General features: G+C 47.0%; 3 protein-coding genes across 5 annotated transcripts; all 3 read left to right on the plus strand.

The window, feature by feature from the left end:
• Positions 1-933: 933 nt before the first annotated feature.
• On the plus strand, positions 934-10,065 carry LOC136480056 (phosphoserine phosphatase, chloroplastic-like). Its single transcript, XM_066477728.1, has 8 exons — positions 934-1,094; positions 1,660-1,893; positions 2,035-2,167; positions 2,248-2,355; positions 8,511-8,604; positions 8,841-8,990; positions 9,065-9,118; positions 9,652-10,065. The coding sequence occupies exons 2-8, from the start codon at positions 1,671-1,673 to the stop codon at positions 9,775-9,777; spliced, it is 888 nt and encodes a 295-aa protein (XP_066333825.1). The 5' UTR covers positions 934-1,094; positions 1,660-1,670; the 3' UTR covers positions 9,778-10,065.
• A 28,088-nt stretch (positions 10,066-38,153) lies between these two features.
• LOC136480064 (heat shock cognate 70 kDa protein 2-like) lies at positions 38,154-43,568 on the plus strand. The gene is made up of 2 exons (XM_066477734.1): positions 38,154-38,496; positions 41,640-43,568. Exons 1-2 carry the CDS (start codon positions 38,280-38,282, stop codon positions 43,367-43,369), a joined length of 1,947 nt encoding a protein of 648 aa, XP_066333831.1. The 5' UTR covers positions 38,154-38,279; the 3' UTR covers positions 43,370-43,568.
• A 5,842-nt stretch (positions 43,569-49,410) lies between these two features.
• Positions 49,411-52,071, plus strand: LOC136480075 (dof zinc finger protein DOF2.4-like). 3 transcript variants are annotated; one of them, XM_066477742.1, is made up of 3 exons: positions 49,411-50,068; positions 50,374-51,604; positions 51,667-52,071. In XM_066477742.1, the coding sequence occupies exons 1-2, from the start codon at positions 49,994-49,996 to the stop codon at positions 51,556-51,558; spliced, it is 1,260 nt and encodes a 419-aa protein (XP_066333839.1). In that variant the 5' UTR covers positions 49,411-49,993; the 3' UTR covers positions 51,559-51,604; positions 51,667-52,071. The 3 variants fall into 3 exon arrangements, 2 of the variants coding, with proteins under 2 accessions (XP_066333839.1, XP_066333836.1); XR_010764605.1 differs by having other exon boundaries at positions 49,412-50,068; positions 50,374-51,761; positions 51,870-52,071; XM_066477739.1 differs by having other exon boundaries at positions 49,412-50,068; positions 50,374-52,071.
• The last annotated feature ends 20,018 nt before the right edge of the window (positions 52,072-72,089 follow it).

Consider the following 72,089-nt stretch of genomic DNA (forward strand, 5'->3'; position numbering starts at 1 on the left):
CAAGATTAAAATGGTATATAATTTGATTTGACTTAGAACAAAATTAAAGTGATAATTCCTATATTTCAAATTATAAAACGTTTTGGCTCTTGTAGATACATTGTTTTAATACATGTCTAGACATATATATTTAAGTGTATAGTAAAAACTGTGTATCTAATAAGCCAAAATGTCTTATAATTTTAGAATGAATGAAGTATATAATCTAAAAAGATAGGGTACGATCGGATGTGTTGTTAAAATAAATAGAGATTCTTGTGTCACTTTCTACTTATCACAATATAAAACGCTCGTGTACATATATGTACACTTACCGTCTATATATATATCTACACACATGCTATTTTATGAGCACTTATGTGAGACTGATCGTGAGGTTTTGGGATTGGCAAGTCACTGTATACACATCTCTATGGATAGCACGCACTTCCTGCTACTATAAGAATTTATGAAATATTGAGCTGGGCAAAAGTCCAGATACACCTCAATGTGCCGAAGTTAAAGCAAATTAGAGGATAACACATTTGCCTTGTGGGTGTATGGATATATGCCACAAGGATGCATATACCATAAAATTTTAGATATAATCACTATTTCTATAAAAAGGTACATTTACACTCTCTAATATCTATGTAGCTTCGTTGATTGCTTGTACTATCCATTCGTGCGAGGCAACTGAAATTATCCAGAAAAATATTATTCCCGATGAGACATCCGGTGTCGATACTAGACATCGAACCCGAACGGGTGGCCTGGACACCCGCATCGCACACCAACTGAGCTAGCAATCAGTTCTCCAGTATAAACATCTTTGATAAAACTGAGTCAATACATATCGAGAAGAACACTCTCCTTGTCCATGAGCTTGGAGATTTCAATTTACCAAGATACTTGACCATTCGTTAAATAAATAATAAAAAAGGCAGTACACTGTGTGTAGTGGCACTGTCCAAAGAGACCAGTGGCGTACCCGCCTACTCACGTGCGCTCTCTGTGAGATTGTGACTCTGTCTCTAGCGGCGGCGCCGCCGACGCCAGGTGCCCACTGCCAGGCCTTCATCTTCGGCGCCTTCGCCGGCGACGAGCACCACCAGGTACGCCCACCCCTTCTCTCCCGTTCCTTCTGTACGAACCCGAGCACCCAAACCCTAGCCTAAGCTGTTTGTATTCGGATCTTATCTGATCTGATCCAATCACTAGTGTAATGTACACATGTTATGCCTACAATTCGATCTGATCTGATCCAATCACAAGTGTAATATGCACATGTTATGCCTACAATTCGATTCTCTGTTTTTTAACAAAAATTATCGGGTGTACGCCCGTCCTGGAATACAGGACATCATGACTTATAAAACTTGTACTGAAATAGAAGACATTCTATGTGGTGCCTATATGCTCAGATTGGTCAAAGTTTGTTAAAAAGGAAACCATAATTTGACAAGAAACTATTTAATTGGATTTAATCCATGAGTAGGGCAAAATTGCACGTTCACGAAAAAAAAATCCATAAGTAGGCCATTTGATTACTCCCTTAAGTTGTCTTACATTTTTTGAATGCATTGTATTACAGGATGAAGGAAGTATATGTGTACACGGTACACCCATGTTCTTTACTGGGTCAGCCCTGAATCCCATGTTCCGTTGTCTGATTTGCAGGTACACATGTTATGGCCGGCCTGATCAGGTTGCGTGCCAGTCTGAGGAGTTTGCCGTCAGTTCCTCGGTCGTCGTTCGCTCGGACACCTCCGGCTTTACAAGTGGCGGCTTGGTTTCCAAGCCCACTATTTCATTCTGCTAACATTCGTGAGAGCCGTGCTTTACTGGTAGCAGCACTGGATGTATCCAAGGATGGGTCCTCGGCGGTTCTGGCGAATAGCCAGCCTCCCAAAGGTTCTTTAATTTTCTTATTGGAAGCCTTCTAGAGGCTGTTTAGGTCAGTCTACCATGCGGCTGATCAATGTCCGTGTCAGAGTCCTTGACTGCGCTGTAAGTTGGGAGTAACTTGCACATTGCTTGCCTGCATGTTTACAGGGGTTATTGAGACATTGCGCAATGCTGATGCAGTTTGTTTCGACGTCGATAGCACCGTCATCCTGGATGAGGGTATTGACGAGCTTGCTGATTTCTGTGGGGCAGGGAAAGCTGTTGCTGAATGGACATCAAAGTAAATGCTCCGTTGTGTAGATTGGTTCATCTGGACTGTGGATTTTGCGGGAAGAACTAACCATGGCTTAATATTCTTAGAGCCATGACTGGGACTGTTCCATTTGAGGAGGCGCTGTCAGCCAGGCTGTCTTTAATCAAGCCATCTCTCTCCCAGGTGGAGGAGTGCCTGAAGAAGAGGCCACCAAGGTAACCTCGCCTATTCTAAACTTCATGTTAATATATATGGTAGCTGGTATTTTGGTGTCCTTGGTTTCCATCCTTTTTTTAGGTAACCTCGCCTTATTCTAAACCTCATGTTAATCTATATGGTAGCTGGTATTTTAGTGTCCTTGGTTTCCATCCTTTTTTAACTATTTGGATTCAGCACCACTGCTATTTACGTTTTGGAAATAATGGGTATGGGTGTTTATCCCTTGTCTGTTCCCCCCTTATATGTAACTCTGTATAGAACAGAAAGTGCTTAGTAATGATAATTGATTGACCGGGTTTCTCTTTTCACAGCAAGAAAAAAAAATGTGTAGTTATATTTAAAATATGTACAGACAACCACATCATTATCGTTTTGGCAAGTTTGCCTTATGCCTTTCGTAGCAGTGCTCTAAGATTTCTTTAAATACAGTATAAAACAAAGAGAGAAATCACTCAGCATTGTTTTCCCCGCACTGCAACAGAATTAAGCACTGTGTTTCAACTTCCAAACAAGGATTGTTCATTTTCTTGGTCCAATTTAAAGGATTATCAATAGCTGATAGGATTACGGATCCTACCGCGTAGATCACGGAGTCTGTAGGGGTGAGAGGGAGGTGGAGCAGGCTGGGAGCCTCGCTGCCGGCGGCTGGACGCCATGGTGGAGGATGGGCGGCTGCGGCTGTAGCCCTAACCCTCGCGTAGCTACAGCAACGGCGGCTACAGTACGCGTGAACAGTAGAGGCGGCTAGGGTTAGGAACTCCCGGCTCCCAGGGGAAGCCGGAAACAATAGATTGTTTCTGCTTAATTATCCAAATGTCTTACAAGCCATATATATAGCTCTCACAAATAAGGGATATATCTAATAAATAGGCTAAATAATAGATAATATGGGCTGTTAGCCCCCTAATGCCGGCGCACAAGCTCAGCCACTAATGGGCCTCCGCCTGGTATATGTGACGCCGGTCATAACATCTCTCCCCGCCTGCGCAAACAGCTCGTCCTCGAGCTGGAAGTCGGGGAAGTGGTCGCGAAACTCGTCGAGGGTTTCCCACGTAGCGTCGTCTTCAGGGAGGCCGTGCCACTGGATCAACACCTGCCACACACCACGGCGCTGAAGCGCACGGAGAGCCCGCGCCGGAGCAGGAAGCAGCCGGCCATCCATGGTCGGAGGGAGACTGGTCGGGGTCGCTGGAGGGTCGCCGCGGTGAGGCTTCAGGAGACCAACGTGGAAGACGTCGTGGATGCGGGCGTTCTCAGGCAGCTGGAGGCGGTACGCGACACGGCCAATGCGTTCCAGCACCTGGAACGGACCAGCATAGCGAGGACCCAACTTGCGCTTAGCCCGCGGGTCGAGGGACTGTGCGGTGCGGTGGAGGAGGCGCAGCCACACCCAATCGCCCACCTGGAACTCCACATCGCGGTGGCCGGCGTCGTAGTACTTCTTGGACAGCTGCTGCGCCTGTAGGAGTCGTTGGCGCACCTCTGCCAGCAGCTCATCGCGGTTGCGGAGAAGGCTATCGACGGCGTCGGTCCTCGCCGACCCCTGCCTGTATGGCAGAATAGGCGGAGGAGGGCGGCCGTACACCACCTCAAAGGGAGTCATCCGAAGGGCCGTGTGGAAGGAGGTATTGTAACAATACTCCGCCCACAACAGCCAGTCCACCCACGCCCTTGGCCGGTCACCTGTAACACAACGGAGATACATGGCAATCACCTTGTTGACCACCTCCGACTGGCCGTCGGTCTGAGGATGAAAGGCGGTGCTCATGCGAAGCTTGACGCCCGCCATCTGGAAGAGATCCCGCCAGACATGGCCAGTGAACACGGGGTCCCGATCACTGACGATCGACGAAGGGAATCCGTGGAGCCGGACGACGTTGTCGAAGAAGGCGCGAGCGACGGAGGTAGCCGTGTAGGGGTGCCCAAGCGCAATAAAATGCGCGTACTTGGAGAAGCGGTCGACGACGGTGAGGATGACGGATTTCCCGCCAACCTTGGGCAGCCCTTCGATGAAATCCATGGAGATGTCGGCCCAGACTTGGTCAGGCACCTCCAGCGGCTGGAGCAGCCCGGCCGGCTGGAATGCCTCCGTCTTGTTGCGCTGGCACGTCGCGCAAGTGCGCACCCAGTCCTGGACTAGGGAGCGATCCCCTGGGATGTAGAAGTTGGCGCGGAGGCGGTGGAGAGTCTTCTGTACACCCTCATGTCCAGCCGCATGGGCCAGCTGCAGGACTTGGTGGCGCAGGTCACCGACGTCGGGTACGAAGATACGCCGGCCATGCAACAGCAACCCGGCGTCCGCGCGCCATGGCGCCGCCAAGTCGCCCGCGTGCAAGCGATGCAGCAGCTGCTGCGCGTCCGGGGCGTTGGCTGTAGCGCTACAGACCGCATCCAGGAAGGCGAAGGACGGCCCAGAGATGGCCCTGGCCGCGCCTATGCCTGCTGCAGCGTCCACAGCCTCGGCGTCACGCCGGGACAGTGCGTCGGCCACGGTGTTGAGGCGGCCCGGGCGATATTCCACCGCGAAGTCGAAGCCGAAAAGCTTGCTGAGCCACTGATGCTGGGGAACTGTGGACAAGCGCTGGTCAAGCAAAAATTTAAGACTGTAATGATCAGTACGGACCAAAAAGTGACGCCCCCACAAATACGGTCGCCAATGACGAACGGCTTGCACCAGCCCGATGAGTTCGCGCTCATAAGCTGCAAGCTTGAGATGGCGGACAGCGAAAGGCCGGCTGCAGTAGGCGAGGGGTCCAGCGCCCTGGCGAAGGACGGCACCAAACCCCGCACCCGACGCGTCGCAATCCACGACGAAGAGCCTGTCGAAGTCAGGCATCTGCAGGACTGGCCCCGTAGTGAGGGCGGTCTTGAGTGCCTCAAACGCCGTGGACGCGTCGTCGTCCCAAGCAAACGCGTCTCGCCGCAAGAGACGTGTCAGCGGGGCAGCGATGATGCCGAAATCCTTAATGAACTTCCTGTAGTAGCCTGCGAGGCCTAGGAAGCCTCGGAGACCGCGGGCGGAGCATGGGGTCGGCCACGCATGAACCGTTGCGACCTTGTCCGCGTCCATGGCCACTCCGTCCTTGGAGATAACATGGCCTAAATAAGCCACGGACGCAGCGCCGAAGGAGCACTTGGAGCGCTTGAGGTGGAGGTTGTGCGCTCGCAGGGCGTGGAGGACGATGTTGACATGTTGCAGGTGTTCGGCCCAGGAGGAACTGTAGATCAGGATGTCATCAAAAAATACCAGCACAGACCTGCGCAAATACGGCCGGAGGACATCGTTCATCAACGCCTAAAAGGTAGCTGGCGCGTTGGAGAGACCGAACGGCATCACCAAGAATTCATAGTGGCCATGGTGCGTGCGGAACGCCGTTTTAGCGACGTCGTCGGGGTGCATGCGCACCTGGTGATAACCAGAGCGCAAATCCAGCTTGGTGAAGAAACGCGCACCATGGAGCTCATCAAGCAGCTCGTCCACCACTGGAATCGGAAACTTGTCCTTGGCGGTCTTGGCGTTGAGGGCACGATAGTCGATGCAGAAGCGCCAGGACTTGTCTTGTTTCCGCACCAAGAGAACGGGCGCGGAGAACGGCGAGGTGCTCGGTCGAATGATGCCCTGCGCGAGCATCTCCGCACATTGACGTTCCAGCTCGTCCTTCTGGAGCTGGGGGTAGCGATAAGGGCGCACCGCCACCGGCGCGGTACTGGGCAGCAGGTGAATGCGGTGGTCGTAGGGGCGCGCCGGAGGGAGCCCGCGGGGCTCGTCGAAGATGGCGCCGTGCTGCTGAAGGAGGCTGTCCAGCAGGGGCAGCGCCGGGTCGGCGGTGACCGCGGCTGTGGCCGAGCGCTGCTGGTCGGTAGGCGTTGCCGAGCCACCCACGCCTTGCCAAGTGACGCGCCGACCGTCGCGCCAGAACGCCATGGTGAGGGCGGTGCAGTCCCACAAGATGGGTCCCAGCGTCCGAAGGAAGTCGAAACCGAGGATGAAGTCGAACCCGCCGAGGTCCAGACCAACGCACGTAATGATGAAGTCCTCGTCAGCGATGCGGATGGGGACGACGCGGGCGATCCCCGCGCAGGCTAGGCGGTCACCATTAGCGACCGTGACGCGAAGATCCTCGCCACCGGATGGAGAGAGCCCCAGACGGCGCATGGCAGCACCCTGGAGGAAGTTGTGCGTGGACCCGGTGTCGAGGAGGGCGAGGAAGCGCTCTCCCTTGATGGTGACTGGCACGAGCATGGAGTTTGCCGGCCTGATCCCTGCAACAGCATGAAGAGAGACGACGAAAGCATTAGCCCCAGCGAGCTCCGGGGCCGCCGGTTCCTCCAAGTGGACGGCAGCCGCAGCAGCGTCATCAGCCGCGATGTCGTCGATGAAGTCATCGCACTCCACGTAGAACAGGCGCTGGCAGACGTGGCCACGAACATAAGGCTCGTCACAATTAAAACAGAGCCCTTGTCGGCGGCGCTCAGCCATCTCTGTCGGGGTGAGGCGGCGGAACGGACGCGCAGCAGGCGCGTTGGCCGCTGCTGGGCCGGCTGCTGGAGGGGGCAGCGCGCCCCCCGGGACTGGAGCCGCGCCCGGCGCGCGAGGGAGGGGCGGTAGCCCCTGGCGTTGAGGAGGATGGTTGCCCCGCTGAGGGGCAGGGGGCGTTGGAACGGCCACGCAGCGCTCGAACGCCCGAGCCAAGTACATGGCAGATTGTAGGTCCCGCGGCGTGCGCATCTCCACATGCACTTTGATCTGGTCCGGTAGCCCCCCCACGTACAACTCCGCCTTTTGTCGAGGGGAGAGGTCACGGGCATGGCACAGGACGGCGTTGTAGCGCTCGGAGTAGTCTTGCACGGTGGAGAGGAACGGCAGACGTGCCAACTCGGCCAAGCGCGTGCCCTGTACAGCCGGCCCAAAGCGGAGGGAGCAAAGTTCCCGGAAGCGCTCCCAGTGCGGCATGCCCTCGTCTTGTTCCAGGGCGTAGTACCATGTCTGTGCAGCGCCCTTCATGTGATAGGACGCGAGCCAGGTGCGCTGCGAAGCCATCGTCTGCTGTCCTCGGAAGAATTGCTCACATTGGTTCAACCAATTGAGCGGGTCGACGGAGCCGTCATACGTGGGGAACTCGAGTTTGTAGAACTTGGGAGCAGCCTGGGCGCCGAAGATTGCGGACTGATCCGCTGCTGTGGGTGCCCCGGGGAGGGAGGCGTCGACCCCCCCGGAGAGGACCTGCGGCACTGCTGATGACGGCGCGGGCGCGGCGGCTGCTTGGGTGACGGTAGTGGCGAAGACCGGAGGAGCGGCCGAGCCCATCGCCCATGATGGAATCGGGGACGGCGAGGCCGGCCAGCGAAGAAGATTGAGCGGCACCCCTGGGCCTGAGACCGGCATCCCGTAAGGGAAACTCGAGGGCGGAAGCAGCGGCTGGGAGCTCACAGCGGTAACCCCCGTGGACAGCGGCGGCGTCGAGAACGGCGGTGGGGAGGGCTGCTGGACGAGTCCCGCCCACGCCGCCTGCATGGACGCGATGTTGCGGTTGATGTGGATGATCGCAGACGCCAAGGACTCGAGCGTGAGCGGCACAGCAGACAGCGACGAGCCTTCCGAGACCTCGGAGGCCGCAGATTGGAGCGGCGCGGTGGAGGTAGATGGTGGTGGTGGGAAGGAGGAGGTCGGCTGAGATTGCGACATCGTTCCTGAGCAGTCTGATACCAGGCTGATAGGATTACGGATCCTACCGCGTAGATCACGGAGTCTGTAGGGGTGAGAGGGAGGTGGAGCAGGCTGGGAGCCTCGCTGCCGGCGGCTGGACGCCGTGGTGGAGGATGGGCGGCTGCGGCTGTAGCCCTAACCCTCGCGTAGCTACAGTAACGGCGGCTACAGTACGCGTGAACAGTAGAGGCGGCTAGGGTTAGGAACTCCCGGCTCCCAGGGAAGCCGGAAACAATAGATTGTTTCTGCTTAATTATCCAAATGTCTTACAAGCCATATATATAGCTCTCACAAATAAGGGATATATCTAATAAATATGCTAAATAATAGATAATATGGGCTGTTAGCCCCCTAATGCCGGCGCACAAGCTCAGCCACTAATGGGCCTCCGCCTGGTATATGTGACGCCGGTCATAACAATAGCACTGCTTTTTTTGTTTGCAGGATTTCTCCTGGAATGGCTGATTTGGTTAAGAAGCTAAAAGCTAATAATATTGATGTATTCCTTGTGTCAGGAGGCTTCCGACAAATGATCAAGGTAGGTCCTGTAATATCATACCATGGTTCGTTTCGGCTGTCTCGTACTCAAATTTGTATGTTCGTTATATTCCAGTTGTTGGAGCAAACTAAAAGGTACAATTTATTTTAACTACACTTTAGTTCAGTTGTAAATTTGCTTAATATATACAGTACGAAAGTGGTTGCTCACATATATATAATGGGTTATCATTTATTGGCTCAAAATCATCACTTAAATGTTTTCCTTGTTTCCAGCCTGTGGCATTTGAGCTTGGTATTCCTCCTGAAAACATCATTGCAAACCATCTGCTCTTTGGCACTTCGGGGGAGTACGCTGGATTTGATCCCACAGAGCCCACTTCACGCAGTGGGGGTAAAGCAAAAGCAGTGCTGCAAATAAAACAGGTCTAGTTAAACTGTATATCTTTTGGTTGCACTCTTTACTTCTGACCATTGTGCTGACCTTTCTTTGTGTTCAGGACCATGGCTACAAGGCAGTCGTTATGATTGGTGATGGCGCAACTGATCTTGAGGTATATGACTGGATAATGCCTTTGAAACTTCTATCCTGAATTCCTGACAATAGATATGCACAAGGATGATATGTCTTATTGGGTAAAGGGCAGTTATCGATACTGACTTGATTTTTGTAATGATATGGTCATGCTTCCTGGCTGATTTGATTGTTGAGTCATGCAAACCTTTCTCACTGTTTGTGTTCCACTCAAATCTTGTAACTTTGTTTCTCTTGTTCATGTAGCATGAGATAGAAATAATAGGTGACTGAGCTTCAGCAAAAATATAATTTAGCATGATGTAACAAAGAGTGGGTCAAAGAGTTTGTTTTGCTTAAGGCCTGTTGAAAGAAATTGGTTTAAGGCTATTGACATATCGCTGCTATTCTTTAGTTAGTGAATAGTTCAGAGAGATATAACTAACTGAGTGTATGCAGTGCAGCTTAATGGTACCAGACTTTTCTGATATATCAGTTTATAGCAATTTAACAATAATGCTGTAGCACAATAAAATGTTATACGGCTAGATTAATTAGCCCATGTCTTTGCAGGCTTGGCAACCTGGCGGGGCAAATTTGTTCATCTGTTATGCTGGTGTTCAAATGAGGGAGCCAGTCGCAGTAGAAGCCGACTGGGTGGTTTTTTATTTTCAAGAGCTGATCACCAAGTTGTCATAATGATTACTTACCGTGATTTCTGAATCTTGCATTGCACATTTGAAGCTGAAGATTTAACTAGCAATTCTTGGACTTCAGTGAATTATCTGGTTGTAAAGTATTTCTTTTTATTTTTTCCACTTTATTTCATGATCCTGATCCACAAATTTTGGAGGTGGTGTTCTAAGCAATTGTTGAGTATGTGTGTAATGAATTCCATCACAGTTAAATGCTGAATAGCACCTTTGTTTTTGCAAGCATTGTGGACTTGTATGTCAAAATAGTGCACAGCTTAAAATAAAACCAACAATTCTGACATACTGTGCCTGTTGCTATTTGAAGCCTTCATTGGTTCTCATGTACTCTACGTCTCAGCTACATTTCTGTTAGGAAGCAAATTATAAAGGCGTACCCAGTGCAGAGAGCTCCGGCTCTGTGCGGGGTATGGGGAAGGGTGTTGGTGGTAAGTCTTACCCTCGTCTGTGCAATGCGATGAGACCGCGACTCAAACCCGGGACCTTCTGGTCACAGGCGGTAAGACTCTATCGCTGGCACCAGGCCCGCCCTTCAGGAAGCAAATTATAGACTTTTGAAATTAATTCCTTCAGGACAGCAACTACTTACAAACAAGTTGTAAGCTTTTGTGCAACCGTTATTTAGTAAGTTCATGTTGACCAGTAGACTGTATTGGTTAATTTCCATGAAGACTTGTTCATGTGTATCTCTATAATTTCAAATTTGGTCGTGTCTTCAGTATCCTTGTGTGAGCGGCGAGTACTTGACTCTACTTATAAATTTGACTTGTGCTGCTTGTCCTTGTGTTTTGTTCATCAGAACATGGGTTAAAGGGTTCTTAATACTAATGCATGGTCTAGCTTCTTTAGTTCTGTTGACGCTTGAAATTTGGCTCATATGTCCATGCATCTGTTACCTGCAAAAATGGATGGACCATTTCAGGTTAAAAAGGATGAAGCAACTTAAGGACTGCATTTTTTTAGAATACTTGAGGACTTCATTTGCTTACAAACAACGCACAGCACCCATGGACTTAAACAAACATGGGAAGAGTATCAAAGTGCAGTAACTCTTGATGATCCATCAACACGAGTCACAGTTTGCGGCGCCACAGAAGCAAACACGTCAAGAGTCAAGGTTGGATGCGACGAACACCGCTGCAATGCCAGCATTTCATTCTCTGAAGCCAAATGGTTATTGCAAGAACCACCGGAACCATTTTATCGTTTATTTGGTATTTTCTTAAAGATAGATATAGTTCCTTAATTATATCATCTATAGAGAAAGATAAATACTTATAATCTGGGATGATTGGAATTAAGCAGAAAGCAACAATTAAGTTGCTGGCTTCCCTTGGGAGCCAATCGTCCCTGCCCTCTCTCCCTCACGTGAGCTCTAGGGCTGCAGCAGCAGCCGCCGCACTCTCGCCGCCACGGCCCCTCACCGACGTCGAGAGTACAGACCACGTCCTCCCCTCTTCCACCCCTATAACCTGCGCAGCAACTCCGGTAGGGCATCAAATCCTATCAACTTGGTATCAGAGATGTCAGGCCCTAATCCCACCAACACTCTGCCGCCGCCGCCGATCACCTCCGCTGCCACGGTGGTCACCACCTCGCCGCTGCCACCTGCCTCCACGCCCGCTGCCCAGATGAAGCATGCGGCACAGATGACGTCGGATCAGGTGGCTGCCGCCATCGGGGAGCTGACTCGCTAGATGGCTGCCATCCAGTCCTACCTGGCCGGCGCGCCACCGCAACCGGCTGCGACCACCCTTCCAGCGGTGCTGCCGTATGGGATGCCCTACTCCAGCACGACGGGTGTTCCCATCCATCTCCTCCGGATGCCGCCTTCCCCTTCGCCGATTCCATCATGGGCTTTAGCCTCGACGACCAGCCCGTTGTACACCATGGCGACCTCTCCGACTGCGACATCAGTAGTGCCACCGCCCACGCCGTTGTGGTCTTCCACGGGGGACCCCAGGCCGATGGCTTTTTCTATGGGGGTTCCGACGGCCCCCTCTTCTACGGACATGGGCACCTTGTAGGATCTACTGGAAGATAAAGAAGGCCTAGAGGGGGGTGAATAGGCCTGTAAAATTCAACTCGAAACTCTGTTAGAACAGAGGGCGGCACTGCCGGCCTTACAGGGCGGCACTGCCGCTCTATGAAAAATAATCTAACACAGTTGAGATTTAACAGATATGAACCTGACCCAACTAGCTACTTAATCCTGCAATATAAAGCCAAGATCCAGTTCGAAGACTGGATACCACAGAATCTTCACACAACAGTGAATCGAGCAACTAAACCCTAGCAACAATGTAAACAGCAAGTATAAAGAAGATAAAGCACGCATGACACACAATTTATCCCGTGGTTCAGCTCACCACTAAGGTTTGCCTAAGTCCACGTTGTTGAGAAAGCCACAAAAGGCTTGAGCTTGCCACAAAGGCTTGCTTTACCCTCATTCGCAAATCAAGAGAGTGGACTCTTGAAGTGAGGGATGATTTCTTAGCTTTTGAATGAGGTTACAAAGCTCCCAAGGCTGCCACACGAGTTGGCAAGCACAAGGGCGACGCCTAGCCGGCTAGGAGCAAGCTCCAAGAGTAACAAATCCTAGAACCACCGGCCAAACGTGAACCAAATACTCTTAGACTTTGGAAATCAGTGGATCTTCTCTCCAATCGAGTTTTGCTGTCTTTTCTCTCAAGTTTTGATGGTTGGAATCAAGGATTAGCTTGAGGGATGGAGGAGCAACAATGGAGGAGAGAGGTGAGCTTTAGTTCTGTCTGTTTTCGAGCAGAGTGAGTCAGTGGAGAAGATGACCGTTGTGGGCCGGGCCTGAAGGGTATAAATACCCCCCGAGCCCAACGGTCAGTCAAGGGTGGCACTGCCGCTCTTAACAGGGCGGCACTGCCGCCCTAGCCAAAACAGGTAATATGATATGAAATTTGGCTGGCTGTTTTGACTAGGTGGAAGGATGTAAATCTGTGAATTTGAGCATCTGATTCAACAGTTGACCAACTGTCCTAAAATCCCTCTTCATAGTACGGCTTTTCCTAAACTCAAATTCAAAACATAAAAGAATTTAAACCTCCCTTGAGCTAGTGAAGGGTCGAGATGGCGGACTAGAGGGGGGGTGAATAGTCTTTTCTAAAATTAATCGCGTCGGCTAACCGATATAATTGCGAAATTAAAACTATCGGTCTAGCCAAGACTATACCCCTCAATGTATGTTCACTAGCACCTTGCAAAGATAACAATTATGCAACAAAGGTGCCGGGCTAGCTAGAGCTCTCCTAATCAATTCTAGGTGCAAGGTCACACAAACCTATGCCACTAGTACTTTATGCAATGAGGGAGCTCCTACACATGCTAGTAAGCAAAAGCACAAAGCTAACTAAGCTCACTAGCAATGCTCAATAACAAGGCAACTAATGCCTAATTAGAGAGCGCAAATACTTAGCTACACAAACTAAGCAATGTGACTAACAAGGTTACTAAAACCAAATTAGCCACGCAAGGGAGCTACTTCTATGCTACACAAGCTAGAAGGTAATTAGCAAGCTACACAAGCTATCTAATTACAAGAGCAACTACACAAACTTAATATATATAAAAGTAATTGCAAGCTTGTGTAATGGGGATGCAAACCAACGGGAAGAACAAGGTAGACACGATGATTTTTCTCCCGAGGTTCACGTGTTTGCCAACACGCTAGTCCCCGTTGTGTCGACCGCTCACTTGGTGGTTCGGCGGCTAATTAGCATCACCCGCTAAGCCCGCACGTCGGGCGCCGCAAGAACCTACCCCTTGAGTGAGGGTAGCTCAATGACACGCTTTACTAGAGTTGCTCTTCGCGGCTCCCGCGGGGCGAGCACAATGCCCCTCACAAGCACTTCTCCGGAGCGCCGCACAAGCTTCTTGCGCGCTTCGACGGAGACCACCACCAAGCCGTCTAGGAGGTGGCAACCTCCAAGAGTAACAAGCACCACCGGCTTACAACACGATCACCTAGTGCCACTCGATGCAACCTCACGATGCAATCGCACTAGAATCGCTCTCTCACACTATCGGATGAACACTATCATGTATGTGTGAGATGGAGGGCTTCCAAGCACTACTACACAAGCCACCAAGGCTCTAGTGTGCTCAGCTGCCGGCCCAAGGCCGGCCATGGCCTCTATTTATAACCCCATGGGCAAATAGAGCCGTTACCCCTTCACTGGGCAAAACTCGGGCCGACCGGACGCTCCGGTCCGATCGACCGGACGCTGGACCTCAGCGTCCGGTCACGCGATACTCGCCACGTGTCCCCTACGTTCAACGGTCATCTTCCGATCCCAACGGTCGTCTGCCGACCGGACGTAGCACTTCAACTGACTGGACGCTGGACCCTCAGCGTCCGGTCGTTTCCAGTAAGCTCCCGAGCATGACCGGACGCGTCCGGTCAACTCGACCGGACACAGCCCAGCGTCCGGTGCTTAACCCTAAGCACTGTGCCGACCGACAGCCTGACCGGACGCACCACTTCAGCGTCCGGTCGTTTCGGACTCAGCGTCCGGTCACTGTTAAACAGTGAGACCGAATTCCTTTCTCCTCTATCTTCTTCACCCTTGGTCCAATGTGCCAACCATAAGAATTTGCATCCGGCATAATAGAAAATAGGCATTCCATTTTCTCGAAAGCGCCGAGTCCGGTTTTGCCTAAGCTTCTATGATTGACTTGAACTAAATTGTTTTGCCTAAGCTTCCAAGTCCGGTTTGAACCAATGACAAGCTTCTTCACACCTCTTTTAAGGGTTATCTTGTCAATGTTGTACTTGTCACTTGTTAGCAATACAAATTAAGTCAAGTACTGGGTTCACTAGCTCATGAACAAATTCATGTACTATCCACTAGATCAAGTAATCATTCACGCAATAGTGGTAAGCTTATGAATTTAAAACATTTCATTTGTTATGCATGATCCTATGAAGTATGTACTATATGCACTAACCGCATACTAGTAAGGGATGAAATGATCATGCACATTACAATGATACCTTTGCTATGTTGGAGTAGAGGATAGTCACATAGATTCCAATTCATTACTCCAATAGCAATGTGAAGTCCAATTATAAGCTTGGTGAAGACCATGTATGTTAGCATTTTCCCGAAAGCGCAATAGAAAATTTGCATCCGGACGCTGGACCCAAACCCATCTCACCCCTGCAAACACCACCTCCTTTGTAAATGTGCCAACACCACCAAGTGTACACCACCATGTATATGTGTGTTAGCATTTTCACAATCATTTCCCAAAGGATGTTAGCCACTCAACTTGCCACGCCACTCGATCCTAGCGACAATGCAAAGTTAGATCACTCGAGTGGCACTAGATGACCGATATGCAAACAAGTTTGCCCCTCTTGATAGTACGGCCATCTATCCTAAACCCGATCATAAACTTCTCTACACACCTATGACCGGTGAAATGAAATGCCCTAGGTTATACCTTTGCCTTGCGCATTCCATTCCATCTCCTTCAATGTCGATGCAACACATGCACCAACACGATCAACAATGATATGATCCACTTCATATCATCACATGATCATATTGGTTCATCGATCTTGACTCTACTTGCTCTTCACCGTTGCCATCGTCCATCGGCGCCAAGTCTTGCTCAAGCTTCACCGCCACGCGGTCCATCACTCCAAAGCCTTCGACTTGCCCTTCACGCTTGCAACCGGTCCATCAAGCCAAGTCTTGTCTTGATCTTCTCCACCTTGATCACATGACTCAATGTCATGTCTCATGTGCATTTAAGCTCCTTCATCATCACATGTGTGAGCTTTGCAACATCTCCAAGCCATTTTCACCTTCATGGCATATGTTGCTCACACACATGTACCTGTGGACTAATCACCTGTGTATCTCACATAAACACAATTAGTCCACTTAGGTTGTCACTCAATTACCAAAACCAACAAGGACTTTTCAATCTCCCCCTTTTTGGTAATTGATGACAACTCTACAAAGATATGGAAATTAAGCTCTTTTGGATTCATGTTGCTTGCCCAAGCAATTTTACTATGTGTAAATGATTTTGGCCAAGTACCATAAACCCGAAATGGTAGTATTAGCTCCCCCTACATATGTGCTAGAGTATTCGACTTTAAGTATGCACATATGCATAGATTAAAAGTGTGGGAGAGTAAATACTACAAAATGATGCTAAGGTGTATAGAATAAACCTTTGAAGCGTGTTCCAATCGTAGTTGCACCTTTAAGTTCATCCTTAGCACCAAGGTTAGCTAGATATCACTTGGAAATAAAAGCACTAGATACCTCATGAGATCAACATTAAAATCAAGGTACTAGCATTACTTAAAGAATATACCAAGTGTCTAGCTATCATCCTATGCATGCTAGTTATCAAATCATCATTCAAGTTCTATAACTAGCATACACCACACAAGCATGCATATTGAATTTGAAAACTTATGCAATGCAAGCAAGCACATGATTATGCATATATCAAATGCAATCAATCAAAGTTTATGAGCTTGCTCCCCCTACTTGTGCTTCTCTTGTCCAAGAATTTTGATCCATCTCTTTTCTTCAATGTTGCTCCCTCTTTGTCCATGTCCAATTTCTCCCCCGTTCAATCAAGCTTTCATATCTTTGTACAATCTCTCCCCCTTTGTCATCAATTTCCATAAAAGGTGTGCTTCTTATTGATGCAAAGGTGTGCACTTTGGGGTAGATGGTTGAGACTTGCATTTTTGATGGACATTACTTGAATATTGGAATGACACCATATGTAGATACCATTTAGAATTTGCAACTTGTACTACTTGTATCTTATCATTCTATGTATGGGTCATCCATTTTATTTCACTTAAGCTCTTGTAGGTGAGGGATGCATTCTTTATTTGATGATCACTTAAAGTTGAGGATCACTTGTGAAACCATTGTCTACTATATATAGATACCACTTGTAGGAAGTGAATACCATTTGAAAGAATCTTCTAGTATGGAACCACTTGTTTGATTTATCAATAAAGACCATTTCTTGAACATTTGCTATCTTCATGAGTACCACTTATAGGATATCACTTGTGAGTTGAAACATACAAACTAGATATCCATTTGCATTGTTGTCTTGTGCTTGTACTCTTATCACTATCATGAGCTTCTATGATTGACTTGAACTAAATTGTTTTGCCTAAGCTTCCAAGTTCGGTTTGAACCAATGACAAGCTTCTTCACACCTCTTTTAAGGGTTATCTTGTCAATGTTGTACTTGTCACTTGTTAGCAATACAAATTAAGTCAAGTACTTGGGTTCACTAGCTCATGAACAAATTCATGTACTATCCACTAGATCAAGTAATCATTCACGCAATAGTGGTAAGCTTATGAATTTAAAACATTTCATTTGTTATGCATGATCCTATGAAGTATGTACTATATGCACTAACCGCATACTAGTAAGGGATGAAATGATCATGCACATTACAATGATACCTTTGCTATGTTGGAGTAGAGGATAGTCACATAGATTCCAATTCATTACTCCAATAGCAATGTGAAGTCCAATTATAAGCTTGGTGAAGACCATGTATGTTAGCATTTTCCCGAAAGCGCAATAGAAAATTTGCATCCGGACGCTGGACCCAAACCCATCTCACCCCTGCAAACACTACCTCCTTTGTAAATGTGCCAACACCACCAAGTGTACACCACCATGTATATGTGTGTTAGCATTTTCACAATCATTTCCCAAAGGATGTTAGCCACTCAACTTGCCACGCCACTCGATCCTAGCGACAATGCAAAGTTAGATCACTCGAGTGGCACTAGATGACCGATATGCAAACAAGTTTGCCCCTCTTGATAGTACGGCCATCTATCCTAAACCCGATCATAAACTTCTCTACACACCTATGACCGGTGAAATGAAATGCCCTAGGTTATACCTTTGCCTTGCGCATTCCATTCCATCTCCTTCAATGTCGATGCAACACATGCACCAACACGATCAACAATGATATGATCCACTTCATATCATCACATGATCATATTGGTTCATCGATCTTGACTCTACTTGCTCTTCACCGTTGCCATCGTCCATCGGCGCCAAGTCTTGCTCAAGCTTCACCGCCACGCGGTCCATCACTCCAAAGCCTTCGACTTGCCCTTCACGCTTGCAACCGGTCCATCAAGCCAAGTCTTGTCTTGATCTTCTCCACCTTGATCACATGACTCAATGTCATGTCTCATGTGCATTTAAGCTCCTTCATCATCACATGTGTGAGCTTTGCAACATCTCCAAGCCATTTTCACCTTCATGGCATATGTTGCTCACACACATGTACCTGTGGACTAATCACCTGTGTATCTCATATAAACACAATTAGTCCACTTATGTTGTCACTCAATTACCAAAACCAACAAGGACCTTTCAGCTAGGTCTGGCCACCTTTTGTAATCAGAACACCTGCAACCTTTTCATCATCCTCATTCTTTGATTCCCTGCTTGTCATCTCGATAAATCTCATTAGTCCTCTAATTTGGTGGTCATCAATACCAAAACCCACAATAGGGCTTGATTGCACTTACAATCTCCCCCTTTTTGGTAATTGATAACAACACAATTAGAGCTTACAAATGATATAAAATCTAAACTGAGATTTTTCGAACCATGGGTGTAGGAGCCTCCCTGAAGGGTCGAGATGGCGACTAGAGGGGGGTGAATAGTCTTTTCTAAAACTTAATCACGTCGGCTACCTGATACAAATACGGAATTAAAACTATCGGTCTAGCCAAGACTATACCCCACTATATATGTTCACTAGCACCTTGCAAAGATAACAATTATGCAACAAAGGTGCCGGGCTAGCTAGAGCTCTCCTAAACAATTTTAAGAGCAAGGTTACACAAACCTATACCACTAGTATTTTAAGCAACAAGAGAGCTCCTACACATGCTAGTAAGCAAAAGCACAAAGCTAACGATGCTCACTAGCAATGCTCAATAACAAGGCAACCAATGCCTAATTAGAGAGCGCAATTACTTAGCTACACATACTAAGTAATGTGACTAACAAGGTTACATAAACCAAATTAGCCACGCATGTGAGCTACTTCTATGCTACACAAGCAAGAAGGTAATTAGCAAGCCACACAAGCTATCTAATTACAAAAGCAACAACACAAGCGTAATGTATATGAAAGTAAACGCAAGCTTGTGTAACGGAGATGCAAACCAACGGGAAGAACAAGGTTGACACGATGATTTTTCTCCCGAGGTTCACCTGTTTGCCAACACGCTAGTCCCCGTTGTGTCGACCGCTCACTTGGTGGTTCGGCGGCTAATTGGCATCACCCGCCAAGCCCACACGTCGGGCGCCGCAAGAACCTACCCCTTGAGTGAGGGTAGCTCAATGACACGCTTTACTAATGTTGCTCTTCGTGACTCCCGCGGGGCGAGCACAAGTGCCCCTCACAAGCACTTCTCTGGAGCGCCACACAAGCTTCTTGCGCGCTTCGACGGAGACCACCACCAAGCCGTCTAGGAGGTGGCAACCTCCAAGAGTAACAAGCACCACCGGCTTGCAACTCGATCACCTAGTGCCACTCGATGCAACCTCATAATGCAATCGCACTAGAATCACTCACTCACACAATCGAATGATCACTATCAAGTATATGTGTGATGGAGGGCTCCCAAGCACTCACAAGCATGGACACTAAGTCCCTTGAGGTGCTCAGCACCAGCCATGGCCGAAGGCCACTTCTATTTATAGCCCCAAGGGCTAAACTAGCCGTTACCCCTTCACTGGGCAACGGTCGGGCCGACCGGACGCTCTGGTCGTGTTGACCGGACGCTGGACCTCAGCGTCCGGTCGCCCATAGACGACCACATGTCCCGATTCCAACGGTCACTTGACCTGACTGGACGCAGCAGCTTCAACTAACCGGACGCTGGACCCTCAGCGTCCGGTCGTTTCCAGTAAGCTCCCGAGCATGACCGGACACGTCCGGTCGAACGCGATCGGACGCAGCACCAGCGTCCGGTCACTCTCCAGCTACTGCTACACTCCACGTCAGTGCGACTGGACGTAGGCAGTCAGCGTCCGGTGCATTCAGATCCAGCGTCCGGTCAGTTGACCGACGCCAGCATCTTTGCGATCAACTTGTTTTCACTTCTAACTTCTTAATCCTTGCTCCAAAGAGCCAACCACCAAGAATTTGCATCCGGCGCAATAGAAAATAGGCACTCCATTTTCCTGAAAGTGTACACCACCATGTATGTTAGCATTTTCCCGAAAGCGCAATAGAAAATTTGCATCCGGACGCTGGACCCAAACCCATCTCACCCCTGCAAACACCACCTCCTTTGTAAATGTGCCAACACCACCAAGTGTACACCACCATGTATATGTGTGTTAGCATTTTCACAATCATTTCCCAAAGGATGTTAGCCACTCAACTTGCCACGCCACTCGATCCTAGCGACAATGCAAAGTTAGATCACTCGAGTGGCACTAGATGACCGATATGCAAACAAGTTTGCCCCTCTTGATAGTATGGCCATCTATCCTAAACCCGATCATAAACTTCTCTACACACCTATGACCGGTGAAATGAAATACCCTAGGTTATACCTTTGCCTTGCGCATTCCATTCCATCTCCTTCAATGTCGATGCAACACATGCACCAACACGATCAACAATGATATGATCCACTTCATATCATCACATGATCATATTGGTTCATCGATCTTGACTCTACTTGCTCTTCACCGTTGCCATCGTCCATCGGCGCCAAGTCTTGCTCAAGCTTCACCGCCACGCGGTCCATCACTCCAAAGCCTTCGACTTGCCCTTCACGCTTGCAACCGGTCCATCAAGCCAAGTCTTGTCTTGATCTTCTCCACCTTGATCACATGACTCAATGTCATGTCTCATGTGCATTTAAGCTCCTTCATCATCACATGTGTGAGCTTTGCAATATCTCCAAGCCATTTTCACCTTCATGGCATATGTTGCTCACACACATGTACCTGTGGACTAATCACCTGTGTATCTCACATAAACACAATTAGTCCACCTAGGTTGTCACTCAATTACCAAAACCAACAAGGACCTTTCACTCCCCCTAAATATGTGAATAAAGATTTGAATTCTCAATTTGGCATAAAAGGCCATGATTCATATTTTAGGTGTGATGGGAGCCTCCCCCCTACATCCATGCCTGCTGTGGAGTGCTGAGCAAAGTGTCATAGGAATAAACATGATGCATATGACAGTTTTTATCAGTTCAAGCATACAAGATTCTGGCTGATACAGCACAGGGCGACACTGTCGGCCCCAGAGGGCGGCACTGCCGTCCTGACCATACTAGTCAGATAGCAATCAGATTTCAACAGAAGATCATATGTATATAAAACAATCTAAACTTAGAATACGACAAGCTAAAATAGTAACCATGAATACATGTCCATATCCGAAGCAAATTAAGTCACAAAGTAGCATAATTTCATAAAATAGTGTTTTTGAGCGACTCTCAAACTCACAACCTAACAGCTACTCTTATCGGATCTGAACAATAAGCGCAGTAGCGAAGAACACATGGCGTCGAAAAACTGTTGACCCCTCTAATTTTCTCCCCCTTTGGCATCAAATACCAAAAAGAGAAGAAAAAGAAGAGAAATCACTCATCACTGTCGGAGTCGACGCGGGCACGTTCGGCGACATGGGTGTGCGAAGTGAAGCGTGCTGAACGTCACGAAGGTGCTGCCCCAGCTAAAGTAGAAGTCCCTGCCTGATCCGTCGAAGGACGCGGTCTCCTAGAGTATGTGCGAAACAAAGCTGCCTGTACCTATGGATCGGCCTCTGTAGGGTGAATCTCTGCACCAAGCTCTTGCTGCATTGGGGGCTCCTCAAAATGCTGCCCCTGTGGGTATCCATAGTACTGACTGAATGGCTCATATGAGTGCTCATGCTGTTGATCATCCTGCTACTCATCATGGTGCTCATGTGACTGATCCTGCTCCTCATCAGAAGAAGAGAGGTGAGGCAAGTCAGGAAACTGAGGTGGCGACTGCACTGGTGAAACTGGTGGCAGCCCTGCCATCTCCATAGCATGCCTCACAGCTTCCCTGTTCTCCATTCTATCCTCATAAACAGTCTGTGAAGTATATGCACAATGAGTAAAGATTGCCTTCATCTGTGCACTCATCTTTCCCCATTTTGATTTCTTCTTTTGTTCCCTAGCCCTGGATGGCTCAGGAATATCTCTCTGTGCAACTCCAGAAGGGTGAAGGCCTGCTACCCCACTATCTCCAAGTCCTCCAGAACTAGTGTGCTGAGTAGCTGAACCAAGTCCCCCTAAGCCACCATGGGTCTTCTTGATCTTGTAAATAGTGTGCTCACAATCCTTAGGGAACCACAAGCCAGTCACTCTCTCAATCATAAACATGAGGTAAGGAGCATAGGGCAAAGATGTTCTCCCATCATCCATGGCATAAGCTAGCTCAACCCAAATGAATCTTGGAACATTGAACTTTTCACTGCTGGGAAACCTAGACAACACATTAGTAATATGGTCATTCAAGTCTGTTGCATTGTCTTTAGGGTTGAGAGTGATCCTAAAAAGATTGTTCATGATGTAATAAAAGCTCTTGAGCTTTGTCCTTGACCAATCAGGAACTGCTAGATTTTGATCCTCCCACATGAAGCTTACTTCCATTGGTTCAAGACGACGCTCATTATGTATCCTTTCATATCCCCTGTGGATGTGCCCAAAGCCAAGAATACGACAGAAGGTGACAAAATCAACACGATAATGTCGCTCATTAGTCATCCAATGAAGCTCATCCATTTCCCTATTCTAAAAGTAAGTGGCATGAAACTAGGCAAGAATCTCCCTGTTCCAATCATACATGAAACTCATGATGTCTGTCATCTCAAAGCGGTCACAGGTCTTGATTGCTGTAGCAAACTGATGATCGTTCCTGCTCTCCAAGTCACCAAAGTTAATGTACTACATCTTGCTAATCTTGCCCTTTGACTTAGATAGAATAGCTGTAGTATAAAAATCAGATTGGAAAGCATTCCAAAATCTATAATCAATGTCATCGGATCTATCAGAGGAGTAGGGATCAATCTCTCTGGCTTCACCTGTCTTCTTCCAACTCATGGAATAATCAACAACTCTATGACCATCACTGTTTTGGGGAGGAATGAGGTCGAACCTATCAGTGTTATCTCTCATATAGCTGCTATCAAACTCTGAAAGATGTAAAGGAGAGTCAGGCCACACACGAATGGTTCTTCCCATCCTCTGAATATTTTCCTCTTCAACAAGATCTTCATCAAGATTTCTATCTCTATGAGTATAGCTTGCCTGTCCCCTGCCTCTCTTGACCTTTTGCTTGGTTGTCAACACCTTCCTTTTTTCACGGTCCATCTATGCAATTTAAATAAGACTTGATAAGAAACTGTAAAAGATAATGAGTTAGACACAGCTGTAAGCAGGTTTTAACAAGAAAAAGAATTTTGAAGATGACATAGGAAGCAGTGCTGGATTTGGAATCAACATGGTAGGGCGGCACTGCCGCCCCCTGAGGCCGGCACTGCCGCCCTCAGTTGCTTCACTATTTCATCTTCAATTTTCTTGTTCTGGTTAAATCCTATTTCCAACAATGTCTATTCATCATCACAATTTCAGAATCACAGTCTAAGCAAAGAATACATGAAACCCTAGCCATGAATTTGAAAGATTGAGTATGAAAATTTTAGAAACAATCTTTGATAAGTGAATCCAATCCATTCTGAACTTCATTGGATTTATGAACTTGAGTATAGCAGTTAGAATCTACTAGGGGTGGCATTAATGGTCCCATGGGTGGCATTGCCGCTCTCCCCAAAATCATTCAACCGGTGAAATCCAAAATCAACTCGATTCATCCATCAAGAACCTTTCTAAACCCTTCATACTCCCCCTAGAAACTAAAATCCATGACTAAAAGCTTCACATTGCATAGATCGAAAAGAGGTTAGGGTTTTACCTTGCTTCCAAACTGTTGGAGTGGAGGGAGAAGAGAAAGGACCAGGCCGGCTGCAACCTAGCCAAAATTGGCTAAAAACGGCCCAGTTTTTAGAGAGCGGCACTGCCGGCCAGGATGGGCGGCACTGCCACCCTGCCAATTTTGCAGGGATTACGCTTAAACTTTATGACCTCCTTCACCTCAGATATGGATACATATTCTCTAAATATCATGACCAGTAAGCAATCAACAATACAGACAATGGTCATGACACTTAGTTGGCCTTTTGAAATGATTTTGAAACACAACATAATATCCTTTTAAAATCATTTTCCTACTTCACTAGGTAGTCAAATAGAGGTGTGCTATATTTCAAACTAAGTTACGAGAATCAAGTATATTTAGCTCACTACGCAAAGCACAAAACCTTGACTCATCGAGAGGCTTAGTGAAGATGTCGGCTAGTTGTTTTTCGGTGCTCACATGATGAATTTCGATATCTCCTTTGGTTTCATGGTCTCTCAAGAAATGATGTCGGATGTCTATGTGTTTGGTTCTTGAGTGGCTTATGGGATTGTTTGCAAGCTTTATGACACTTTCATTGTCAAACAAGAGTGGGATTTGGGTGAATTGACATCCGAAATCACGAAGGGTTTGCCTCATCCAAAGTAATTGAGCACAACATGCACCGGCTGCAACATACTCGGCCTCAACGGTGGAAAGGGCTATACAATTTTGCTTCTTAGAACTCCAAGACACTAGGGACCGTCTAAGGAATTGACATGTCTCTGAAGTGCTTTTTCTATCTATCTTGCAACTGGCATAATCAGAATCCGAATAGCCAAGTAGATTGAATTTGGAGCCCTTGGGATACCACAAGCCAAGGTTAGGAGTGTGTACTAAACATCTCAAGATTCTTTTAACAGCCACTAAATGGCACTCTTTCGAGTTAGCTTGAAATCTAGCACACATGCATACACTAAGCATTATGTCTGGCCTAGATGCACATAAGTAAAGTAAAGAGCCGATCATGGAACGATATACCTTGATGTCGATGGCTTTCCCTTCTTCATTTAGATCAAGATGTCCATTAGTTGGCATGGGAGTTTTGATAGGCTTGGCATTCACCATGTCGAACTTGTTAAGCATATCATGGGTGTACTTGGTTTGGCTAATGAATGTCCCTTCCTTCATTTGCTTGATTTGAAATCCAAGAAAGAATTTCAGCTCACCCATCATGGACATCTCAAATCTCTTAGTCATAATCCTACTAAACTCATCATAATACATATGATTAGTACTACCAAATATTATGTCATCGACATATATTTGGCACACAAATATATCATTTCCAACTTTGTGAGTAAAGAGTGTAGGGTCGGCTTTGCCTATTTCAAAGCCTTGTTTGAGCAAGAATTCCTTAAGGCATTCATACCATGCTCTTGGTGCTTGCTTAAGCCCATAGAGCGCCTTTTGGAGTTTATAGACATGGTGGGGAAATTTGGGATCTTCAAACCCCAGTGGCTGCTCCACATACACCAACTCTTGTATTGGGCCATTGAGGAATGCACTATTGACATCCATTTGGTACAGCTTGAAGTCATCATGGGCAGCAAAGGCTAGAAGCATTCGAATTGCTTCAAGTCTTGCCACCGGTGCATATGTTTCTTCAAAGTCCAAGCCCTCTACTTGAGTGAAGCCTTGGGCCACCAATCTTATTTTGTTCCTTGTCACCACGCCATTTTCATCTTGCTTGTTGCGGAAGACCCACTTGGTACCAATGACATTGGTATTGGGTCTTTCCACTAATTTCCACACTTGGTTTCTTTCAAAGTTGTTGAGCTCTTCTTGCATGGCCATGACCCAATCCAGATCTCCAAGTGCTTGTTCTACCTTAAGAGGTTCCAAAGAGGAAACAAATGAGTAATATTGACAAAAAATTGCTAAATGTGAATGAGTTGTTATCCCCTTTCGAATGCTTCCAAGGATGTTGTTAACGGGGTGATCCCGTTGTATAGTTTGACGTAGCCTTGGATGCTCAACATCACTATGTTCCTCTTATGGACCTCCAGCCTCTTCTTGTTCAAAGATAGGCTCTAGGTTGAGTCCTTGAGGTGGTGGAGTAGGAGTTGAAGGAACTGCTGCTGAAGTAGATGGGGCAGCACTGCCGCCCTCATGAGCGGCACTGCCGCCCTGTTGATGTTCAGCAGGTGAGTGCTGCCCTTGTCGATGGAGTACGTCAGCAGAAATTTGTGCAGCAACAGCCTGGGGATCCTCATCATCAGTGGCTTGATCTTCTTGTGGCCTAATGTCGCCTATAGCCATTTGCTTGATTGCCTCACATGGTGGATCCTCCTTTCCTACAACACTTGAATCAACTTGCTCTACTTGAGAGCCATTAGATTCATCAAATGTCACATCTACCGTGACTTCAACTCTACCCATGGTTTTGTTGAATACACGATAGGCATGCTCATTTGATCCATAACCAAGAAGAATGCCTTCATCAACTTTAGGTGCAAATTTAGAGGTTTTGGGTCTTTTGTTAACTATAAAACATTTGCACCCAAACACTCTAAAGTAAGACACCTTTGGTTTGTTACCGGTTAGAAGCTCATATGAAGTCTTCTTGAGTTTCTTGTGTAAGTAGAGATGGTTGATGGCATGGCAAGTGGTGTTGACGGCGTCACTCCAAAAGAGGTCCGACATCTTGTATTCATCTAGCATTGTCCTTGCCATATCAAGAAGTGTACGGTTCTTCCTCTCTACTACACCATTTTGTTGAGGGGTGTAAGGAGTTAAAAACTCATGCTTCATGCCCTCATCATCAAGAAACTCTTCAACTAGAGTGTTCTTGAATTCGGTCCCATTGTCACTTCTTATCTTCTTGATAGGAAGACCGAACTCCCTTTGTGCCCTTCTCACAAATATCTTGACTTTCTCTTGCACCTAGGACTTATCATAGACAAATAACACCCAAGTGAACCGGGAATAATCATCAATAATAACTAAACCATATTTGTTACCCCCGATGCTTATGTAGGCGACCGGTCCAAAGAGATCCATGTGAATCAACTCCAACGGTTGTGTAGTGGTCATGATGCTCTTTGGTGGGTGAGGTACACCTACTTGCTTTTCGGCTTAGCAAGCACTACAAATCCTGTCTTTCTCAAATTGAATATTGGTTAGTCCAAGAATGTGGTTGTCTTTTAGGAGTTTGGCCAAGTTCCTCATCCCAACATGAGCTAGTCGGTGATGCCATAGCCAACCCATGCTAGATTTTGCCACTAAATAGGTCTCAAGTTTAGCTTTTCCTTTGTTGAAATCAACTAGATAAAGCTTGTTCTTGAGGTGACCCGTAAAGACAATAGACGAATCCTCCCTCTTAGAGACTTCCACACCCTTATCCGTGAAAAGACAATTATAGCCCATCTCATATAATTAAGAAACGAACAGCAGATTGTATTTCAAGGAATCAACATGCAAGACATTTGTATTTGAATGATCAAGTGTAATAGCTACTTTACCAAGTCCAATCACACCCCCTTTTGAATTATCACCAAATATAATATTTTCATCTGAATTTGTAGTTGGGGAGTATGATGAGAACATACTCCTTTCTCCGGTCATATGATTTGTACATCCGCTGTCAAGCACCCAACTTGACCCACCGGAGGAGTATGCCTGTAAAGCAAGTTTAGTTCCTAGTTTTAGGTCCCTAAATATTTTTGGAGCCTTGCATGTTAGTCACAAGAACTTTAGGAACCCAAATGACAGCATTATGATAAGTATTTCGACCATTGCCAACAAACTTGGCAAACATCTCCCCCTTGCTATTGTACTCCAAAACAAAGTTAGAATCCAAACATTGTGGAGGTGTTTTTGCCTTTGGTTGGTAAGCATATCTATTTGGAGTGACACAGATAGATTTCTTTGATTTCTAGACAACCTGCTCTGGATGAGACACCTTCTTGGGCTGGACATGAGCAGAGGAGGACGTGGTCTTCCCTTTTCTGTGGGGGGGCGGCACTGCCGCCCATAGGCCGCAGTGCTGCTCTAGGCTGGCCTTGTGCCACCATCTATGCAGACCTATCTGTACCTTCCTACTCTTTGCTCACGAACTGAACACACTCATATCCATTGATTACCTCTCTCCCATTGGTTTTACCTCCATGAGTGTGCCCAAGCCCATCTTTGATGCGTGGATTTCTTCCATCTTTGTATTGTGGCCTCTTTGTTTTTTCACCTTTGCCACCAGCAGGTTTCTTGCCTTCCATGCACCTTTTTCCTAACATAGCATTGAGCCTAGCAATCTCTTTTTTCATAACCTCCAAGTTTGCATGGTTAGTGGAATGAACATTTAAGTCAAGATTATAGCATTTTCTATATCCTTGGCTACTGGAGGGAATAGAAGTGTCATTTGTGTTGGAGGGATGTGAGGTGCTCTCGCATAGAAGGTTATATTGCTTCTCAAGTTTGTTGTGCTTTTCAATTAAGACACGATACTTATCATTGAATGCAATATTTGCCTTCTTTATGAGAGCATGTTCTCTTTGTTCTTTGGCCAAGGCCTTTCTCAAAAAGTCCAACTCACTTCTCTCTAACTCAAGAGCTTCCTTGCAGCCAATATACATCTTTTTGGTTTTCTCAAGATAATCATCTCTATCGGCTAGCTCAGCTTTGACACTTTCTAATTCCTCCATTAGATTCATGATAAAGAGCTTGGTTTTAGAATCTAACTTTTTAGTCAATTTAGCATATTTCTCAACATCGCTAGTATCATCATCACTAGAATCACTAAGTTCACTACTAGAGATGTCACTAGGAGGTGGAGGAGATTTGGCTCTTCGTTTTACCTTCTCACCCTTTGCCATAAGACAAACATGAGTGAAGCGGTGGTCATCATCATCGGACATGTTGTTGAAGAGCCTTGGTATGGAGAATGACTTTTCAATGGCCACGGTTGCAACCTTCACATCCTCTTCACTTGACTCCTTAGTTGAGTCCCACTCATGTCTAATATGTGCCTCTCCCATTTGCTTGTATCTCTTTTTGTGTTCATGCTTGCCCTCATTATTGTCCCTCTTGTATTTGTTTTCTTTCTTATCATAGGGACACTTAGCAACGAAGTGCTCCGTGCTGCCACAATTGTAGCAAGTCCTCTTCTTGTTTGGAAACCTTCTTTGCACTATCTTATACCCATTCTTTTTCAACCCCATGTGATAGCTTTTCATGAACAAAGCCATGTCATCAATCTTCATATAATCAGCCCCATCATCTTCATCTTCACTTGAGGATGAACTTGGATCATCATTTTGTGGAGTTGACTTAATTTCCTTGGGTTTACTTGTTGATGCTTGCTTGCTGCCCTTTGCCTTGTTGGAGGTGCCTTGATTGCTTGATTTATTTGCCTTGAGAGCTACTTCCTTGATTTTCATGCCCTCTAACTTGGCTTGCAACTCACCAAGTCTTCTTCCCTCATTTGCTTCTTCTCTTTGCATGTCAAATGTCAACAATCTTCCAAGCACATCATTTGGTGTGAAGTGCTCAAACTTCTTCTTATCTCTAATCAAGGTGACTACGGTCTCATTTCTTGGTGAGTAAGCTTCCAACATAACTTTCACCACTTTGTGATCATCAAGCTCATCACATCCATAGCCTCAAATCTTGCCCACCAAGGTCATCAATCTATCAAACATCTCTTGTGGCTCCTCTCCATCAACAATCACAAACCTATTGAGCTTGGCCATCAACAAATCAATCTTAGCCTTCCTTACTTTATCAACACCTTCATGTGCTAGATGCAAAGTGTCCCAAATCTGTTTTGCAACATTGACATTCATCACTCGGTTGTACTCATTTCCATCCAAGGCACTAAGAAGAATACTTGTGGCTTGGCCATTGAGATGGACATCAGCTAACTCTTCATTTGTTGGTGCTTCGGGATCTTTCGGTGGCTGCAATCCATTCACCACAATCTCCCAAAGACCGGGGTGAAGACCTACAAGATAGGCACTCATCAAGTGCTTCCACTTGGCAAAGTTTGTCCCATCAAAATGAGGCAACTTGCCCGTGGGCACATTCACAAAAGACCTTTTGTTATGGTTAAACAAATAAGAATAATTAAAGGATACGGCAGTATATTTGTTTTTGTTGTTGTTGATGCCCTTGTCCTTGCTATCCTTCTTTTTGTCCTTGCTCTTCACCTCCTTGCTATCTTTTGAAGCATGATATGACACATCATCATCTCCATCGTCCGAGCTACTAGAGAGCTCACTAGATGATGCATCATACTCATTCTTCTCTTGCTCTTGAGCTCTTGCTGCCCTTCTCTTGGCTTTCGCCTCTCTTGTGATTCTTCTAGCTTCTTTTCTCTTTTTCTTGTCTTTGAGCCGCTGCTCTTCTTTCTTCTTTTCTCTAGCTTCTCTTGTTGCGATCTTTGCGGCTTTTCTTTCTTTTCTTGCCTTTCTTCTTTTGGCATCGGTGGTCTTGGGTTCTTTGACGGTGGCATCACCTGCTGTGGACATGGACAGCTCGCTGCTGCTGCCAACATCCTCGGCGTGCACACCACTTGCGTCCGCAGCGTGAACGTTCTTCGAACCTTCTCCTTCTTCCATACTTCACGTGGTGAAGCGTATACGAAGCAACCTCGCTCTGATACCATTTGTAGGATCTACTAGAAGATAAAGAAGGCCTAGAGGGGGGGGGGTGAATAGGCCTGCAAAAATTCAACTCGAAACTCTATTAGAACATAGGGCAGCACTGCCAGCCTTATAGGGCAGCACTGCCGCTCTACGAAAAATAATCTAACACAGTTGAGATTTAACATATATGAACCTGACCCAACTAGCTACTTAATCCTGCAATATAAAGCCAAGATCTAGTTCGAAGACTGGATACCACAGAATCTTCACACAACAGTGAATCGAGCAACTAAACCCTAGCAACAATGTAAATAGCAGGTATAAAGAAGATAAATCACGCAAGACACACGATTTATCCCATGGTTCAGCACACCACTAAGGTTTGCCTAAGTCCACGTTGTTGAGGAAGCCACAAAAGGCTTGAGCTTGCCACAAAGGCTTGTTTTACCCTCATTCTCAAATCAAGAGAGTGAACTCTTGAAGTGAGGGGTGATTTCTTAGCTTTCGAATGAAGTTACAAACCTCCCAAGGCTGCCACACGAGTTGGCAAGCACAAGGGCGATGCCTAGCCGGCTAGGAGCAAGCTCCAAGAGTAACAAACCCTAGAACCGCTGGCCAAATGTGAACCAAATGCTCTTAGACTTTGGGAATCAGTGGATCTCCTCTCCAATCGAGTTTTGCTGCCTTTTCTCTCAAGTTTTGATGGTTGGAATCAAGGATTAGCTTGAGGGATGGAGGAGCAATAATGGAGGAAGGAGGTGAGCTTTGGTTCTGTCTATTTTCGAGCAGAGTGAGTCAGTGGAGAAGATGACCATTGTGGGCCGGGCCTGAAGGGTATAAATACCCCCTGAGCCCAACGGTCAGTCATGGGCGGCACTGCCTCTCTTAACAGGGCGGCACTGTCGCCCTAGCCAAAACAGGTAATATGATATGAAATTTGACTGGCTGTTTTGACTAGGTGGAAGGATGTAAATCTATGAATTTGAGCATCTGATTCAACAGTTGACCAACTGTCCTAAAATCCCTCTTAATAGTACGGCTTTTCCTAAACTCAAATTCAAAACATAAAAGAATTTAAACCTTCCTTGAGCTAGGTCTGGCCACCTTTTGTAATTAGAACACCTGCAACCTTTTCATCATCCTCATTCTTTGATTCCCTGCTTGTCATCTCGATAAATCTCATTAGTCCTCTAATTTGGTGGTCATCAATACCAAAACCCACAATAGGGCTTGATTGCACTTACACACCTAGGTGTGAGTGCCTCCCCATCCACAGGCAGTGTTCCGGAGCCCTTCGTCTAGGGCGCACATGGGGCCCCTCAGGGTGCTCACCCTCCTCGTTTCTACAAGCTTGAGTTTATGACCTACGACGGCTTTGAGGACCCTCTGAATTGGCTCAATCACTGTGAGCACAGACATGGTATTATGCCTTGGAGCAGGATGAGGGCATGCCCACCTGGGACCGTTTCAAGGAGCTGTGCAATCTGCAGTTCGGGCCGGCGGTTCGTAACACCCGACTGTCCGAATTGCCCGCCTTTCGTTCACCTCCACGGTGCAGGAATACTCGGCTCGCTTCAATGCCGTGCTCTGCCAAGCCCGTAATCTCTCGGCCCCGTAGAAGGCTGAGCTATTTGTGGACGGCCACCCGGAGCATATCAAAGTTGACGTGGAGCTTCGGGAGCCCTAGGACCTTCAGACGGCCATGCATCTGGCCTGGGCAATTGAGCGCTGGGCTAATGCTTCTATGCGAGCCACAGGACAGCATGGCGCCCGGCCACCCCAGTGGCCAGGTCTTCCAGTGCCCCCTCGACCCCTGGCGCCCCCTTCGGTAGCTACTAGCATGGCTGCTATTCCAGCAACAGTAGGGTCGATAGCCCCTGCTTGGCCTTTCCGCCGTCTGTCTCTAGCCGAGCAATTGGAGTGTCGTCGCCAGGGTCTCTGCTATAACTGTGACGAGCCGTATGTGCGCGGCCATGTGTGTCCATGGCTCTTTTATCTGAAGTCCACGAATTTTCTCGACGACGAGGTTCTCGCGGAAGTGGCTGCGGTAGCAGTCTTCTAGGAGGATGCTGCACCCCAGGAGGTTGTTCCTGCCGCCATCCAGGAACCCACAACCTAGCCCACCGTCTCCCTGTATGCCATCACTAGCATCCGGACTGAGAATGCCATGCTCCTCCCGGTCCATGTTCATGGCCATCGTCTTGTGGCGCTCCTCGACTTGGGCTCAACGCACAACTTCATCAACACCGACCTCATGCGCCGCCTACGCCTCTCCGCTACGCCCCATCCTTCCATGCGGGTGCTGGTGGCTAACGGGGACCGTGTGCCCTGCGAAGGGGTCGCCCGTGACATCGCTCTCGCCATTGGTGGGGAGGAGTTTACCATCAGCTGCTTCGGCATCAATCTCGGGGGGTTCGATCTCATCCTCGACGTTGAGTACCTCCGTACCTTGGGTCCTATTCTCTAGGACTTCGAGGATCTGTGCATGGCATTCACCCATGGTGGCCGGTGTATTCTATGGAAAGGGCATTGGCTCTCCCCACGACGACATTCAAGAGCCAGCCACGAGGGCGGTCACGGCTGCCCCATCATAGCCCCTGCTAGACCGCCTCCTCCACTAGTTTGGGCCGGTCTTCGACGAACCGCAGGGGCTGCCACTAGCATGGCTATATGATCACCGCATCCACCTGCTTCCGGGCACAGCACCGGTCACGGTTCGTCCCTACTGCTACCCCCAGCTATAGAAGGATGAGCTGGAACGATAGTGTGCAGCCATGCTCGCCCAAGACATCATCAGACCGAGCATGTCCTCGTTCTCCATCCTCGTGCTGTTGGTGCGTAAGGCGGATAACTCCTGGCGTTTCTGCATCAACTACCACGTTCTCGACGCCAAGACATCTAAAGATGAGTTCCCGATCCCGGTGGTTGATGAGCTCCTCGACGAACTGTATGGCGCCAGGTTTTCACCAAGCTCGACTTGCGCTCGGGCTACCATCAGGTGCAGATGTATCCTGACAACGTCGCCAAAATAGCGTTCCGCACACACCACGGGCACTTCGAGTTTCTAGTGATGCCATTCGGCCTCTCCAATGCTCCGGCAACGTTCCAGGCCATGATGAATGACGTGCTTTGCCCCTTCCTTCGCAGGTTCGTGTTGGTGTTCTTCGACGACATCCTTATTTTTAGCTCTTCGTGGGTAGAGCACTTGCAGCACATCAGCATCGTCCTCGACGCGTTACGGGCGCACAGGCCCCACCTCAAGCGCTCCAAATGCTCATTTGGGGCCTCCTCAGTGGCCTACCTTGGCCATGTGATTTCAGCAGGCAGTGTCGCCATGGACACCGACAAGGTGGCCGCTGTGGCATCGTGGCCAACCCCACGGTCCACCCGTGGCCTACGCGGCTTCCTAGGACTCGCCGGCTACTATCGGAAGTACATCCGTGACTTCGATGTCATCGTAGCCCCGCTGACTCATCTCCTACGCAAGGATGCGTTTGCTTGGTCCGATGAGGCGGACATGGCGTTCCAGGCGCTCAAGTGGGCTCTGTCTACAGGCCCCATACTCCAGATGCCCGACTTTCGCAAAGCAGTTCACCGTGGACTATGATGCGTTCGGCGTCGGGTTCAGAGCGGTTCTCCACTAGGACGACGGACTGCTCACCTTCTTCAGCCGACCGTTCACTGCATGTCATCTCAAGCTCGCGGCTTATGAATGTGAGCTGATCGGGCTCGTCCAGGCCGTCCGCCACTGGCAGGCATACCTTTGGTGGCGTCACTTTTTGGTCCGCACGGATCAATACAGCCTCAAGTTCTTGCTGGACCAACGCCTCTCCACCGTGCCGTAGCACCAATGGATTAGTAAGCTGTTTGGGTTTGACTTCGCCGTGGAATATCGCCCCGGATGGCTTAACACTGTGGAGGATGCTCTGTCCCACTGCGACGTTGAGGACGGTGCTGCTTCAGGGGCGGCTGTGCACTTGCTGTCCACGCCGACATTCGCCCTCCTCGACGACATCCGTGCGGCTACAACAGCAGCCGGGGACGCTCAGCTTCTCCTTCAGCACCTCCAGGAAGGCGCGCTGGCCGCACCTTGGTGCGTCGACGGCGGTCTCCTGCTCCATGGTGCTCGCATATTCGTGCCAGCTTATGATGACCTGCACCATCAGGTGCTCCTCCTGGCTCACTCGGTGGGCCACGAGGGAGTCCAGAAGACGCTCCATTGCCTGCGCTCGGACTTCTACATCCTCGGCGACCGCGCTCTTGTCAAAGACTTCGTGCGGGCGTGCACCGTGTGTCAGCGGAACAAGATGGAGTCCCTGCAGCCCGCCGGATTATTGCAGCCCCTCGACGTCCCGTCCCAGGTTAGGGCGGACATCTCGATGGATTTTATCGAGGGCCTGCCCAAGGTCAGTGGTAAATCCGTCATTCTCACGGTGGTTGACAGATTCTCCAAGTACGTGCACTTCATCGCCCTCGCCCATCCATACTCCGCCGCTTCGGTTGCACGTGCATTCTTCGACGACATTGTTCGTTTGCATGGGTTCCCTTCTTCCATCGTCAGCGACAGGGACCCGGTTTTCACTGGTCATGTGTGGCGTGACCTCTTCAAGATGGCCGGCATCACGCTCCACATGAGCACGGCCTTCCACCCGTAGACAGACGATCAGTCTGAGGTGGTCAATAAGGTCATCGCAATGTATCTTCGGTGTGTCACAGGTGACCGACCACGAGCGTGGGTGGACTGGCTGCCCTGAGCGGAGTACTGCTACAATACCTCCTTCCACACGGCACTACGCGCCACACCTTTTGAGGTGGTCTACGGCCGGCCACCCCCGGCCATCTTGTTCTACATGGCTGGGTCAGCCAGAACAGACAAGGTGGACGGCCTTCTTCGGGAGCACGACGAGGTGCTCGCGGAGATTCGGGAAAGGCTTCTCCAAGCACAGCAACTGTCCAAGAAAATACTACGACGCGTCCCACCACGACCAGGAGTTTGTCGTCGGGGATTAGGTATGGTTGCGCCTGCTCCACTGCGCTGCCCAGTCCCTCGAGCCCTGCGCCAAAGGGAAGCTTGGCCCTCGCTACACCGGTCCGTTCCAAGTGCTGGAGCGCATCGGCCAGGTGGCGTACCGCCTCTAGCTTCCGGAGGGCGTCCGTCTGCATGATGTCTTCCATGTGGGGCTGCTGAAGCCCCACAAAGGTGATTCCCCAGCGGCTCCTACTCCTCTGCCGCCGACATCGGATGGTCAGCTGTTGCCAGCTCCGGAACGCGCCCTTCGTGCACAACTTCGGTGAGACGTGTGTCACGTGCTTGTCAAATGCCGCGGCCTGCCAGCGGAGGACGCAACATGGGAGCCTCTCCAGCATCTTCGTGATGTCTACCCCGACTTTCAGCTCGAGGACGAGCTGTTTGCACAGGTGGGGAGAGATGTTATGACCGGCATCCCCTATGCCAGGCGCAGGCCCAATAGTGGCTAGGGGCCCGGCTCTGTTAATGGGCTTAGAGGCCCAATTTATCGCTTATTTGGTATTTTCTTAGAGATAGATATAGTTTCTTAATTATAGCATCTATAGGGAAGGATAAATACTTGTAATCTGGGATGATTGGAATTAAGTAGAAAGTAACAATTAAGTTGTTGGCTTTCTTTGGGAGCCAGCCGTCCCTGCCCTCTCTCTCTCACGTGAGCTCTAGGGCAGCAGCAGCAGCCGCCGCACTCTCGCCGCCATGGCCCTTCGCCGACGTCGAGAGTACAGACCACGTCCTCACCTCTTCCACCCCTATAACCTGCGCAGCAACTCCGGTAGGGCATCAAGTCCTATCAAAAATACTGTACCATAGCTGATAAGCCAGGCTGATAAGTTCAAGCGAACAGGGATATGTGCCCAGCTTCGGTGATTTTCCTGGAGCATTACTGTCATGAACTGCTTATTACAGCCTAACCGAGAGAGGGGAACGGGAAGAAGCCTGTTGTCAGATCATCCTTGGCTATGAGGTGAAACCTACTGTTCAGTTGCTAGTCTTTACAGTGTTGCTGACGATGAATGTCACAAAACACCGTACTAACAGTGAAAATATGCAGCTGCATGGCTGTCTGAAAAAGCAGCCCGAACAGGCTGGGTTAAGGTAAATACTGATGGTGCTTTCGAGCAAGAGTCAAGGTGAGTAGGGATTAGCGTGATCATCAGGGATGATATTGGACATGTCGTTGCCACGAACGCAGAAGGGGTTGAGCTTTGGCTTGCAGGAGGGATTGGGCTTAGCAGAAGACTACGCAAGGCAATTGTGAAGCCGGACTACATATAACTCATACGCGCTCAAAACTCATACAACAGAGATCTCGTCTTATGTATCTGTTGAAGGGGTGTCGCGGGCTTAGTGAGCGTCGTCGGAGGTGAAATTCTAGACTATATAGGGAGAGGACAAAATAAGGTCGCTGATGAGCTGCAATGGCAAAACATACATATAGTGACGGAGCTTGTGACTAATATAGGGCTCGTTTGGTATAGAGTCTTGGCTGGCTCCTGGAATCCGTTTTTCGGCTCCACCTGCCAAACGCCTCTAACCTGCTTAGATCTTAGAAAAAAGCCCCGGAATTCCTGCTGAGACAAGGGAGGAGAGAGAGTATGAGCTGAAATTTGTGGCTTCTTCTGGCTTCCTCTAGCGGTAGCTGGCCCCATCGCGGCCATGGGTCTCCTTTGCCCCCGGCGCGTCTGCGAGGGCGGCGGCGATGCATCTGCTGGACACCGGCACCGGATCCGCTGGAACCGGGAGCGGGGGCCCGCCCAGGCAGCGCGAGGCGGCGATGCTGGTGAGGCACGTAGCCATAGAGGTTGTGGGGCGCGCGGTCGGCGAGATGCGGGGGCAGGGCTAGGGCGATGCGCGCTGCTCGGGAGGCGGCAGGAGTCGTGGCCTCGACACGGAGAGGCGCGACAAAGCCGACGCACGGGGAAGAGGAACAGGGGAGCAACGACCTACACGAGGCCTATCCGTGTGCGGGGTGATAAGGTAGAGATAAGGTAGTGAGAAAAAGAATAAATAAAATGAAATAAAAGGAGAGAAAAAAAGAAAAAAGGGTATTCTGGACATTTCATCTATTTTCATCATAAGGAGAAACTGTTTTGTCAAACGGTCTAAAAACCAGATTCAGCTCCTCATGTGAATCTGCTCCACAGTGAAGCCACAACTAAAACTATTTTGGCTGGAGCCGGAGCTCTACAAAAACAGGCCATAAAAGGGTGCCAAGATAAACTCAAAAAGTAAGCAGATTGTGGAGGGGCCATGTCCTCTTTGGCCTAGCTGAAGCTCATCCCCTGCATACTCAATATTGCAATTCTATTCCTCGGTGATAATTAAAGTTCTCTCTTTGACGATCGCGAAAAAAGAGAGGATAAAATAGTATTGTGAAAGTTTTTTTTGAAACTAGTATTGTGAAAGTTTTGCCCCGAGGCGTGGTCAAATATGGTAAAACAGGAGTATATTAGGATCAATAGAGAATTACCCTCGGTTATGGGTCCATTGGCAGCCAGACGAACAGACCACCCATCACGTGGAGAAAGCAAACAGTCAAACACTTATATTCTGCGGGCCCCACCTGCAGAAGCTGTAGAGTTCGAACTGGGCCCTGGTTGGGCCACGCTCTCCCGCAATTCCGGAGGGAGACCAAGACCAAACGAACTCTGTGTACAAATACCACCACATCGGCGCCGCCTCCGCATCTGAAAACCGCAGCAGCAATCGCCTCTGCTCTAAGCGCAGCCGCGAAAACCCTAACCCTAGCTGCCCCTTCTCGTCCGCCGCCGCGAGCGGTCTAGACGCAGCAATGGCGCCGACCAAGGGTGAGGGACCGGCGATCGGCATCGACTTGGGCACGACGTACTCTTGCGTCGGTGTGTGGCAGCACGACCGCGTCGAGATCATCGCCAATGACCAGGGGAACCGCACCACGCCGTCCTACGTCGCCTTCACCGACTCCGAGCGCCTCATCGGCGATGCCGCGAAGAACCAGGTCGCCATGAACCCCATCAACACCGTCTTCGGTAAGCACGCCTCTTCCGCTTCTCTGTTCCTGATGCGATACGCGTGGTAGAGTTTAATCTCGTGGATCCTATCGTTTTCGGAGTAACGGAGGGTTTGTCTGATGGACTCCGTTTGTTGTGCTCGATCTAGTGCGCATTGTTAGTTTGGAAGTAAGGTATAGTCGAATTGTTGTGTGTGCGCAGTGGTGTGTTCAAGGCTGCAAAGATCTGATCCGCAATGCTGTTTCGTTTTCTAGTCCGTTCACATTACATATGATTGGACTAGGTGATAATGCACTGTCCAGGTATTGTTTTATACTTAGCGGTTATTAAAGTGTTATAAATTCATCTGAAAAAATAATTTATATTGGATTGAGCTATGTTTGCTGTAGAAATTCATCTGAGAAAGGAATTTATATTGGATTGTACTATGCTCACCATGATGATTTGTCTTTCTGTTATTGTAATTTATGTATTTGTTTGTTCACTAGGAGAATTGGCACATAAAAGTTTTTGGTTTTGAAATATTCAAACCATGTTGGGTGACACGTCCGTGAAGTCACTGTTATCCATTAGTCACTAGTTATGCATTTTATACTTACATACACAAACAGAGTTCTTTTATCATTGCCAGTAGTTCTCATGGCACTCTTATTTGCAACATTATGGCTCTCTAGGACCTATTATGACTGCATTTGCACATTGATATGGTGTGTGAAGACAAATTCGTCTTTATGGTGTGTGAAGACAAATTCGTCTTTATATTGTGGCAAACTGTATAAATGTCGGTTTTGTAGGGTCCAGTTTGTATTGTTTAAACAGGCTTGGCCTGACTCAGTGCTCTTTGAACCAGTCCTAGCACAATATTTTGGAATTATTTGCTGGCCTGACATAGCTGTTGTAGTTGGAGCTGTTTCTATATTTCTAATGCATTTGTAAATGACCTATAGATTTTAGCTACCTTTTCTATGTCTATACTATATATATAAGCATGCTGACCCTGCTTTTGGAGTTAGTAGGTCTATTTCTACAAGACTTTGTTGATCAATTACTCTTTTTCAATATGTCATTTATGTGATACAAAATCATAACCATTTTTTATTGCGGACAGCATAGTTTTTACGGCGGCGTGGCGAGGCGCGGCGACCCACCACCTTTACAGCGTCTATGGCGCGCGGCGTGGCGACGCCATACACACATCGGCGTGGCGAATACATACATTATAGTCTAGGATATTAGGAAATTATATTGACAAATGGTAATGCAAATGTAGCTTAAAAGGTATAGTCTACAATATTAGCAAATCAAAATAGCAATGTAAATGTAGCACAAAAGACAGAACTCTCTCATCTCTCAAACTTCCAAATCTCTCATCTCTCAAAAGTCGTCCAATGCATCTTGCATCTCTCGTGCAATAGTTGTTGTGGTTTTGACACATTTCTGAACATCTCCATAACCACCCACAAGATGCTTCTTGAGCCTTCTAATTCCTCCAGTTATTCTTCTATCACATAAGCAACACTGCACAACATCTCTATTGTCAATGGTTGGCCAAAATCCATATTTCCACCCAGGATCATTTGACTTTGCCGGCTTCCGCTTTGGATCAATCTTTGGATCAATATTTGATGCGGCGTCCGAGGCCTCCGCGCTTCCAGTCCCTTGAGTAGCCATGTTCTGTACTTCTGTCCAAAAAAAAGAAGGGCGTTGAGGCGTTGAAGATTGAAGAACAGAGGCACAGAGAGAACAGAGGAGCAGAGGCAGTGAGGCACTTCAACTCACCACTTCACGTCTTCACTCGGGCTCGGATCACAGAGGCACAGAGGCACAGAGAGAACAGAGGAACAGGCGGCGGCAGCTCGGGCTCAGATCGGAGGCGGCTCCAGGCGGGGGAACAGAGGAACAGAGGCCGGCGGATCCGGAGGGCGGGGGAGGCCGATGGACGGCGGCCGACGGAGGGTGGGGGAGGCCGACGGACAGCGGCCGACGGAGGGCGGACGAGGCCGACTCCAGGCGGCGGCGGCTCGGGCTCGGATCGGAGGCGGCTCCAGGCGGGGGAACAGAGGAACAGAGGCCGGCGGATCCGGAGGGCGGGGGAGGCCGACGGACGGCGGCCGACGGAGGGCGGGCGAGGCCGACTCCAGGCGGCGGCGGCTCGGGCCGGCGGAGGGCGGGCGAGGAGATGCGGGGCGTTTCCAGGCGCGCGGGGGGGGGGGGGGGGGGGGGGGGGTGTCCTCTATTTGCACCCGGGCCCGGCTGTACCCAAGACTCGGCGTGTATGGCGCCCGCCACAGCGCACTACGGCGCCACAGGACGCCATATCGGCGCCACGGGGACGCCACGGCGCTATGGCGGACGCCATACACGCCGGAGCCGTGGCGTCGCCGTGGCGAGAGCCACAAAACCGCCACGGCGATATGGCGACGATATGGCGACGCCACAATAACTATGGCGGACAGCAATTTATTGTTACAAAACCATGTATTGATATATAGATTGCTGGTCAAAGGCTTTCCTAACGAAATGAAATGCACCTTCTAGATTCAAACGGAGTATTAAATTGACTTTGACTTTGATTATTGGCTTCTGTTATGCTTTAAGCTGTTCTTGGTTATACTTTGTATTCTTTTGTCATGTTTGCTGTAAGAATGGTCATGTTGGTTGAAGTTGCTAATTTGAGTCTGATTGACATGGACATCTGGCACTTAAATTATGTATCTATCTTTCATACTATATATAATAAAAATTATGTTTCACATGTACCCCTAAACCATGTTAGATTTGTTCTTTAGGTACAGCTCACAAAAGATGGTTATTGTTGATGCATGTTCTTTTTAGGTTTGCATATACACATCACGCAAGGTGTATCCATGATAATTCGTACATTTGAACTGTTTTGAGGCGTTGTTTGAGATCTTGTTTATCCATGATATATTATTATAACTGCCCATTGCTTCAGAAACTTAATCCAATAAAAGGGCTTATTCTAATGGCATTTTTTGAACCGGCACTTAATTTTCTGTTGACGTTGAGACTCATGCAGTCCTTGTTACTTTAAAAATAATATCTGTGGGCAAGACTGTAGGCATTTATATAAGCAGAGATGCTGAACGTAACATCCAAATTATGATTCTAATGGTGGTTCTTTTTATGAAATTATGCAGATGCTAAGCGTCTTATTGGAAGACGGTTCTCTGATGCCTCTGTTCAGAGTGATATTAAGATGTGGCCATACAAGGTTATTTCTGGCCCAGCGGATAAGCCTATGATTGTAGTGCAGTACAAGGGTGAGGAGAAGCAGTTCTCAGCTGAGGAAATTTCCTCCATGGTTCTTATCAAAATGCGTGAGATTGCTGAAGCTTACCTTGGATCAACTGTGAAGAATGCTGTGGTCACTGTTCCTGCTTACTTCAATGATTCCCAGAGGCAGGCAACTAAGGATGCTGGTGTTATTGCTGGTCTCAATGTCATGCGTATCATCAATGAGCCAACTGCTGCTGCAATTGCCTACGGTCTTGACAAGAAAGCTACTAGTGTTGGTGAGAAGAATGTCCTTATTTTCGACCTTGGAGGTGGAACTTTTGATGTCTCACTCCTCACTATCGAGGAGGGTATATTTGAGGTGAAGGCCACAGCTGGTGACACTCACCTCGGTGGTGAGGATTTTGACAATCGCTTGGTGAACCACTTTGTCCAGGAGTTTAAGCGGAAACACAAGAAGGATATCACTGGGAACGCCAGGGCTTTGAGAAGGCTTAGGACTTCATGTGAGAGGGCTAAGAGGACACTTTCTTCCACAGCGCAGACTACAATTGAAATTGATTCTCTCTATGAGGGCATTGATTTCTATTCCACCATCACCAGAGCCAGGTTTGAGGAACTTAACATGGACCTCTTCAGGAAGTGCATGGAGCCTGTGGAGAAGTGCCTGAGGGATGCCAAGATGGATAAGAGCACTATCCATGATGTTGTACTTGTTGGTGGTTCGACTAGGATCCCCAAAGTTCAGCAGCTGCTGCAGGACTTCTTCAATGGGAAGGAACTCTGCAAGAGCATCAATCCGGATGAGGCCGTTGCCTATGGTGCTGCTGTCCAGGCTGCAATCCTTAGCGGGGAGGGCAATGAGAAGGTCCAGGACCTTCTCCTTCTTGATGTGACCCCACTGTCTCTTGGTCTTGAGACTGCTGGAGGAGTCATGACTGTGCTTATTCCAAGGAACACCACCATTCCAACCAAGAAGGAGCAGGTCTTCTCCACATACTCAGACAACCAGCCCGGTGTGCTGATCCAGGTTTATGAGGGCGAGAGGACCCGGACTAAGGACAACAACCTCCTTGGGAAATTTGAGCTCTCTGGAATCCCCCCTGCACCTAGGGGCGTCCCTCAGATCACTGTATGCTTTGACATTGATGCCAATGGTATTCTGAATGTCTCTGCTGAAGACAAGACGACTGGGCAGAAGAACAAGATCACCATCACCAATGACAAGGGAAGGCTGAGCAAGGAGGACATTGAGAAGATGGTCCAGGAAGCAGAGAAGTACAAGTCCGAGGACGAGGAGCACAAGAAGAAGAATGAGGCGAAGAACTCTCTGGAGAACTACGCCTACAACATGAGGAACACCATCCAGGACGAGAAGATTGCTTCGAAGCTTCCTGCCGATGACAAGAAGAAGATTGAGGACGCTGTGGAGCAGGCCATCCACTGGCTGGACAGCAACCAGCTCGCCGAGGTGGAAGAGTTTGAGGACATGATGAAGGAGCTGGAAGGCCTCTGCAACCCCATCATTGCCAAGATGTACCAGGGCGCCGGTGCTGACATGACTGGCGGAATGGAGGATGAAGCCCCCGCTGCTGCTGGCGGTGCTGGCCCCAAGATTGAGGAGGTCGATTAAATTATGGGCACCCCCGACCATCATTATTCATAGTAGTAAAAGAAGATGATAGCTCTTTTGTTGCTTGCGGCCCCAGGTGGCAATCATACCACTTGGGTTTATAATTAGGTGTACGCTGGTTATGTGCGCGTCATAAACAATTTGCTTTTCAGGTTGGACCTGTATTGGCGCGTTTTGAAAGTATATATTCTATTCAGTATTTTGTTTGGGTATTCTACAGTCTATACCACATTAGGTGTGTATTTTGCTCCCTTTTGAACATGATGAGTCAGGAAACTAGGCTGCTGTTGCTTGGAATCGTTGTGGCTTCGGTTTTGCTACTGAGATAAGATGATACTCCTGCACTTTATTAAAATATAAATATAAATACATATAATATATGGTGATGTTAGCTGGTTCGTCAGCTCCTCCAGCCGTAGTAACTTTGCTGTTGCTTATCGTTTGATTCAGGATTAACTTTGCTGATGCTTGAATCGTTGTAGCTTCGGTTTTGCTACTGAGTGAGATGATACTCCTGCACTTTTAAAAAAAAAAAAACTTGGAAATGCTCAAATGATGAAGGTATCCATGGATTATGGTTTTCTTTGTTACAAACTTTGTTAAATGTGATCATGCCTTATTTCAGTGTAAATTTTAGAATTTACTAATACGGGGAGTATAATACTCTATATGCTGATGTTAGCTGCTTGTGAGCTCCTCCAGCCGTAGTATGGGGTTTTGAATCTGCGAGTGAGAATGTCGCGTTGTATGATTCGTTTTTGTCCGTAATGATTTCTGTCGGCGACGCCACTGTTGGCCGGCGTGAGCATGACCTTCGCTAAATAAACTTTATGCTCTGCTGTGCTGGAGCTGGACGCACCCTATGCATACACTTCGCTTGCGATGCGCTGCGCGTGGACGCATTATGTATGCGTGATTTGGCTGCTACAACTAGAACCAAGAGATCTGCAACGAAACGAAGAATCCGGGGGCGGTGTCGGGCGAAGAAAAGGAAAGTCGCATGAAACGGCAGCCATCTCCGGTGCTTGCTTTCAAATTAATTCCGATCCCAGCCATGCATTGAGCGCGCGCGCGCCTTTGGCTTTAATCGAATCGATCGATCAGCTCGCGATCGTCAGCCATGATAGTGCAGGGCGAAAGCGGCGTCCCGCCGGCCCCTCCGACTCCGATCCTTCCCCACTCCCTCTCCCTACGCGGCTAAGCAACTAAAGCGCCGGCCGGCCGGTCAGTACCAGTACCAATCATTATCGCCTCAGGCGCCCAGCTGCGGCCCCCGTCGCTTTACTCACCTGGCCGTCCCAGGCATAGCCTCTCCGCGCGTCGGTCGCACGATGGCCGCGGTCCGCCCAGGTAGATGCCACTGCTGCCGGGCACCGCGGAAAGAGAGAGGCCAGTAGGAGAGTAGGGGAGGGAGAACCAAGTAAATGGAACGAGAGGTGAGGTGACGAGCCGGCCCGGCCGGCGCTGGCCTGCCTTGCCAGTGACTTTGGTTGCCTCCTCCCGGTGCTGGTGCTGGTTGCGCTTTCCACCGGCAGTTGTTCTGACGGCTTGATTGAGAGCAGGGGCCGGGGAAATCATCGTATCCATGGCAGTGCATGCGTTGGGGCCAGGCGATCATCGAGGCCGGCGCTTCCTTAAGCTACGAGTACCTACTACCTAGGAAGCTACTTCTAGCTGATTCATGCATCCATCGGTCAGCTTAATTGACCGCCGCCATAGACAAGCTTTCTGCCTCCGTCATTCTGCCATGTGCATGCTGCGGCTGGTCCATGCATGCATTCATCCACCCATCCATCTATCCATCCGTGTACTACTGCTACCGATCGAACTGCATGCATATCTCTATCCATCCATCGATCCTTCGACATCTCACCGTTGCAGTACGCCATGAATGCGTGCATCTCTGAAATCTGCAAGTAGCTTCACTTCGCCCTCGTTTAGTTCGCGGAATTTAGATTTTGGGGTTACTGTAGCACCTTCGTTTTTATTTGGCAAATAGTGTCCAAACATCGACTAATTAGGCTTAAAATGTTCGTCTCGCAATTTCCCACCAACTGTGCAATTACTTTTTCTTTTCGTCTACATTTAATGCTCCATGCACGGACCGCAAACATTCGATGTGACAGGTACTGTAGCAACCTTTTGGATTTTGAGGTCCAACTAAACAAGGGCTTCATTTCGTTCTCCTGCACCCAGCTTTTCACTTGTATACATTATTAGTACTGTACATATGTATCGTTGATCCCTTCGCCCCAAAGGAACGCATGCAGATGCAGGCGGTGGAGAGAGATGTTTGAGGATTTCAGTGCGCGCGGCAGGTTTGGTCCAGCCAGCTGCTGCTGCTGCTTCAGGTCGAAATGACCAGTAGTGCTAGCTAGTGCGCACACAATCTTCAGTGAGCAAAAGCGGGGCAGAATCTTGGACTGCTATTAAAGCCACTGTCGTCTATACGCGCCTCCAAAGCTGAATCATGAAACCATGTGTGGTAGCGCCTGCTGCTCATGATGCATGTTATATTCTTCTCTTCTCTTCTCTCATATCATATAAACAAAAACCTGCTGGTGCTACTCATGCATATACATCGTCGGCGGCTGGTTCAACTTTTATACATACATACATACATACATACATACATACATATGTCGACGGTCATCTCGTTTTGGACACTAGCTGCCTGGAGATGCATGGATTCAAGCTGTAGTAGAACGCACCATGTTCGCTTGTTGATTTTAGCCAGACTTATTCAACCAACCAACAGTGTTTTCCTCTCAAAAAAACCAGCACCAACCAACCCAAACCAGCACCAACCAGCGAACAGGGTGTTTGTTCGCATTAGTTCAGGTGAAAGCTGAAGGTTCTATGAAGGCTCGTGCATTCTTCAGGTAGCAGCAGCACTAGCTGCCTACTGGACACTCACCAGTCTGCTGCATTCTGGCACTGTAAAATGACCACTGCCTGATCGATGCACTGAATCTCTAAAAGGTAAGTAACTCACCAGTCACCTTGAATGAATAGTAGCTACAGCTAGCTCATCAATAAATGGCTACAGCTAGCTCATCAATAAATGGGAAGGCCGGCCAGGTGCACTTCCTACTAGATCCTCCTGCTACGCTGAAAGAACCGAATTGTTATCTTCTGTCTAATCTCTCTAGCTAACTAATCAATCATAGGCAAGCTAGGGAAAGTGGGTCGTTTCAGGTTTATTTGTTTAATTGGTACCTGATGACAAGACAGCCAATTAGGAGAATATAATGATCTAATTATAAGACAGTGAGCACAAATCGCTTGTGCTCTCACCATACCGGCCATTTGGAGAGGGAAAAAAAATGCATCACACGCCAGCATGGCTCGATAGATGGATGGGCCGGGAGAATATATGAAAGCAAGGAAAGATTGCGCCGATTTCACTAGTAGTATTATACTATGTCATGCATGGGAAGTCACTTGTTGATTATTTCTAGTTATCGAAGGACCCGAATAGAATAAGAACCTCGTGATTTGTCCAGATCTTGCATGTACAATTCGAATGTGTAAAGCCCCATCATAGTTTTTGTATAGTATTCAGACGGCATGTTTGCTTAACTCGTTCAACAAAGCGATCGATCGAAACGGTGTCTAGCTTTCATAGCTCTAGCTATCTACTACTCTACTAGCTAGGACTAGTCGCCTACCATAGATGCTTCGTTAGCCTATTCGCTTGCTCGCATACGATCGTCGCTTGCTCGTATACGATCATGGATTATAAACTGGAATAGTATTTTTCTCTCACACCAAACCAGTCAGCAGTAAATAATCCACGATCGTTAACAGGCTGCATGTTTGCGCTGAAATTTCTTCCAAGTACTGTACTTGAGAATTGCGCTAGCTAGTAGCATCAGCACGTACATATATATACATAGATATCAGGACAAGCGATTGCATCAACAATGTTCAAGAAATCAAAAAGGAAAAATCTCACGATACAAAAGGCCTTGAAAGATAACCGTGGGATATCATATGTCATTCTATTAGACACTGCATAGAAAATAAAAGAATACGTAACCCTTTGAGAAGAGGTGAACCAAATCCAGCTAATCGAGAATATAGAAGACAACATCCGTTGGCGTTGGACGGTGGATGGAGAATACACAGCCAAAAGCGCCTACTGCATTCAATTCCAGAGCACATTCAGCAAACTGAAACTTCAACCGATTTGGAAAGCAAAGGCGAAACCCAAATGTAGAATTTTTGCTTGGACTTTGCTGCATAAAAAAATCCTAACGATAAATAATTTGATTAAAAGAAATTGGTCAAATGATCCGGTATGCAAGCTTTGTGGCATTGACCTGGAAACACCGATACATCTTTGCAAGGATTGCACTTTCTCAAGGCAAGTTTGGTCCTTCATCAAGCGATGGTTCAGCCTATCGGTGATTAATACTGTCGGAATGACAGGATCCCTGCACAACTATTGACGAAAGTGCAGAATTAAGACAGACAAAGATCAGAGAAAGACGTTTGATGGCATTATGATATATTTTTGGTGGAATTTATGGAAGGAAATGAATCGAAGAACATTTTAGAACAAGCCGCTGTAGCCTAGTTAGGTGGCACTCCTTTGCAAGGAAGATATAGAGCAATATCAGTTGGCAACAAGATTTCATACTAGACCACAACAGAAGTAGTTCTAGCATTTGTTGGTCACTGTTCGGTTGGTTTGGTTTTGTGTGTTTTTCGGCTTTAGGGTGTTTTTCTAGACTTTAAGTTGTCGTTCAGGTAGACATCTAGTTAGGTTGTCGACCGGTGTGCCGTGGTAGCGGTGAGTTTGGTCTCGCGTTGTTTGTTATAATTCTTTTTTCTTGTTGCTTTTTGCTCGTCTAGTAAAAATCCGACAAGTCTCCTACCGCCTTTCTTAAAAAAAAAATATCACGACAGATGTGTTCAACTACAGGAGATAGAAAGGACTAGTGGCTGCAAATTTGGAATCGATGGCTATGTACTCTCAAACACTGTTCCCGGCCTGTGGAAGCAAGCAAACGAAATAAATCGATCCGTATAGCTCTCTCTCTCTACCTAGCTATAGCTAGTTCTTCTTCCCGGCCGGCCACCTCTACTGCTCATCTGTACATTGCACAAACACCAGTGTAGGACAGTACGTACTTTATTGCTTTATCTACTCTATGTACTTAAAGTTGCCTACTCATATAGAACTGTACATACATGAGAGCACTGTCTACTTGTCTAGGGCCTCGTTTAGATGCATTCCAAATTCCAAGTTTTTTCACTCTCTCTCCATCACATCAATTTTTAGCCACTTGTATGGAGTATTAAATATAGGTAAAAAAAATAACTAATTACACAGTTTAGTTAAAAATCACGAGATGAATCTTTTGAGCCTAGTTGGTCCACGATTGGACAATATTTGCCAAATAAAACGAAAGTGGTACTATTCATCAAGTTCACTTTTTTTCGCAATCTAAACGAGGCCTAGCTATACTTGTTAACTTTGGTCTTTGGTTGGATCGAGAGAGAGAGAAAGATAGAGTGGTAGTAGAATAGGAATTCTCTACACCAGACACCAGCTAGCCAAGAGTCCAAAGAGAGTCGTAGCAAGAGTAACTTTACCACTGATTGATCTCTTTCATCAATATGGACATAAAGTTGCACCTGCACAAACACTAGCTAGAATGAACCCCTGGACTGGGCAACTTGTATTGGTAGCTAGCTCATGTTTTTTTGTAACCTCTTACTAGAGCTTCGCATGTACACTGTTTAGCCCCTCTATCTCTATCTATCTGCTAGCTAGCTAGCTAATCAAGCAGGGAAATGAAGGAAGAAGGGAAAAAAAAAAAGCAAAGAACACGCGCAACAAGACAGCCTTAGCTTCCAAACAGTAGAACAACAGGCATCACCACCTCACCCTGCTGCCTCCCTAGGGTTTCCAACTTTCCTCATACATAAAAACCGCCCCCCCTTGCTTCTCTCATCACCCTCCCACTCTTGCTGCTGCTAGCTACATCCATCCATCTCACTCTCACACACATGCATCCTTAGAAGCTAAGGAATGAAGTCTCTTCTCTCCTTTGTTGCCCTCCCATATGCATGTTTCACATCCATTATATATATAATGCAAGGCCTCCACTAACACACCCAAACAAATAAACAAAAAACTAAAGGGAAATGAACAAACCCCCATTCTCCTTTAATTTTATTCCACTCGCTTTCGCCCTCCCAACGATCCCATCTCTTTCTTCCCCTAGCTTTAAATTAGTTCCTCCTCTTCTTCCTCTCCTGGCAGGCCCGGCCCTTCTCTCCTCTTCTTCGTCTTCCGCTTCGCCGTCATTCCCTTCCAGTCATCGCGCGCGGCAGCTAGCAGCGTAGAGAGAGAGAGAGAGAGAGAGAGAGAGAGAGAGATCAGCTCGCTAGTGGATGTTATTCTCCGATCCACCTTTATTAATTAGCGATGCACCCGGTCCTCCCCCATCCTTGCATGATCCCCTAAAGCGCCTATATACCCTTATCTCGCAAAGCAAGAAGAGGCTCCCAGTCCCAGTGCGACTGCGGCGAGGAACAAACAAACCAGCTGAAAAGAAGCTCTCACTCACTCACAAGTAGCAAAAGATCAAAAGAAATCAATTCTATACCATGGTCTTTTCTTCGGTTCCTGTCTATCTTGATCCACCCAATTGGAACCAGCACCAGCACCAGCCGCAGCAGCAGGTAAAAATTTTCTCCCCAAATCGCTTCCTTCTCTTTTGCGCGCGTGCTTTTTTCGTTTCGTCTCCTCCTTGTTGGCCACCATAGCGAAAACTTCTCCATGAAAAAAGCAAGGCCGCCGAGAGGGGGACGACGAAATGGAGAGGAAATATTCCTAGGCTCTTTTGCGAAATCTTTCTTCTCTGCTAGAATATACCAGGCCGCGTCTCTTTTGGTTTCATTCGCTGATATCAATTTCGCCTCGCGCGCCTTTCTTCTCTTTAATTTCTGTGCCCGCGTGTTTGATTTGGAAATGATGCTGCTTTCAGCAACAGCAAGCTCACCATGGCCAGCTTCCAAGTGGCGGTGGAGGTGGAGGCGGCGGCGGCGGCATCGACGCGCATGCGCATCATCATCATCATCATCAGCTGCCGGCGGTGCCACCCCCTGGCGGAGCTCTCATGGCTCCTCGCCCTGACATGGCGGCTGTGGTCGCTGCGAGCGGTGGCGGCAGCACGGCCGGCGGCGGGCCGACTGGCGGCGGCTCCGCTATCCGGCCGGGCTCCATGACCGAGCGGGCCAGGCTCGCCAAGATCCCGCAGCCGGAGCCGGGGCTCAAGTGCCCGCGCTGCGAGTCCACCAACACCAAGTTCTGCTACTTCAACAACTACTCGCTCTCCCAGCCGCGCCACTTCTGCAAGACGTGCCGCCGGTACTGGACGCGCGGCGGCGCGCTCCGGAACGTGCCCGTCGGCGGCGGGTGCCGCCGCAACAAGCGCACCAAGTCGTCCAAGTCCAACTCAGCGTCGGCCGCTGCTTCCGGCGCGGGCGGGACGTCGTCGTCCACCTCGTCCACCGCGACCGGTGGCAGCAACGCGGGCGGGGCCTCTGCCGCCATCATGCCGCCTCATCAGGGGCACGGGCAGCTGCCGTTCCTGGCCTCGTTGCACCACCCTCTCGCCGGCGGGGATCACTACACCGGCGCGTCAAGGTTAGAGTTCCCGGGACTGAGCTCGCTGGATCCCATGGACTACCACCAGTTCGGCGCCGGCGGCGCTGCCATCGGGCTGGAGCAGTGGCGCCTTCCGCAGATACAGCAGTTCCCCTTCCTAAGCGGCCGCCCTGACGCCGTGCCACCGACAATGTCTGGCATTTACCCGTTCGACGTGGAAGGCCACGGCGGGGACGGTACCGGCTTCGCCGGCCACATGCTGGGCGGTTCCAAGGTGCCCGGCTCAGCCGGGCTGATCACGCAGCTGGCGTCGGTGAAGATGGAGGACAACCCAGCGTCCGCGGCGATGGCAAACAGCTCGCCGAGGGAGTTCCTTGGTCTCCCTGGGAACCTCCAATTCTGGGGCGGCGGCGGCAACGGCGGTGCAAATGGCAACAATGGAGGAGGCGCTGGCAACGCCGGTGGTGGAGGCAGCGGCGGCGGCGGCGGCGCTGTGGCTCCGGGCAGCAGCTGGGTGGACCTGTCAGGATTCAACTCGTCTTCGTCCGGGAACGTGCTGTGACGCGCCCTCTGATCTCTGCATGCTGGTTGCTAGCTGCACACAAAAGGTAGCCCTATTTATGCCCTGAAGCTTCATTTTAGTCATGGCTTCTGAGAAAAAATTCAACAGAAAAGGAGTTGTGGTGCAAGATCATAGGGCTATCTGATAGCTATCGTCTACGATGATGATCGATGGCGGAGATGGTGAATTGGTATCTAGAAATGGTAGGTAATCGAAATTAGTTTCTGTTATTATTCAGTTCTCTTCATGTGCTGTTCTTGTTTCTGCTATCTAGGGGGTACATTTCTATATTGTTGTCCATTATATTTCAGGTCTATGGTATGTAAACTTGTAACGCATGCATGTTGCTAGGTTTACTTACTAGCTTTGGTGTGCAAGGTGATAATATATATACTTATGGGAGTACTTGATCAAAGAGATCGAAGAACTACGTACTGATCGATCAGCCTAGCTATCTACATGCATGTGAATTATTCATCTATTCGACACAGTTTGCAACAATGGATGCTTGTTATTCTTACTCAATGATTATACGCGTGCGTGCTTATTGTTGTGTGTTTGGATGTAGCAGCAATGCATTGGTTTAGTGCATATATGATGCATGCGGCTAGATCATGAAAGTGAGGCATGAAATCCTTGAATGCGAGGTAACATATGGCTAGCTAGCTATCATGGTGCATTCAATTGAACCCATCATTTGGAGATGAATAAGCATGGTCGTCATCGTCTATCGAACAATGCACCATATATAATCAAGATCATCTCTACATACTATATATAGGATTCACATCCATATACATATATAGATAAGTGCAGATATGTATGGCCATTGCTTGTTATGTACGTGTTACTTAGTTGTCTTGCACATATGCATACTCTCTTGAACCCAAAAATTAACACCCATGACCCATTCCAAGCACTGAACAAAAGAAACTATACTACCTATAGATTTAGATGGAGAGGGACAGCATGCAGGTACTTCTTGAGTGCTTATAAGTAGCTAGCTAGTTGCAAGCTATTTAACACATTTAGTTTACTAATTGAAGCTAACAAGGCAAACAATGAAACACATGCATGATCCATGGAAGCTCTAAACTACGTCCAGTTCTCCTCTTTTGAGAGGTCACATTTCTGATGGCACACATATATATAGTGTATATATAGGCAGTGCAACATGCAAGTGATCCAGTTCTCCATGCATGGTCCTCCCTAGCAGAAACGGTGTTGGTTTCTAGGTTTCCATGCACCAATCTCCATTCAAGCCTTTTTCCACTGCCATTGTAATCATGGCATGCATGTCCCCACAGCGCAGGCACAAAGACATTTTATTCATGTCCAAGGAATGAATGCATCATGCAGCAGGGAATGGCTACTACTGGCTAGCATGCAGCAGCTGCAATCTCCCTAGTTGTGCACAAAGAATTTGTTCCTATGTTTCTTTTGGTCCTTTCGCGCCATCTTTACCTTTATCCAGCAGCTTCATCGGTTTCGAGGAGTCATTGCACCAGAAGCTTTGCATTTCTAGAGGTTTGAAGCCAACCATGTCTGACACCATCAAAGTGTGCATCATCCCTGGCGAAGCTGCAGGTTGCCCAGCCTACCACATCTTATTTCGTTCCCTTGAAACAACCAATGTCGATGCCATTTTTAACATACTAGTGCTGAATCAAATCATATTAGATTTAACTAATTTTATATAAAAAGGCTCTGATATCTATCATACTATTTGGAGTCATATAAATAATGTTTGATAAATTTTTTTATAAACTATTCTGACATGAAGGTATATTCCTAGTTTGTCTCCATATCCCCATTTAGTCGAGCTCCGGCCTCTTGCTCTTCTCTCTAGCTACATAATAAGGAGCTGTTTATATCTGTTCTCAAAATGAATTGAGAGCCGATGAAGCTAGTTATTTTTATCTCCAAATCCTCCGTACATTGTAGCGAGGAGTTGGAGTTGGACGAAGCCGTGTCAAACATGCTCTATATATATTCACATGCTCGAACCAGCAATGCTTTCAGAAAATACATGAATAATATATATACTAGACCCCCCCCCCCCCCCAAAAAAAAAAAGACATGACTTTGAGTTGGCACAGCCTAAAAAAACTAGCATTTGTCTCTTAATTTCTCATATACCACAATGTTTTAGCAATAAAGTCATAACCATAGGAAAAAATACTTTTAAGTATTAATACAATAACATTAGTTTAGAAACAAAATTTAAACTATGTGAGGTAATTTTTTGGTAAAATATTATAAATGAGGTTAACTTGCACTTTGTATTTTAGGACAAAGGGGATAGGATTGGACTTTGTGAAACTGATATGCATAAACTGGCCGTGTTTTGAGATAGAGGGAGCAGAACATTGTGAAGGCTTATAATATTTAGGATTTAGAAGTAGTTGTAAGTGTGAATTGACTGTTGTTGCATGTTTAGATGAAATGATACATGGAACAACGCAATACGATGGGTTCTCTTGGTTAGATCCCCCCCCCCCCCCCCCCCCCCCCACTAATGGAAAATGTGAAAAATGCAGAAACAAACCATATGCATATTGTGGTGCTTTGCTTTTTCTATATATAGGTAAAATATAAGAAATCATGGGGTACCTTAAATATTTTATAATAAAAATGTGGGTAATTTAGAAACATGTTAGTTAGATCTACTAAGTGTTGTTGTCAATGTTGTATAAATAAGTCCAACATATTAATTAGATCTATTTAGAATACCTTTTTTGCGAGAATTTCTAGAGCATCTTTATTTTGTCACACCTCATAAGCAATAAAAGAGTCTCTAATTACCAATCGTACAACAATCTATATCTATACCTAATATTAAAAGTCAAAAAATTATCCTCAGTTTTTCGTCCACTTCCCTCTAACTACCTGGACTGTGGAAAGTTTCTTCTGTCACGCTTTTTTTACTTTCCAAACTACCCCACACGCTCTGTATCTCTATGTGATCCAAACACATGACCCGTGATCATTAGAGTTAGAACAACTCGCGTCTAGCGACGATTGATACAGACTTCGATAACAATACATATTGAGTCGTGTCCTTCAATTCGTATCTCATGACTTATATATGATCCGTGCTCATACGAGTCAGAACAACTTGTGTCTAGTGATGATACAAATTCTGATTACTATACGTATTGGGTTCCGTCATAACGTATGGACACATTTGCTAATAAAAATAAATATTTAGTCATTTGTTCAACTTATTCTCATCTTTGTGTTCATTCAATGCAAGAGGTAATAATATGTGGTTGCTCAACCGATCATGATGAGAAACGAGTCCCTACATACTCCTTTAGTCCTGAAATATAAGGAATCCAAGTGATTTTCAGACAGAATACAAAGCTTGGCAAAAGACCACCTTACCCTTAATTAGGATGGAGAGGGTAGTTAAATTTTTTACTTTCCTTAGTATTACCAGCTGACTTTTTCAGATGATGAAGTGTTTAAAAGGAATCTCAACATATCCAAAAAAGCCAGAGGAGAGAGAGGGTTGAGGACCCAGAACATCTTGTAGTATTTTGGTACAAATTTTGAACCTAGCTTGAATCCTTTATATTTCAGGACGGATGAAGTATATGTTCATTTGCATTGTCCAAAACTCCAAATAAATCCATAATCTTTCCTGTGCCATGGTTGCGCTTCCCAATTATACGGGAGACATGCATGCAATACTGCAATATTCTTGCTGATAGAATTTCCGACTGCACATATTGTTTTGCTTCGAACAGCTCAAAAATACTAAGCCTCATAGAGTTCCAGTAGTGGTCACAAAAAATGTTGTCTCTCTCTAAATACAAAACATTTAAGGCAATCTAATTAGTTAGTAAAAGTAACTATGTATATAATTAGTTTGTGGTAAATGTTATATATTTGGAAACTGAGGGAGTAATCGAAAATCGGTTAAAAATACTAGCTACAAAATTGGCGGCGACATATGCTAGTACTACTGCTAGTTATGTTCAGGATCGACGATGAATTGGCCACATGCTATCATCGTCTTCAGGTTAATTTTGCCTCCAGCCCATTTTACAGAGCTAGCTAGCTAGTACAATACGCACCACCAGATAAGATCGATGCATGTGTGTGTGAGCTTTTGATGACTATACATATATAGCACAGCACTGTAGGGGACGTACGATAGCCAGCTCTTGCAGCTGACTTTGTTTCTCCCCTCCGCCCTGGCTCCCTGCTGGCCCTCGTCTACGTACAATGAATAATGCATGGCAACTACAGGAGACGTACACGCTTTGAGCGATCGAGAGACTACACTGGCTATGCATGGTAATTACACATACACATATATATACTCCAACATTTATTTACATGCATGCAGATGCAAAATCACTCATAAATAAATATATATATATATATATATATATATATCATCGATCGGATCATCAGCAAGTTAATTTAATTTTTGTCACTTTGCAGTGTGAGAGTACAATACAAAAGCATGGCAGGCTTTGCATTAGACACGTATCAACTTCGTTCTGATTGCCCATTGCTGTCACCGTAATCCGGTTGATTAAGAAACCCGTGCATCAAACAGAGCATAAACTCAGGAGAAAAAAGGTAATAAAGTGTTTTTCTGTTTGCACATAGAAATAGGTGCAAGCAAAGCTAGCTGCTGATAGGTACAGTAAGTAGGAGAAACACGTACGCGATATATTGTAGATATACAGCAGGTACCTATAAAAATTAAGTTCGAACTGCACTGGGTTTAAATTAAATAAATTAAAAAGCAAATCAAAATTTAGTTAGTGTGTGATGGTGAAAAATACAGTACTGCCCTAGCTAGCTAAGTATTATCGGAATTTGCTACAGTACTGCCCTAGCGTTGCTAACGCAGCAGCATCTCCATCTCGCTTGTTTGTTTAGCCGTCGCTGTCGGAGGGAATCTAAGGGTGTTTGGTTGCCTCTCCTAAATTTTAGTCGCTGTTTCATTGAATGTTTGGACACATGCATGGAGTATTAAATATAGTCTAATTACGAAACTAATTGCATAGTTTGCGATTAATTTGCGAAACGAATCTTTTAAGCCTAATCAGTCCATGATTTGACAATGTTTTGCTATAGTAAACATGTGCTAATGACGAATTAATTAGGCTTAAAAATTCATCTCGTGGAGTACTGACGGATTATGTAATTTGTTTTTTTATTAGTATCCGAACACACTATGCAACATTCTCCCGACATACCTCCTAAATTTTAGTAACTGGATCCAGACACCCCCTAAGTTTCCGTCTGCTTTCGCGTAGTCCAATGCAGTCTCCCCCCTCTTGGAGAGGGAATAAAGGCACTAGGCCTCAATCTGACCCCATATGTTTTATTTATTTCTATGGATTTAATCAAATCACAACACTTAAGTAACCGATCATGTTTAGTTAAGCTAGCTAGAGATGAAATCTGAACATTATTAATTAACATAGCCCTCAATTTTTTATAACCAGACCAAATTCGATGTTGATGGTGGCAATACTAGTGTTCTGTAGGCTAAGCAGGAGTACTCCCTCTGTCCCAAAAAGAATGATGCTATACGATGCGTGCTATTCAAAATTTCTCAACGTACTTTGACTAGCTTTATTTATAGAAAATATTAGCAACATTTCTATCACTATATAAATTTATTATGAAAATATATTTTGTAGTTTATCTAATAATACTAATTATGCATTATAAATATTAATATTCTTATATATACATAATTGGTCAAAGTTAAAAATATTTGACTTCTCGAAAGCAAGAATGATATTCTTTGTGGGACGAAGGGAGTATGTGGGTACATAAATAATAGAGTAAATTATCAACGCCACGTGGTTGATTTGGATATGAGTCGTAACTTCCACGAAGGAGCGATAGGTAGGAAGATACGATGGACGATAATACAATTATCTTTCAATTATTGATTGAGACTCCTTTTAGAAACTTCTTTTAGAGGCAACACGCTAATAATTCTTATGAGGCGCACCAGTAAAGCATATAAATCCTCCATAGAGTACCTCACATACATGTTTAGAAAGTACCCAACTATGAATTAAATAATTAATTAACTTAAAGCACCAAAATAATTGTTTATAAATTGCTCAGATGTGCCATTATGAAAAAAATCCAAATACCCTTGTTTCCTAGTACAACAAATTTTGACAAAAATGTCCCGTCTTGTTGAGTTCCATTATACACGCTTTTCACATAAATACATTGATTATTTAGCGCGTGCTCTCTCTCTCTCTCTCTCTCTCTCTCTCTCTCTCTCTCTCTCATATATAATGAAGTCCGGAGACTAAACCAATCAATAACAAAGAAAATGTTATAACCCCCCAACACACACACAAATATAATGATATTTTGGACATTAGAAAAAACAAGAAAATAACATTGTGCACAATTCTAATTGATTTGGTAGAGGAATGTACTCACATCAGTCGCCCCCTGATGAATTCTAAACTATAGGCATTTGATGAAGTGTTTTGTTGTATATATATTTTCCAAAAATATAGCCGGCATGGGTTGAACGTTATTTAGAGAGGATTTAGGGTCAAACTATTCGAACTAACAGTTGAAGAGTTCCAAGGTCAGGCGTGTAGCTTCTCCGACCCGAATAGTATACCGGCGAGCATGTAATAAGCACGATAATTATTTGCACTGAGCAAAATATAGCTGGAGTTTTTTTTTTAGCGATCAAATTTCTTTCTTTCTTTTTTTGACTTTTCAGCAAGTTATTACGTCAGTGTCCAGTCAGATCTCCTTGGATTGCATGTTTGTTGTATCGCTTTCCCGTAGATTCGTATTGAGAAATTGGAATGAATATATTGGAATGACCTAGCTAAGGATGGCAACGGGATGTACCCGTCGGGTATGGCCGGAACGTTCTCTTCCCTGCTATGGAGAATTCATCACGTCCCCGTCCCCGTCCCCGTCCCCGTTAACTGTCTCGGGTATAGATTCTTGCCCATCTCCGTACCCGTCGGACATCGGTCGGGTAACAGATACCCGACGGGTACTGCATACCCGATAAACAAGGACACTTGGGGTCACAGCTTTGTAATCGGAGACGTTTCTTCTTCACCCGGGTATAAATGTTGGAGTCTCGGAGATGCCGAGGGGAAGGAGCGAGGTTGCGAGGAGGACGAGCAAAGGTGGCAGAGAGACCGAACCGAGGAAGCAAGGGGCACGAGCGCTCGTGAGACAGGCGTGCTTGTGCTGCTGGCGGAGATGGTGAGAAAAAATTGAACTAGGGTTCCTAGAACACACAAACTATATATATGATTGTTCAGATTTGGGCCAAAATACCTGTGTTGAGCTTCTTTTGGCCTAATACTCACATGACAGCTCAAATAGTCGGGTTCCCCAATGGATAACGGGGACGGGTAAACAGGGAACGTTTCCGTACCCGCTATACCCGTCGGGGATGGATTCTTGTCCATTTACATGCCTGCGGGTAAAGATATGATTCCATCCCCACTTCCTAATAGATCAAATACCCGTCGGGTATCGGGTATCGAGGCCCGTTGCCATCTTTAGACCTACCTTTCTTCCTCTGCTGTCGCGCGGGCGCAACATCGCATGTGCAATAATACTGGCATTTCTTAAGGGAAACTCCTACTCTCGTCGGTGTGGCCGCAGTGGGCCTTTCATTACTCATACGGTAGCCGTCGTCGGAACTTGACAAGGAGCAGCCAAAGAGAGAGAGAGAGAGAGAGAGATGCATGGAATGGTAGCCCAGCAGGAGGACAGCAGGTGGTCGGGGTATCAGATTCCTGTCAGATGGACTGTACTGCAAATCACACGCATAGGCATAGAGGGGATCACAAAAAATGGCAGCTTTAGCTTTATACACGTACACACACACCAGCTGCAGCCCCCTCCTTTTTCCCTTTGGGGTCCTACATACTACACACAAGCCGCTCTCAGCATATCCTACTTCCTCCTCCCCGTTCTAAAAAAAAAAAAAGAGTCGTTACGAGAATCGTGCTGATCAAACTTTTTCAACTTTAATTAAGTTTGTAGAAAATATGTGCAATATTTATATCTCCAAATAAGTTTATTATGAAAGTATATTCAACGATCTACCTAATGATACTAATTATGTATCATAAATATTAATATTTTGTTAAACATTGCCTTTGGTTAAAGGTAAAAGTTGTTGACTTTTTGAAAAACAAGGATGACTCTATTTTAGGGACAGAGGGAGTAGCTACCTACGATCATAAAAAATGCAATCTTAGATTTAGATTAAACCAAACTTCTTTAAATTTAACTAAATTTATAAAAAAAAATAACAATATTTATGGTTCTAAATAGGTATATTATAATCTATGATTAATCTAATAATACTTATTTAGTATCATAAATATTATTATTTTTAGATTTCATCAAATTTAAAACTATTTGTCTCAGGAAATAAAAATCACATTCTCTTTTAAGACACAGAGATAGTACAACATTCTCATGCTCCTCTACTCTCCCTAGACGACAGCAAATGGAGTGGACGATGAGCGGTAACTTTCTCGCTCATCTGGATCGATGCTCCTACTCTTTTTCCTACAAGCTAAGATAAAGTAGTTTACCATAATGACGGTACGGTAAATTAAGCAACAACAATGAACAGTAGTTTTCATAGTACTACAATTATTGTATGTATATCTATGTATGCGCCTCTCACTTTCACTCTATCTGATCTCTGCGTTTGTGAGAGGGAGAGGGAGACCAAGACAGAGATTCTGCGTGCTTTGGGCCTCACGTTGTATCACATGCATGAAAACAATCATGCATATGTGAATGCATGGACCAGGGGAGGCCATGCTTCACGACGATGTACATGAAATATTAATTACCTTGAGATCTAGCAACAACATTCCCCTGTATAGAATACATAAAAGCTATTAATATACTAAAAATATATATTAGCAATAGTATATACTGCTATGCGTGGGTGAGAGTATTGATATATATATATATATATATATATATATATATATCCGTTTTTGTTCTGGACAAGACGCCAAGGAATAAGCATGCATGTTCCAAATCTTATGTTAATGTCTTAATGAGATGGAGTAGCTAGCTTTGATGCGGCCGGCATCATCCATGCATATATGTAGAGATCCCAATGCTGCGTGCCCAAGAATCTGATGCTCTTTTGGCTCATTATGTAAAATTTGCGACGATCGAGTGAGATAGATCTCGATCGAGTAGTGTACAGTCGAGGTATATAGTTGGGAGCACGAGCTTGCTTGCTTGTCAGTTGCATGCTTCTGATCTTGCTCCTGCCTCTCTCTAGCTACTACATATACCACAATAATTCAGAGAGTTCCAGAGACATTTCAAGATGACGTACAAGTACACAACCGACAGGCATCCTAAAGAGTGAGAGTGATATAGGGATACACTTGCTGCATGTTCAATGTTAATTTATATAAGAACACCTCTACACCTGTCCTTAAATACTATAGTAATACTTATCTGTAAGTATAGGACGATCAATATTATTACGTGGCTACCCTGGCAAGCACTACTACTGAAACGATCTTTACAACCGGTATGTAACCCCATTCGCAACCGGACACTCCCTCCGTTGCTGAATTAATTAATTTCTACAGTTATCGAAAGTTAAACCCTTTTCACTACAGGAAACCGAGACTTTGCCCAGTGTTCAAATCTTTGCCGAGTGCCAAATATCGGGTACTCGGCAAAGGCCACCTTTGCCGAGTGCCGCACTCGGCGAAACTTGGCACTCGGCAAATAGGGCTTTGCCGAGTGTCTGGCACTCGGCAAATAGGGCTTTGCCGAGTGTCTGGCACTCGGCAAAATAAGGCACTCGGCAAATCCAAACTTTGCCCAGTGCCAGACACTCGGCAAAGTTGGGCACTCGGCAAAGAGGCGCCCGGGGATAACGGTATCCAACGACGTCCTCTTTGCCGAGTGCCTTCTGTTTGGCACTCGGCAAAATATTGGCTTTGCCGAGTGCCTAGGGCTAGCACTCGGCAAAATACTCACTTTGCCGAGTGCCAAACCTTGGCACTCGGCAAAATAATTTTTTTTTTGTTTTTTGCCACCAACTTTTTTTTCTTAGATTTGTATTTGTACCATGAACAACATGTTCAAATTTGGCACAATTTCATTGCTGTTTGCTATATTTCTTCACTTTATTTCGTTTTCTTGCAATTTTCCGGAAAATATAGGTTTGAACTGCAGGTGCATAGAATAATAGTTTTGATCCATTCCAAAAATGTTATTCTTGTTTGTTAGTGTCACTTTATGCTAAATCTAGGAACTGTCTCCAAATTTCGATCAACGTGCTCACGGGGCAACGTCGCGAACTTGCGTGCGAGTGGTTATTTAATTCTATAAAATTCAAACGAATCCCGAAAATCATGAAACTTGGTGAGATGTCGTGATATCACATGCATATGCGGTGGTAAACATTTGAAAACGTTTGGAGGACGTCATCACGTATGGTGTTCACAAACCAGGACACGTGATGACGTCCTCCAAACGTTTTCAAATGTTTACCACCGCATATGCATGTGATATCACGACATCTCACCAATTTTCATGATTTTCGGGATTCGTTTGAATTTTATAGAATTAAATAACCACTCGCACGCAAGTTCGCGACGTTGCCCCGTGAGCACGTTGATCGAAATTTGGAGACAGTTCCTAGATTTAGCATAAAGTGACACTAACAAACAAGAATAACATTTTTGGAATGGATCAAAACTATTATTCGATGCACCTGCAGTTCAAACCTACATTTTCCGAAAAAATTGCAAGAAAACAAAATAAAGTGAAGAAATATAGCAAACAACAATGAAGTTGTGCCAAATTTGAACATGTTGTTCATGGTACAAATACAAATCTAAGAAAAAAAGTTGGTGGCAAAAAACAAAAAAAATTATTTTGCCGAGTGTCAAGGTTTGGCACTCGGCAAAGTGAATATTTTGCCGAGTGCTAGCCCTAGGCACTCGGCAAAGCCAGGACAGGATTTTTTTTAATTTTTTATTTCGCCGAGTGCCAGATCGGGGACACTCGGCAAAATACTTTCTTTGCCGAGTGCATCGGATCTGGCACTCGGCAAAGAGGTTTGAAATATAAAAAAACCGGACACACGCACACACACCACGCACACACCAGATACGCACACACACGCGCGCCGTAGCCGCCCCGCCGCCGCGCTGGAGCCGCCGCGCCGCAGCCGCCGGTTCCCCGCGTGCCCGCCCCGCCGGCTCCCCGGCCCGCGCGCCCGCGCGCCTCCGGCCCCGCGCCCGCTGTAGGAAGGAGGAGGAGGTAGGAGGAAGAGGAGGAAGGAAAGGAGGAAGGAGAAGAAGGGGAGGAGGAAGAAGAAGAAAGAGAAGGGAGAAGAGAAGGAGAAGGGGAGAAGAGGAGAAGATGAGAAGAAAGGTGCCGCCTCGGTTCGTCGACCCTCACGCCGTAGCGGTCGTCCCCGTTGTCGTCGCCGGCCCTCGGTCTTCGCATTCTCGCTGGCAAGGTATGCCCTAATGTTAGTATTAGTTAGTAAGTAGTAGTGTTAGTAGTAGTAGTTAATTAGTAGTGTTAGTATTAGTTAGTAAGTCGTAGTGACAGTAGTAGTTGTAGTTGTTGTTCATAGTTTTAGTGTTAGTAGTAGTTATTATTGTATGTATGTGGTTGATGGCCTTCGTGCCTATGTTTGGTATACATGTGGTTGTTGGCCTTTCGTGCCAATGTTTTCTGCAGGTTTTGGGAACCTCTCCGTGTAGGGGAGGTGCTGCCGAAATTTTCAATGGAGTCTAACCATTTGCCTTTTCTTTGCAGGACGAGGACCGTTGGGAGGCACTCGGTGACCCCGATCGTCTTCGTTGGCGTTGCGGTTCTACCTGCACCGCGTCGCCTCGCCACTGCAGCGACTCGCCACCGCCCCACTAGCCTGACCTCACCGACACCCTAGGTATAACCCATCTTGCATACTTGTATCTCGTGTAACCCCAGTTAGGCGTCTCCCGTCCGAAAGAGATACGGTCGTTGGTATGCAGATCTTTGCATACCAAATTCCGTACCTGTTTCGGATTGTCCACGTTTTTTGGACAGCCCGCGGATGCGTAGATGGGTTGGTTTCCGTGGCCTGCTCCTGTCCGAGACAGAGTTTCGGCACCACCTCCTCGTTGTTCTCCTGATACACAATCTCCCTGCCAGGACGTGTATCGGGAGAACAGCGGGGAGGTGCTACCGAAATTCTGTCTTGGATAGGAGCGAACCATGGAAGCCAACCTCATCTACGCATCCTCGGGTGGGATTAGGACCTATCCTTCACCTATTAGATGTATAGTAGGAGCGCCTTGTGGATTTACCTGCAGTTTTTATTACTCGCTTACATATGCATGTGCCAGAGGATGGATAACCGTGAGTGGATGTACACGGGCCACGCAAGTATGACCCCAGAATGGAAGACCAAGACCAATGCTTTCCTGGAGCATGCATTTGGCGAGGCTACTAAAGGGTCAGCCCGGATGCCGTGTCCGTGCAACAGATGTGGCAACAAGAAAAGAAAAATTAAGAGGCTCGTGGGGGAAGATCTTATCAAGTATGGATTCACGGCAAACTATACCCGCTGGATCCACCATGGTGAAGCCGATCGTATTAGAGAGGAGGTGGTGAGACAGCGTCTTGAGGATTATGATGGAGATGGCGGGGTAGCAGACTGGATGGATGACATTCAGCAGGCACGGTTCGGTGAAGGATTGGAGGAGAAGCCAGAGGAAAGCGCAAAGACGTTCTATGATATGCTGTCTTCAGCATAGAAGCCCTTGCACAAAAAGACAATGGTATCGCAGCTGGATGTAATTGGACGCATCATGGGGTTGAAGTCGCAGTTTAGCATGAGTCGGGACAACTTCGATGGTATGTTGGCAGTTTTTGGATCCCTGCTTCCGGAGGATCACATCCTGTCGAAGAACTTGTACGAGTCACAGAAACTTCTTCGTGCACTTAAGATGCCGTATGAGCAGATCCATGCTTGTCCGAATGGATGCGTCCTTTTTAGGAAAGATCACGAGGGAGCAACGCACTGTCCAAAGTGTAAATCCTCTAGGTACCTGGAGTCGACACTAGTGATGGCAAGAAGGAACAGTTGAGTATCCCTATGAAGGTCCTACGGTACCTTCCTTTCATACCGAGGATCCAACGGCTGTACATGACAGAGGAGTCCGCGAAACAGATGACATGGCACAAAAATGGTAAAAGGTACAATCCGGACAAGATGGTACACCCATCGGATGGTGACGCCTGGACCCATTTCGATGGCATACATCGTGTTAAAGCTGAGGAGGCTCGCAATGTACGTGTAGCGTTGGCAACAGATGGGTTCAACCCGTATGGATTGTCCGCGGCCCCATACACTTGTTGGCCCGTGTTCGTGATACCCCTGAATCTCCCCCCCTAGGTGTCATCTTTCGACCCAAGAACGTATTTTTGTCGCTGATAATTCCTAGACATCCGGGGAACAATATGGGTGTGTTCATGGAGCCTGTGTTCGATGATTTGATCGATGCTTGGGAAAAGGGGGTACTGACATACGACCGAGCTACAAAGAGAAACTTCACAATGCATGTGTGGTACCACTACTCCCTGCATGACTTCCTGGCGTATGGCCTATTCTGCGGGTGGTGTGTTCACGGGAAGTTCCCATGCCCAATATGCAAGGCAGGTGTGAGGTTCACTTGGCTGAAGAGTGGTGGCAAGTTTTCTTCGTTCGACCAACATCGTCAGTTCCTCCCCCTTGACCATCCATTCAGACGAGACATCAAGAACTTCACGAAAGGTGTTGAAGTCACCGATCCTGCACCTCAGATGATGACCGCTGCCGAGATCCGCGCTGAGATAGAGGCTCTCAAAGTTGATAAAGAGAAAGATCGTTTTGATGGATATGGTTAGTACCACATGTGGACTCATAAATCGGGCTTGACTAGGCTTCCCTATTTCAACGATCTTCTTCTTCCACACAACATTGATTTAATGCACACAGAGAAGAATATCGTCGAGGCGCTTTGGAGAACACTCATGGACACAGAAAAGTCAAAGGACAATGTTAAGGCAAGAGTGGACCTAGCAGCACTGTGCGATAGACCAAAGCAAGTGATGAAGACTCCCGCGCCTGGCAAGAAATGGAAAAGGACTTCGGTCGATTTCGTTTTGAAGAAGGACCAAAGGAGGGAAGTATGTCAGTGGGTTCAGTCGTTAATGTTCCCTAATGGGTATGCGGTGAATCTGAGGAGGGGAGTGAACGTGTCCACTTGCCGAGTCTTAGGGATGAAGAGTCATGACTTCCACATATGGATTGAGCGGCTCCTTCCAGCGATGACCAGAGGTTTCGTCCCCGAGCATGTGTGGCGCGTCCTGGCAGAGTTGAGCTATTTCTTCCGCCAGCTTTATGCCAATGAGCTATCTCGGGCCGTGATTGATGACTTAGAGAAAGTGGCACCTGTGTTGCTCTGTAAGATGGAGAAGATCTTCCCACCCGGCTTCTTCCTCTCAATGCAGCATCTAATTTTGCACCTACCTCACGAGGCACGAATGGGGGGGGCCCGTGCAAGCCCGTTGGTGCTATCCAATCGAGAGATGTCTAAAGGTTCTTTGGAAAAAGTGTAGAAATAAAGCCAGAATTGAGGCATCCATGGCAGAGGCATTCATTCTTGAGGAGGTGTCAAACTTCACAACATCATACTATAAGGATAGCCTTCCCAGCGTGCACAATCCAATCCCTCATTACAACACCGACGAGAGGTCATCAAATCTCAGCCTTTTCAAAGGTCAACTTGGCAGGGCAAGCGCTTCGAGCACCAAGACCTTGCGGAATGATGAGTGGCGCACTATCATGTTGTATGTGTTGTTGAACCTTGATGAAGTGAACCCTTATGTGCAGTAAGTTCTCAATGAGCTTGTTACATACGCCGTCACTATCGTCTATCTATCCAACCCCCTTGTCTCTTGCTTTTTCAGGGAATTTCTGAATACATACTGTACAGGAAATAGGGATCCTTCCCCTCAAGAACAAGATAGTCTTCTCAAAGGTGGTGTGCCTGATTTTATTTCATGGTTCGAAAAGAAGGTACCATCCAATTTACATCGTTCCATCTGTGACATCCCACTTTGCTCCTACGAGCGCGTAATGATCTATCCGCCCTCACCTTACAGGCACGCACGGATGCGGAAATGGATGAAGAGTTGAAACAGGTTGTCAAAGGCTTCCCCTATAGGGTCAAGTCATTCACCGTATATGATGTGAATGGCTATCGCTTCCACACAAGAAGCCACGAGCTCAGTCGGCCCAATCGAAAAACCACGAATACTAGAGTTCGTACGCCCAGCACCGATGACCGCGACTACTACGGCATAGTCGAAGAAATATACGAGCTCAACTTTGAGCTTCGTGGAGGTCATAAGCCAGTCGTATTCAAATGCCATTGGTTCGATCCCAATGTCACGAGAAGAGCCCCTGAGATTGGACAAGTTGAAATTCGACAAGATTCCCTCTATCAAGGAGACGATGTCTATATTGTGGCTCAACAGGCCACGCAAGTTTATTATCTTCCATGGGCGTGCCAAAAAGATCCCACTCTTGAGGGTTGGTACCTTGCGCAGTTGGTATCACCGCATGGCAAAGTGCCTGTCCCAAACGATGAGGATTACAACTTTGACCCAAACACATATACAGGGGAGTTCTATCAACCCGAGGGGCTAGATGGCATGTTTCACATAGACATGTTTTCGCTGATGGGCATGGAAGTAGACAATGACATTGATGAGGACGATGGAGATGAGGACGATAGAGAAGAGGTGCAAAATGCCAAAGACTTAGCACTGCTTGAGCGATTACGGTTTGGCGTTGCCATTGATGACAACGATGGAGATGAGGCGGAAATGTTAGACAATATTGCTAGTGATGACGACACTTATGATCCGGCCGCTGCCGATCCTGAAGATTATTTCTAATTCATGTAATACTATATTATTATTATTTTCTAGTTATGTTTCGTTCATTTTGCATCTCTATATTTGTCTATATTGTGCTAACTGGTTTACTCTTTGTATTTGCAGGCACTCGACAAAATGCCGGGCGGAAGGCGGACCCGGACCTGCAACTCGCTCTACGCGAGGATGACTCAGGAGGCGGAGGCGGAGGCGGAGGTGGAGGCGGAGGCGTCGGCGAGGAGCCGTCCGGCCTGCCACCCCCATGGCCGTCCGAGGAGGGCGGTGCAGTCGTCTGTTGTCCCCCCGCCCGAGGAGGACCGGACGACGACCACTGACGACGAGGACCAGCAGCTGGCCCCCCAGATAGGAGGGGGTGACACTTCCTCTGGGGGGTGGCGGGGGGTGACACTTCCTCTGGGGGGTGGCGGGGGGTTCCACTTCGAGCACCTCATCGGCACCGTACTTGCGTGGGTCCTCGCAGCTCCCGACGCGGCCGATCCCGTTTTAGAGGAGGCCGGTGATTCGTCCCAAGGGCGACAAGTAAGTATCCGTTCATTTTGCATCTCTTCTTGTTCATATGCTGAAAACCGAACTGCGGACTAACAATTCTTCTTACTGACTCCTGTAGGAACTAGGAACTTGTGTCCAGGGGCGATCATCGACAGTGCAATGGGATCCTCGGCGGCCTGATCCACCTACACTACCCTGGTTTGGTCACCCACGCCCAGGTTGAGTCGCCTCCCTGGACGTGGGACCACTTAAACTCCACCGTGGACGCCGTGTACGGCACCGTACAGGAGCGGATCAGGCGTGAGTTCTGGGTGAGTCTACATCACACTACATTGCTCAATACTATGAAATCATTAGACGTTCTTGAAATAATGAAAGGACACATGATGTCTGTATGCAGGACTTCTTCACGTTGGAGGAGGGGCATGACCCCGCCTAGGTGATGAAGGTGCAGGACAGGGCATGCAGGGGCCGAGTCACGGACCTGTACTATGAGGCGAGGCTGCAGTGCCACATCAACCACTCGTGCGACGTCCTTGGTCGGTACCCGGGGAAGAGCGCGGCCAGGACCATGACACTCACCAGGGAGCAGTACCTCGTAGTAAGTTATAAAACATTGTTACTGACTCATTCCATGAAGAATAGGTAGCCTTCATTTTATATTCTAACATTTCTAATACAATACTTGATGGCATGCAGATGTGTCCTTCTTGGTGCGCCAGGCACAGAGACTGTTGGGCGGCCATCGTGGACAAGTGGGTCTCCGATGAGTGGAGGGAGAGGCATGCCCTCCGTCGGGAGTGCCGCCTACAGATGGGTGGGCCGGCACACCACCAAGGCAACCGACCCCTCAGTTCGTATGCCCAGGCCTAGGTACACGCTACGCACTTATTTATTTATTTGTTCTAACGCTCAATTCTCATTACTTCTAATCGTCTTTGTGTTTTCCTCGTAGTCCCAGTCGGATGATGGCCAGGAATGCAACGAGTTCATGGCGTACGCCATGGCACACAAGGGCAAGGCGACAGCCCCGGACACCGTCTACAACCCGGAGGACGGGCCCGAGGCGTACAGCAACACGAGCGTCCACAACAAGCTCACCGACTACGCCTCGTCGGCCCACGAGCGGCATGGGGAGGACTTTGACCCCGCCACCTAGCCCCTTGATACCGACCTCGTGATGAGGCTCGGAGGAGGGAAGCAGCACGGCCGGTACTAGATGGCCTCCAACATGGTCGACTCGACCTCTGTGCCCAACCTCGTCTAGATACGAGCACAGAGCACGAGCTCCTCCGTCCCCATTCGACCTCGGCAAGCGAGCACACTACAACAGATGGCGGCACTCCAGGTTAGTTCTATTTCATTCGCCGTTCATTACTTTTACACATGTACCTTGCATTTGCATTGTTTAAATGTTGGTGATTTAATATTGCAGGCCACTGTGGAGAGGATGGAGGCCAAGAGGGAGGCCGAGAGGGTCGAGAGGGAGAGGGAGAGGGCCCAGAGGGAGGCCGAGAGGGCCGAGTGGGAGGTCCTGAGGACCCAGAGGGCGGCCGAGGCGCAGAGGATGCAGGACATGTTCTCATTCATGTCGAGCCTCGGCACCACTCTCCCGGGTGTGGTGGTGCCCCAGTCGCTGCTCGCTCCAGTTGTGCCTCCTACTCCTCTGGCTCTAGGCACTCTGGTGAGTATATATATATGGTTGATCAAGTCCTTTAGCTTGTGTAGATACTAATGAATTCAATTCTCCTTTGTGCAACAGTCATCGGGTTCGAACCCGACTCCTTCGCCTCAGCACACACACCCTGGCTGGACAGGTCCACCACCGCACGGAGGTGCCCCTTTAGGCTCCCATTGGGATCAGTGGCAGTAGGTGGTGCCCCTTCATGTTTCATTGACTTTTCTTGATCTAGGACTTGTGTTGGATGAAGACTTCTTAGATGTTGTTATGGATTTGCACATTGGATGTGCGTGTGATGGATTATGCAGGAGGATGTGCTTGTGATGGATGTTGGATGTGCTTGTGATGTATTATGGATGTATGTGATGGATTATGTATGCGTTTTGTGTGATGATAAATGCCTGTGTGCTGTCTCATGTATTATATATGAGTTTTGCGTGTTTGCTTTCGAAGGAAAGCAACAAACAAAAAAAATTGCAAATTTCCCAGCTTTGCCGAGTGCCAACACTCGGCAAAGAAGTCTTTGCCGAGTGCCAGGGGTGTGGCACTCGGCAAAGCTGGAAAAAAATGCTGCAAAACAGCCACTTCCCCAGTTTTGCCGAGTGCCACAGCCTGACACTCGGCAAAGAGGTCAATTTTGCCGAGTGCCAGATGGTATCACTCGGCAAAGACTATTTTTAAAAAGATTTTTTTAAAAAAAATTGTTTCTTTGCCGAGTGCTGAGCCCTGGCTCTCGGCAAAAATTCAAATTTTGCCGAGTGCCAGTCCCTAGGCACTCGGCAAAGACGGCGTCAAATGTTGACGGCAGTTATTTTTTTGCCGAGTGCGGGCTTAGCACTCGGCAAAGACTTTGCCGAGTGTCGATTTTTGGCACTCGGCAAAGAAATTTTTGCCGACAAAATCTTTACCGAGAGACTGTTGCCGAGTGCGGCACTCGGCAAAGCCTTTGCCGAGTGCCCCCAGCACTCGGCAAAGAGGGCGTCTGCAGTTGTGTTTTATGTTTGACTGAGCTTATAGAAAAACATATAAATATTTGTGACATCGTACCAAATGAGCACATTATGAAAATATAATTCATGATGTATCTAATGATATTAATTTATTTGCTGTCATAAATCTTGATGCTCTTTTTTCTATAAAATTGGTCAAACTTCAAAAGCTTGACTTAAGACGATTCTTGAAATCGATTTATTCAAGGACGAAAGAAGTACTAAACTGGGGCGACGAAAGAAGTACTAAACTGGGGCTATGCATCTAGGAGAAAAAAAAAGTTAAGACACCCGGACTGATTGTGTTTTCTTTTGGCCTTTGAACCCATGACCTACCCCGATGCACGATCCCCCCTCCTTACCATCCAGCCTACACTACATTACTAAAGTCATATGGAATTCTATTCCATTTGTGTCCCATCTTAATTACACTACTATGAATTAAACAATTAGACCATTTAAGCCATCTAAACAGTCTAAATAGAATCTAGTTAAACATAATTAAATAAGCTAAAACAATCATTTAATTTACCATTTAGTCAATAGGAAGCACCCAACTAATTAATATTGTAAGTATATGAGGTGGAATGAGATTTAGTTTTGTTCCAATTTTTTTTTTGATAGAATATGTACTTTCTAACATATATGACTTTTACATACATAAATACACATATTTTAATGTTGCTATGTAAAATTGTTTAACTCCGTTTAAACACTGTCTAAATGGTCTAAACGCTAAGCAAAGCATGATCGACACTGTTTATCATTTGGTGTTTAGGATAACACTAATATACTGCAAGCATACAATGATGTTGTAGCACTTTTTCTATGAGTATTGGTAATTATATATACTTAACTAGACTAAAAAGTCTGACTCAGCAATACTATGCTAAAATTGCATCATTTTATTCGGACGGAACTGATGAGGATATCTCTAGACGTGCACTGTCCACTGCACGATCGAATCAATCGATCAGGCACGCGTATACCAATGATAATGCTTGATTGAAACAGTTCGTGCATGACAAGATTGAAGAATTTTAAACACCATATGACAAATATGCAGCTAGCAGTTACATCAGTTCGTAGATTGTTCAGAGATCCATCGGATACTATTTGTGCACATATATATATGTTGGCTTGGCTGACATCTACTGTGTGACTACTGCATTTTTTAACTTGGTGTGTGCATGTGCATGTGCATGTGCATGCACGTAGTACGTAGGCCAGTCAACACCACAGGTTGGAAACGATCGACATGAAATGAACTGCAGGGGCACGTACACGTACTACTGAGCACAGTCTTTTGATTGAACGTACGTACTACGTACTGTTGTTTATTAACCTGTATGCTGTACGTTGGTGCACTGGTACGGTGTATG

Source organism: Miscanthus floridulus, chromosome 1, assembly GCF_019320115.1.
Source record: "Miscanthus floridulus cultivar M001 chromosome 1, ASM1932011v1, whole genome shotgun sequence".
NCBI classification, from domain to species: domain Eukaryota; kingdom Viridiplantae; phylum Streptophyta; class Magnoliopsida; order Poales; family Poaceae; genus Miscanthus; species Miscanthus floridulus.

Excerpts from the sequence above, each read along its gene's own strand:
- LOC136480056 (XM_066477728.1), top strand. The coding sequence starts at position 1,671 with ATGGCCGGCCTGATCAGGTTGCGTGCCAGTCTGAGGAGTTTGCCGTCA. Across the intron at positions 2,356-8,510 it reads CTGAAGAAGAGGCCACCAAG|GATTTCTCCTGGAATGGCTG; the intron begins GTAACCTCGCCT and ends TTTTGTTTGCAG. Across the intron at positions 8,991-9,064 it reads CAGTGCTGCAAATAAAACAG|GACCATGGCTACAAGGCAGT; the intron begins GTCTAGTTAAAC and ends CTTTGTGTTCAG.
- LOC136480064 (XM_066477734.1), top strand. The coding sequence starts at position 38,280 with ATGGCGCCGACCAAGGGTGAGGGACCGGCGATCGGCATCGACTTGGGC. Across the intron at positions 38,497-41,639 it reads CCCCATCAACACCGTCTTCG|ATGCTAAGCGTCTTATTGGA; the intron begins GTAAGCACGCCT and ends GAAATTATGCAG.
- LOC136480075 (XM_066477742.1), top strand. The coding sequence starts at position 49,994 with ATGGTCTTTTCTTCGGTTCCTGTCTATCTTGATCCACCCAATTGGAAC. Across the intron at positions 50,069-50,373 it reads AGCACCAGCCGCAGCAGCAG|CAACAGCAAGCTCACCATGG; the intron begins GTAAAAATTTTC and ends TGCTGCTTTCAG.